Raw genomic sequence first — 69,528 nt, 5'->3', positions numbered from 1 at the left:
CACGGAGCAGCTAAGTCCGTGTGCCACAACTGCTGAGGCTGCCCTTTAGAGCCCGCGAGCCACAACTATTGAGCCCACGTGCTACAACCACTGAAGCTCGCGTGCCTAGAGCCCGTGCTCAACAAGAGAAGCCACTGCAATGAGAAGCCCATGCACCACAACAAAGAGTGGCCCCAGCTCTCTGCAACTAGAGAAAGCCAGCGCATAGCAATGAAGACTCAACACAGCCAATAAATAAATTAATTAATTAAAAAAAAAAGTTGATGAGGATTGTGGAAGACTCCCTGGGATGAGGAGAATCTGGCTTTAATTCTGTGGTCCATCATCATAAGCACTTCTTTGAAGACACCATGTACTTCCTTGACCTTCTCTGTTTATTTCATGTTTACCCAGAAAGACTTAACTGTGGTTGGAGTCAGCTATCTGCTCTATACCAATCTATGCCCAAGAAGTTGGAGAAATTTGTCCAAACAGGCTGACTGTTTATTTTCTATAAATTTAAGATCACAAATAACAAATGAGCAGTTAGCCAATTATTTTCATTATTCTCTAAAAAGACTTTTCCACACTTTCTCCCCACTTTTTAAATAGGTGTATCCTCTTCTGTACCAATCTTGGTAAAATGTTACCACTTCCCATCCAATTGCTAAAGTCCCAAACATAGAAACCATCTTTTATTCCCTTCTTTTCCTCATCTCTGTCAGCTGATTTTCAGCAAGTTCTGTTTATTCTATTTCCAAATATATAATTTGACTCTGCCTTTTCACCTCCAGTGCCTCTAACCTGGGCCAAGCGTCCATTATTGCTCATATAGAGGGGTCAGAGTTAGTGGTCATTGCATCCTTAATACATGCTTTCTTTTTTTTTTTAATAAATTTATGTATTTATTTATTGGCTGCATCGGGTCATTGCTGCACGTGGGCTTTCTCTAGTTGTGGCAAGCAGGGACTACTCTTTATTGTGGTGCATGGGTTCCTCGTTGCGGTGGCTTCTTTTATTGCGGAGCATGGGCTCTAGGTGAGCAGGCTTCAGTAGTTGTAGCACACAGGGCTCAGTAGTTGTAGTGCACAGGCTTAGTAGCTCCATGGCATGTGCAATCTTCCTGGACCAGGGATTGAACCTTGCATTGTCCCCTGCATTGGCAGGTGGATTCCCAACCACTGCGCCATCAAGGAAGCCCAATACATGCTTTCTAATACATGCTTTCTAAGACCATTGTACGTATTACCTTGTTAATCCTACAAACAAGTTTACGAAGTGGGTAAACTACTGTCCCCATTTTTCAGATGGGGAAACTGAGGAACAGGAAGCTTAAGTAATGTGCTTTTGAACACACAGGTAATCAGTGACAGAAATGGGATTCAAAACCAGATTGTCTGATCCTAGGGTCTGTATTTTTCACCATTTACTTTTCTGTCTTTCTGACTGGTTACAAGGCCCCATGTCAGTGGTTCTTCATCCTGCCTGTAAGTTGGAATCATCCAAGGAACTTTAAAAAAATACCAGTTTCACAACCCCATCCCAGACCAGTTAATTCTCTTGGAGTAAGGCCTGGGATCAAAAGTTAAAAGAAAAAAAATCAAGGAATTCTCCTGCATAATCAGTGTTTAAAACCACTCCTTGAGACCAGGCCCCTGCCTACATCTCCCACCAGCTTCAGCTCCTACCTCAATCATACTGTTCCTGTCCCTTCTTCCTACCTCTAGAAGAGGCTAAACGCTTTCTTGCCACAGGACCTTTGCACTTGCTCTTTCTTTGCCTGGAACACCCTTTTCTGGTATGCCCTAGGACTTGAGTAAGACTTCTCTGAAAAGACTGAGTGCTCTAATCTGCCCTTGTAAATCAAAATAAAAAACAGTATTAAACTTTAAAATATGTGTAACAGAGACATACAGCATTCTAATTCTGCCCAAGGTGTCTATTGCCATGTCTTTTAAAATATATTAGATATAAAATTTTTCAGAAAAAATTTTTTTACATCTACTTTTCTGGCACCTGAAATACATGTTTAGCCTTCCTTGAGAAGCCCAGCCCTAACTCTCTCAGATTCATCCCAAGAGAAAATTCTCTTACTCATCCTTTCTGAAGTGGTACTGCCAACATCCTGAGATCTCCATCTATCATGCCATCCTGGTTTTTAAAAATATTTCATAAAAAGCATTGAAAGCTATAATTGTCAAAATTAGTTCCTAGTTTACTTCTTTACTGTTTGTCTCCTCCATGAAGGCAGGGTCTATCTAGTCTGTCTTGTTTGCTGCTATCTTTTTTTTTTGTCCTAACCTAGCACAATGCCTGGTATAAAATATATGTTCTGTAATTATTTCCGAAATGAAAGAATGAAAGGAGGCAGGCCAATGTAAGGCAAGTAGCAGTGAGTAGATTAATCATAAGGTAGATGGACCTGCTTGGGTTGTTACCCTGTAAATGTCTGTCTTCATGGGGTGAAATGGGAGAAGTGAGTTCACGAAAAGGCATTTCCCCCAACTGGTTACAAGGAGGCAGGGCCCTGGCTCCAGCAACCTGGGGAAGGCTTAGAGCTAAGGAGGGAGATGGCAACAGGAACAGGCCATGATGGTGGATGGATTCTGGAGACAGCGAAACCTAGTATTTATTTTTAGGTTGTAATTTCCCTCTGTCACCTTCAAATTTTCAGTAAAATTTCTCAAACTCATCAGCTGTGTCTTGTTCTTAAGAGATGGAGAAAGAATCATACATTTGTGTTGGGGCCAAAATAGGCTGGAGAGATCAGGAGCAGCATGGAGCAATAGTAAAAAGGAAGCTAGGAGTGTTTGAGGACAAGCAGCTGCTAGAACGAATTGTGTTATCTATTAGCATCTCCCTGGAATTCTGAGAATTCTGGTTGTTCAGATAGTAGAGGAAAGAGTGACTCAGATGGCTAAAGAAGTTGAGGTCACTCTGGTTGCATAATTAATGAATTATTTGGCAATTGTGTGTTTAATGTCTGTGTCCCATGAGGCAGTCTCCCTCTGGACAGGGATACCTCTGACTTATTTACGGCTGGGTCACTGGATGCCTGGGATTGGGTGGGTGCTCAGTAAATATTTATTTTGTGAATGAATGGTTTGGGATATTTTTGTATTTCTTGGTCAGAAGTCAGAAGGGTTTGCTGAGATGTGAGGAGAAACTAGAAGAAAAGCCCAGGCTCTGAGGATAAGGACCAGGCAGAAGCTGTGGGTGGAGGGGTGTCAATGTGCAGGCTGATTTGCTGGGAGGATTCAGACCTAAGCTCGGGCCCGAAGGGCAACTGGAGGGAGAACAAGTCCTGTCAGAGACCAAAGCAGAAAGGCCAGAAAAGCAGCAGACCAGATATAGAGAGGGGTGTAAATGAGAGAAGGCCCCCTCGGTGCTCATGCCAGCCCCTGGGGCACCGCTGATCCCCAGTGAACGGACTTAGACAAACAGACACACCTAAACCCATTTGGCTGTGGGATGGGGTTTTTAGGGTACCAGGCTTGGTACTCGTTGGCCAAGGGTTGGGATGGGCCTGAAACCCCTAGCAGGACACATTATCTTTGGCAGCACAGGGACAGGCAGGGACTGCCAGGCCTTTTGCTACACACGTCCCCTGATCCTCTGGGAGTGACCAAGAATCCTTGAATCATGTTTAGGAATTCTTGCTTCCCAAGACCTTCTCTGCATTTGCGCCCTCCTCTCCCTTGGACATGCATTTACACCTTTTATCACCTCTCAGGCTTCTAAAAGCTGGGGCTTGAATGTCTTGAGGACCTGGGTCCATGGCCTGACCCCAGAAGTATTTCAGTTCTAAACACCAGAACTACTGCCAGTTTGATTCCTGGCCTTTCTGTCCCCAGGTACTTGCCATGGTGGACTGGACAAGAAGCACAGCCTTGGAAGTCTGCTATCAGTGGATCAACTCCTCATGAGTTTTCTCAGGTTGTAATTCTTAAGGGAAAAAAAGGTATTACTTTTTCTGGATGATTTTCTCTCTATGTTGTCTTGAGAGGGAGTTATAGGGCGAGATTCATGGCATCATATTCTTCAAACAGTTTTTGGTAGGCTTTCCCTTGTCCCAAGGATTCATGCTAATAAATCAATATCTGTTTACTGAGCACTTAACTATGTGCAAACAGTGGGTGATGCACTCATTAGCAGATAAAAAGAGTGGCCAAGGGTTGCCCCTGTCCTCAAGGAGTTTGCAAACCAGATTTGGGAGCAAATCACAAAATAACTAAACGTTGAATAGCCTTAAGTATGTAAATTTGAGGTAGAAGGGATTTACAAGACAGAACAGAACTGGTTGCCAATTGAGTTGTATCTGTAAGGTTTGCTGCTGGAGTTTGGGAAGAATTTAGAGAAGATAGCAGAGAAACCATCACTGCTCCAGGAATCTGATCTGAGTCTTGGATTTAGAATTTGACCAAGTACTCAAGAGGTGAAGAGGGCAGTGTAGACAGTCAGAGCTGGATGAATCAGGCCTAAGTGTGGTCAAGGGAATGGAATGACTGGATCAGAGCACTTGTGGGAAGCAGGGCTGTGTGAATTAGGGCCAAAAAGGTAGCTTTTCTTTCTTTTTTTTTTTTTTTTCAGCAGGACTCTGAGAGCCTGGCTGTGGACTCTGGACTTTAACCTGGAGGTGATGGAGAGTGTATATAGGTCAAAGTGCTTACCAAATTCAACTTCGCAAATAGAGCGTTAGGCCAAAGCTAATAAGATGAAATGCAATAGGAAAAAGTGCAAAGGCATGTGTGTGCTTCCATCTGTGTTCATGTGTGTGTACGTGCATGTCAAGAATAGCACAAATTCAAGATGGCACTAACCTGCTTTAATGGTATTTGACTTGAAAAAGATAGAGGTGTTGACGTATCTATAAACTCACCATGAGTCCTTGATGTGATGTGGCTGGGAGAAGCCTCCTTCCTGCACACCAGGCTGCAGCAGTAGCGGCAGAGTCATACTCTTTTCTCCCCCCATACTCTTTTCTTCCTCTTCGAGGACTACTTTGCTGAGCTGAGCCAATACCCATACAAGAGCTTCCTGAGCTCTTTCCTATGGGAGAGTTTTATTCTCATATGCTATTTCCACCCAGGTTTTTCTTGGACTCAGGGCCAACTTCAGCTTCTCGGATCACTGCATCTTCACGCAGTTTACTGAGCCACTTGAGATAACACCTTCAAAAGCTGTCAAGGAGAAAAAGTATCAATGCACAACCAGGTAGCTAACCATTTGTCTGGGACTGAAGGGTGTCCTGGGAGGTGGAACTTTCAGACCTAAAGCAAGGAGAGTCCCGGTGAACTAGGATGGTTGGTCACCCAACAACCTACCAGAATTTTCTCCTTGAAGATTTGCCCTCACCCCCAGTTGTTTTTCTCTTAGAGACTGGAGTGGTGCATATGTCTCATAGATATTTACGCTCTGGGTACAACTTGAAGAGATCTCATTGTCTGTGTTTAAGGTTTTCCAGGGGGCAAGCTAGTGATGCTTTAGGTTTTGTAAATCTAAAACGTTCACTACTGGCCATTTTTCCTACCAGTTTCCTTGAGGTATTATATTCTACAAATTATCCTATCATGAAATTTTTTTTTAATGAAAAACAAATTTTGGGAGGCAAAACATTGTAGTGGAAACAGCATGGATTTTGGAAGCTTAAAGCTCTGTTGTTGGATTCTGGTTTCACCATATACTAGTTGTGGGGGACAGTGCTATGTCTTCACACAGTCCTACTTCATTTTCCTCTTCTGGGCATATAGGAAGATCTCTTAGGAGCCCTGTGAGTAGTTCTGCCCAGTAGGTTGTAAACAGCATGACTGTGAAGCCTGGAGTAACTGGGCAGAGTTACTCTGTGCCCCTATGAACTTGCTGCTGAGACCATTAAGACTATGTGTCCTGGCTGGTGCAGATACAAGATGGCAGTAGTCCCTGGGTGACTGTGTGGAACAGAGGACCTCCCCCTCACCATTGTCTTGCCCCGTACTCTGTGCAAACAACAAATAAAATGTTTGTTGGTTGTGTTAAGCTGCTGAGATTTTTCAGTTAGTTTATTACTGCAGCATAACCTAGCCTAACTTGTTTAGGCTAAACTAAAACACTAGTTCTGCGTCTTCATCACTTCGGGCGGGTGGCTTAAGCAACAAGACATTCATTTTGACAGCTCTGGAGGCTAGAATTCCAAGATCAAGGTGCCAGTAGATTAGGTTCCTGGTGGGAACTGGCTTCCTGGCTTGCAGATGACTGCCTTCTGGCTGTATTCTCACATGGTGGAGACAGAGCCCTGATGTCTCTTCCTCTTCTTATAAGGGCACTAATCTTGTTATGAGGATTCCACCTACATGACCTCATCTAAACCTTATTATCTCCCAAGGCCCCCACATCCTAATACCATTGCATTGGGAGTTACATATGAATTTTGGGGAGTACATATTCAGTCAATAACACTTGTACAAGCTACCAATTAAAGCTAAGGCTATAAAAAAAGGAATAATAATACATCCTTCAAAAAGCCACCTTAGGGCTTCCTAGGTGGTGCAGTGGTTAAGAATCTGCCTGCCAATGCAGGGGACACGGGTTCCATCCCTGCTCCAGGAAGATCCCACATGCCATGGAGCAACTAAGCCCGTGCACCACAACTACTGAGCCTGCGCTCTAGAGCCCGTGTGCCACAACTATTGAGCCCGTGTGCTGCAACTACTGAAGCCCACACACCTAGAGCCCGTGCTCTGCAACAGTAGAAACCATGGCAATGAGGAGCCCGCGTATCACAGCAAAGAATAGCCCCTGATCACTGCAACTAAAGAAACCCCGCGCGCAGCAACAAAGACCCAACACAGCCAACAAATAAATAAATAAATTTATTTAAAAAAAAAAAAAGAGCCACCTTAAAGGGCTGCTGTGATGCTTAAATGAGATATTGTAGATGTGATGTTTAGATGCCTTACTTTCTTACACATTTCCTGAGGAACTGTGTTAAGTGCTTTCTTGACATAAATCTAACAGTCCCAAGAAGCAATACTTCTTAAGAAGGGGAAACCACATCTTACAAAATCTACAGTGATGTAGAAAACTTGTAGAACTCTGGGGCAGTCTGTGGGCTAAGTGGACAGGGTTTGGGGCAAAGGAGGGAGCAAAGGAAGGAAGGATTAATCACTCGTAGGTGGACAAAAATCACTCTCCTCCTCTTGAAACTTTTTATTTTATTTTTAATGATTATTCTAATAAAATCGCCTCATTGTGGAAGATGAGAACACACAGAGAAATATAAAGAGATGGGAAGTGTTAATATTTTGGGTATTCTCTCCCTATCCTCTCTCTGAGTAATACTTTTTCTTTTTACTTTTTTTTAAATTGAAGTGTAATTGATTTACAATATTGTGTTAGTTTCTGGTGTACAGTAAAGTGATTCAGTTTTATATGTATATGCATACATATTCTTTTTTTGGACTTTTTCATTATAGTTTATCACAAGATATTGAATATAGTTCTCTGCGCTATGAAGTAAATGCTTGTTTTTTGTCTATTTTATGTATGGTGGAGTGCATTTGTTAATCCCATACTCTCAAATTATCCCTCCCCTTTCCTTCCCCTTTGGGAACCATAAGTTTGTTTTCTATGTCTGTGAGTCTGTTTCTGTTTTGTAAATAAGTTCATTTGTACTATTTTTAGATTCCACATATGAGTGATATCATATAATATTTGTCTTTCTCTGTCTGACTTACTTAACTCAGTATGATAACCTCTAAGTCCATCCATGTTGCTGCAAATGGCAATATGTCATTCTTTTTTATGGCTGAGTAACATTCCATTGTGTGTACATACCACATCTGCTTTTTTATTTATTTATTTTTATTAAAGTATAGATGCAAGATTGTGTTAGTTTATACTGTACAGCAAAGTGAATCAGCTATACGTACAGACACATCCCCTCTTTTTTGGATATCCTTCTCATTTAGTTCACCACAGAGCACTGAATAGAGTTCCCTGTGCTATGAATAGGTTCTCATTAGTTGTCTTTTACACATAGTATCAATAGTGTATAAATGTCAACCCCAATCTCCCAATTCATCCCCCCTCCTTTCCCCCTTGGTATCCATACGTTTGTTCTCTACATCTGTATCTCTGTTTCTGCTTTATAAATAAGATCGTCTATACCAATTTTTTCAGATTCCACATATATGTGTTAATATACAATATGTTTTTCTCTTTCTGACTTATTTCACTCTGTATGGCAGTTTATAGGTCCATCCATGTCTCTACGAATGACCCAATTTCATTCCTTTTTCTGGCTGAGTAATACTCCATTGTATATATGTACCACATCTTCTTTATCCATTCATCTGTTGATGCACATGAGCATTATTTTGTCTTTAGAGTTAAGTATATTTTATGCACATTTGTTTTATTATTCCTCACCCCCCCCCCCCACGAAAACCATATCTCATAAACATTGCCCCAGGTTACTAAAACCTCTTTATCATCATTTTAGATCAGAAGAGGGTCAATTTTGAATGATGTTTTAAAGGGAAGGAATTAGATTGGATAGGGTCTCATCACCCTCTTCTGATAGAATATTGACCAGAATTTAATCTGCGTAAGCAGAGGCCCCAGGGAAGAAAAATTCCCTTTCTCTATAGCCCTCAGACTTGCTGGGCAATTGTCCCGAGGTAAGTAACAAACTGCTGTCCAGACCAGCTTTGACTCCTTTCTTTATCAGGTGTTGGACTCTAGTTTCATTAACTCTTGGAGGCCATAAAACAATGTCTGTCATGCTTCAGCTTGCTCCTCTGCCCTCTGTCCTCTGTTTGTAAACACCCCACCCCCGTCTTTCCATGTTCAGGAAGGCCGGAAGCATCCCCTTGCTCTCAAGGAGCTTAGCTTGTCTGGCTCGCTGAGTGCCCCCTCTTCCCTTCTGGTCCAGATCACTGCTCTTCAGGAATTTGCAGCCCTTAAGGAACAGAGTGGAATGTGGGACCTTGGGCTCCCTGGGGAAGACGGAGGGGGGCAGTTCCGGTTGGCCCGCTGCCTGGTCAGTGAGCTGTGAGACATCTGGATGGCACGGTATTTACTTTTTGTTAAGCACAGCTGCAAAGACTGCTGCTCATACCCCAAAACCTGCATGTGTGACGCACACACGGGGGCAGACCTTTTATAGAGCACATGCCTGGCCAGGTACTTTGCTGAGAGTTCTATATGCATTGTTTCCTTTGATCTTTACAAGGATCCATGAGGGAGGTTGTTATTACTCCCGTTGGATGCAAGTAGCTTTGACTGTGCAAAGTCACGTGGCTGGTGAGTGCAGAACCAAGACTTGCACCTTCATCTCCCTCACTCTAAAGTCTAGGCTTTTAACTGCTGTCCTAAACCACAGCAGTGCTACCCATGAGAGCAGAGCATCCTAAAGCTGGAGGGGGCTTTAGGAGAGCTTTAAGAGCATTTTTAATGTCCCTGCCCCTCTGCCAGCCGATTAAATATCTGGCTGGGCCCGGCCTAAGTATATGATTTTGTAAGTTCTGCAAATAATTCTGAGGGCAGCCTGGGTTGGGAACCAGTAAAATCCAACACCCTTATTTACGAATGATGAAACTGAAGCACAGAGGGGGATTCTCCCAAGTTTATGCTTCTGTTGAGAAGCAGAGCTGGAGCTAGGTCTGGGATTTCAGAGCTGTTCCAGTCCATACAGAGACCCTATGTGGCTACAAGCACTGCAGGGAGGTGCTGATTCAAAGCCATTAGGTGGGGTTGAGTCCAGATAAGAAGCCAGACTCACCCATGCTCCCTCCCTCTCAAACCACAGGAGGCTCATTTCTCCATATTCGGCCCTCAAATGCCAATGTGAACATTAGGGAATTGAGTCTGTGTCTCTCGTGGCCCTCTTAGGAATGATATTTGGAATCTTAAGGTCCCACGAGGCAGCCCTCTGCTGGCATGGGGGGACGATCTCGTGATGCACGTCCGGCCCTCCACTCCGCCCCACCTGTGGCCACAAGTTGCCCCCTTCAGGTGTGTGTCTCTCTCCTCTCAGGCCACATGGCTAGCTCCACATGGCACATCTGTGGCCAAAGGTTACAGAGGTTGGACTTAGGTCCCGAGAACCTAGTTCCCAGAGGGCAATGGCTGAATAGTAGAGGTAAAGGTGGTTGGGGGTGGAGAGGGGGTGTGGTCTGAGCCAGCCTGTCTGCCGAGGAAGCTCGGGAATGTGGGAGGGCAGTGAAGGTGGCAGAAATGCCAAGACACTCCTCCCTCTTCTCTGGGGAGCCATGAGCCAGCGCCCGACTCCATCAAGCTGCAGGCTGCACTGGGCTGTACGCCTCAGGAGGGAGGGGACAGTTGGAGGTGCACCCTAGGACCTAGGAGATAGGACAGAAGAAGCTCGGGCCCCTGACCCAGGAGCCTGACCTTTGGGGAGGGGATCCCCTTCCTTCAGTGAGGGGGAAGTTGTGTCATCCTGTCATCATGTTCCATCTTGTTTGTTTAATCTTGTCAGGTCTCCGTGATGTTTGTCTGGTCCCCTTCCCTGTCTTCCCACCCCTTGTACAGTGCTCACGTCCTCACTCAGAGCAGCTTCCTGTTGGTATGGACAGGAAACCCCGCCAGTGTGTGCCGGGGTCTCTGAGATGGGGCATCTAGAGGCCGGCACCTGCTCCATCTATGCCCACGCAAAAGAGGTGGTCTACGTGGAAAACAAACAAGAAGGCAATGGTGTCTGTTTTGGACGTTTCTGTAGCATCAGTGTCTCTCCAGGAGTCTCCAGTCGACATTCATGCTCCAAAAGCACACTTTTTTCAGATATTGGGTCTTAATTAGGTTTGGGAAACATGAAGTTCAGAGTCTGCTGGACTCTGGTCAAGGATTATCAGGGTGGAGGCAGGAAGTTTAGGCCATTTTAGGCCCTAAGTAATGGTTAAAAACATGAGTGCCGAGCAAACTAGTCTGGGTTCAAATGACCACTTATTAGCTGGGACCAAGTTCTTGAAAATGGACCTCATTTTCCTGATCTGCAAAAGAAGGATAATGAAGAGATGTAGTGAGTATTAAATGCGCTAATACCTATAAAGAGCTTCGAACAGTGCCTGGCACACAGCGAGCTCTCCTCAGAATGTCAGCTGACTGCCTGATTTCTCCCAGACCTCAGGCCCAGGCAGATGTGCACTGCTGTCAGTGGGATGGACACTCAGGATGGAAAGGGGAGGGTGGGGGGAGACGGATTCTATGGAATAGATGCCACCCCATGATGGCATCCCAGGCTCCCGTTCTCTCTCTCCTGGTCCCCGTCCCAGGCTGGGCTCCTGTCTGAGCTCATGAAGCCCCACCTTCTCGCTCTGGTTCTTGGAGAGGTGCACGAACAGTGACCGATTGTCTGGGCAGCTGAACAGTTGTGCTGGAGTGGAGACACGCCAGCTTTAGTCAAGTGGCAAATCCCCAGGGCCCTTCCTGGAGCCCACCCAGTCCCACAGACGAGGACTCAGCCATGACTCACTGAATCCAGGCAGTGCCTGAGACTTAGTCACCTGGCGCCCCTTCCTCCAACACCTGGGATTTGGCATTCACAGCCTGGACCAGGGTCTCTTATCATAACTTCTCAACCTCTTCTCTCCTTTTCTTCCTCCTTCCCTCCTTCCTTTGCTCCCTACCCCTTGATCTCTCATTGATCAGATCTTGGCTAATCTCCCTGGCAGTGTGGATGGTTTGAGCCTGACAGATGGGTTATGGAGATGGTAGATTCTCAGGCTCCCTCCACCCCTGTCAGAGACATTGTGAGGGACGACAGACAAGCAGACAGAGAGGGAGATGGCCTGCACTGACATGGTGCCATTCCTGTAACCTGGGGGTAGGTATCTCCAAAGGGACCTTCCCCACCCCGCCCTCTGCAGCTGACTGATGCATGAATTTCCATTGTTAGTCATCCATCCTGGTGACCCAAAGCCCAGACTGTCCCCTTTGAGAATGTAACTATACCTGCAGGGCATGAGGAACTCTTTAAATTATATCAACGATTTCTACAGTGTGTGAATCCATTCATTCCACAAATACTGAGCACCTGCTGTGTGCCAGGTACTATTTCTAGGTGCTTGGAAAACAGTAGTGAACAAATTGGACAAAAATCTCTGCCTTCTTAGACATCACATTCCAGTGGGGGGACACAAAATAAACATGATAGATAGGTAGGTTGTACAGTTGGTTAGAAAGCTTCCTGGAAGCCCTGTGTGCAGGGAGTTGCAGAGGTGCAGAGAGATAACAGGTGGGTGGGCTCAAAGCCCAGGGGTGTGAGCCGTGGCTTTTCCTTGTGGGGGACTGAAGCGAGTGTGTCTCTGTGTTCGTGCTGAAGAGGCAAGGTAGGGTAGTGGGGTTGGGGATGCTAGGGCTGGGGGACGGGGGTGGGGCAGGGAAGTCGGTTGTCATTTTAAATAGGGTGTTCAGAGTGGGCCTCCTTGAGAGGGTAGCATTTGAAAAAAGAGCTCAAAGAGGTAAGAGAGGTAGCCTTGCCCATGTGGGGGAAGAGCATTCCAGGCAGAGAGAGCAGCTGGGGCAGAAGCCCTGACTCAGAAGCCACCTGGTAGTTTGGAGGCAGAGCAAGGAGGCCATGTGGCTAGAGCGAGAGGATGGGGGAGAGTAGTGGTAAGGGTGGAGAAGGAATGGGGGGTATCAGATCACGTGGGGACCCGTGACTCTGTGAGGGCTTTGGCTTTGACTCTGACTGAAGTAGGAGCTGGTGCAGGGTTCTGAGCTGGGAAGTAACGAGACCAGTTTGCGGGACTAGATAGGACTTAGGGAGTTATTGCAGAAGCCTGGGGTAGACAGGCTCAGGCCAGGAAGACAGAAGTGGTTTTGGGTTGCCTTTGGAAGGCGGAGCTAACAGAATTGCTGGATGGATTGATGTGGGTACAAGAGGAATGAGAGTCAAGGATGACCCCTTTCCTGAGCATCAGTTCTAACAAGCCAAGGCTCTGGGGGAGCTGAGGGGGGAGCGCTCTGGAGCAGGGTGGTAGGCAGCAGGAGAGGAAGGGGACCCAGAGGGGAGGCTGTTGGAGTGATGCCCCCACCTTGCCTTTAGCCCTGGCCAGGTCCTACCCTAGCTTCTGCCTCTATGTTAGGCTTCTTGTCTCTGAACAAACTGGATTCTGAAGTTCAAAGCCTGGGGCCCTGCAGTCCTGTGGGGACTAGATCCCCGCTGGGGAGGGATCAGTGTCCCTGAGGAGTGAGGCAGGCTGGCTGGGCCCTCCTTGGGGTCTGCAGAAACAACATCCTGAACCTTGCTGGGAATGAGGGGGTGGGGTGAGGGGCCCACACAGAGCAACTGCCTTTCCCCTCTGTGAAGCCAAACCACTCCCAGACCTGCCCCAGCCTGTGAAGTCTGAGACACCTATTTACCTGGGCTCCTGGCCTCATAAGGGGAGAGGAGGTGGGGGATTTAAAGGGCCCAGCCTGTCTGAGGATCTGACATTACAACACCTGCTCCTTCTGCTGAATTAACTACTCATGAGTTCTTTGTCACACCCTCTTCCTGCTGGTGGGCAGAGAATGGACAGCTCCATGAAGGGTAAGCTTCCTGGAAGCCTTGCATTCAGGGAGTTGCAGAGGTGGAAAGAAAGAGAAGAGGTGGGTGGGCTCAAAGCCTAGGGGTGTGAGGAGCGACCTTTCCCTGTGGGGGACTCGGGGGGCGGGGGCGGGGGTGTCTCTTTGTTCTTGCTGCAGAGGCAGGGCCCAGGAAGGCCAGCTGCTTGCACTGGTCCTGGCTCATTACTCCAGATTCCACTGGGGTCAAGACACCCAGCTTTTATCGGAATGTCCATTTTTCATCTAAACAACTTACTGCCCATTTGCTAATTATAGTATTTCTCCTGCCCATCTAAGTTTCTGGGGTTACATTAGAATCTGAGCATTAGAAATGCCCAGTTTACCATTTAATCCACAAAATCCTACATTTTCCCCTTAAGGGTTCTCAGACCAGTTTCTTGGACTTCACCCTCCAATTGTAGAGCACTTCCTGCTTAGGAGACACTGACAGACTGGACCGGCTCCTAAAGAGTCTCCTCTAAATAGAAACTTGGAGGTGATATTGTGCAAACAATGCCAGTGTAGGCTCTCTGAGGCCAAGATCTGAACTGGGTGACCTTGCAGTTCTCTCTGAAAGCCCTCTGACCTAACCTGGGGGGGAGAGTGTCCTCTGAGACCAGCCTCCAGATCTGGGCCTGTGACTGCCACTTACAGCAGCTCTCAGTCCAAAGCCCTAAGCCAGGAGCCCGCCCAGGGTCCCACAAAGGAAGCTGTGTTCTCAGACCTGGAGGGAGGCCAGGGAAGTCAGTCTAGTTATGCCTCATCCTTTCTTTCCACCCCTTGTGGTCAGGTCTGTTTTCTGGCCCTCCAGGCGGGCATTCTTGCCCGGGGTGGGAGGGGCTAGGAAAGCAGCCCTTCCTGAGCTGAGAGCCCTGACTCACAGGTAGTTACCTGTCCTTGGGCTCCCTGCCAAGGCTGCGAGGGAGCCAGAGGGGAGACATTTAGAGTTCATTCCTGTTTATTCCTTCTAAGCTTTTCTTGGGTGATTTGGGCTTTGACCCCTTCCTGATGAACCATAGCCTTATAATCCCCTAAGAAGCAGGGATTTTCCACTTTTTTGTTTTCCCTTGGGAAGGATCCGGTGCTTTCCAGGGTCCTGGATGTTTGCATCTTCTCCACTTCTAGCTCAGTGACAGGTCTGGGGCTATAATACTCTATATAATACCCTATATACAAGCCCTGACCCTTGTGTTCTCTGCTTGATCTTCTGTCCTGGGTGGTCTAGGACGAGAGAAGAGGCTGACCTCTATGGGCCTTGGGAAAGCGCCCAGCACAGTGCCTGCCACAAATGCCAGGGTCCTTCCCCGGCCCAGGAATCCTGGTCTCCAATGCTCACTAACATTTGCCTGGTGCAGCCTCCCGCACTCCCCCACATGGCACCCACAGGCAGGCGGGCACTGCTGAGCTTGCTGTGAGGCCTCTGGGACAGACCCACCTGCCCAGTCCTGTCTGGGGGTGGGGGTGGGGGTGCCGTGACGACAGATGGGCGTGCCAGCTGCCAGATTCCTGAGTCCCGCCCTGTGGGTGACGCCCGGCCAGAGAGTCTCCAGCGGTGAGGCTGTGGTTTAAAACCTGGGAGCCAGGAGAGGGGACCCCCACATTCGAGGCGAGCTCTCAGAGAGGTGATCTGGAGAAAGAAGCACGGCAGCACGGAGCAAGGTATGTTACCTGCCTTTACCCTGCCTGGTGGGGGCCGGACGCAGGACAAGGGTTGTGTCTTTGGGTGTCTGGGGCCTGGTTGCAGAGCCTGATTCATTCCTCTTCCTGGGAGCTCAGCGGAGCCAACTGAGATCCAAAGGCTAGTTTTAATGTCTGCCACTGTTTGGATTTCTTTTTCATATCTGATAAGCATCTCAGTGACTTAGAAGAAAGCAGGTTCAGACCTGGGGCTGAACACAAAGAAGAGAGGGTGGGCTGGCCTGGCTAGAGCTCTTCTAGGGGCTGCTCAGAATGCCTAGTTCCGGGGGGGGAGGGGGCGTGCTTCCAGCCCTGGGATGGGAAAGCAGAGATAGCACTGGAGAAAGCCAGAAGATGGGTCTCACTCTAGGCCACACACAATTAGCTGTGTGACCTTAGGCCACCTGTCTCTTCTCTGGGCCCCTGACTCCTCTGGTAGAGGATTGGAAGGAAAGATTTTGAAGCATTAGGGTTTATGATTTAAAGATGCCAGGTGTGTCCCTGGTTCCCCCGCTGCCCCTGCCTTGCCAACCACCCCCCCATCCCTCCATCCCAGCCAAAGGAGTTTGTGGCTGTCATTGGAGCAGAGTGAGCTGATCCAAGGCAGAGGTTGGCGCTGCATGACCAGGGTGGGGCATGCCTCAGCAGGGCAGCAGCCTGCTTCTAAGACCCTTTGAGTATCTATCCCCAGCCTCCTTCAGAATGCCTCCTCTGTGGCCTCCCAACCCCCCACCTCTCCTGTACAGCCCCAGCCCATCGTTGGAGACATTTTGGGCTGCTTCCTGTTCACATGAAATCCTCACTCACTTTTTAAGGACTGCTAGGCCTGCCTCTCTCCCCATCATATTCCACTATCTGCTCAGCCCAGAGATGTGGCCACCTCAGTCTCACCCTTGGGGTGGCTCTGGGTGGTACTGAAGACCATGCCAATAGCAGGAGAGGGCTCACCTCCAGGTCCTCAGCCTCTTTGGCCCATTCATCGTTGGGCCTGTAGGTGGGCCAGGCCCTGAGAAAGGCAAGTTCTCTTTCTCGGGGTGGCATCAAAGCCCTGGACTTCTGCAAAGGGTCCAGTCCTTTCCTGCTCCCCACGTTGTCCTTCCGACCATGTGGGGTAGGACAGGATCGGTCTGCCTCCCTTCTATTTCAGAGGGGGAAGCTGGAGTCAGAGAGGGGGTGGCATTATCCCAGGGCACCCTGGGAGTCACATATCAGCTGGGACAGGGGAACATGTCTCTGGCATTTTCCAAGCTTTTGGCTACAGATGCACCTGCTGCTCAGAAGTGTCCTAGGTCAAGACCCTAGGTAAAGGTTTCTGAGAAAACATGAGTCCAGAAACACAAAAGGGCTAGTGCACACTAGAGGTTTGCATGGCTTTACCCAGGCTGCTCTGTTTTACCCAGGTGAGGTCCTGGGTGGGGATCACCCCATTGGCTGAAGATGAGGTCACTCCTTCTCCTGTATTTTGGTAAGTATCCCTTCCCATCCTTCCAGGCCCTGTCATGTAGCAGGGAGGGGACAGCAGTGGATAGGAGGACAGTTTACCAAAGTGTGAGCATCACCTGTCATCCTGGAGTCCTTGGGTTTGGGACACTTGTCTATCGGGGTGCCCATGAGGTTTCTCTGTCCTGGGGGCCTTTGAAGAAGATGATCTCGAGAGGCTCCCCAATGTTTTCTCCCTACCTGAGGGTAGTTTGTGGCTCCCCAGTGCCCTGCACGGTTTATTTCCCATCCTTTCACTCTCAACCTAGTCCCAGAGCCATGAGGGCTTGAGCTCCTGATGTTCGGTGAATTGCAGCTGGCTACTCACAAAGTGTGGCAGGGTCACCTTTACAGATAAAGGAGCAGACAGAATGCAGGTATCTCCTGGTGTCCCACAAATGGCCAGCAACAGGCACTCCTCCAGGCTGCTGACAGAGGCCATGCTACACGCGAGGAGGGTTGTGGGCCGTATCCTGGTGGCCGAGCGTGTGTCCACAGCCCGATTCTAAAAGGCCACATGTGGACACCACATTTCAGGATCATCTGGGCTTTTTATGCCAGTGTTTCTCCTCCTTTCTTTTTAAGCTGGGGCTTATAGACTATAAAACCAGCTTTTTTACCAAATAACATCAGGACTGTGATGATTTCCACCACCAGCGGGTGGGAGCGTGAAGAGGGTGAAGAAGAGGGTCCAGTCTTGCTGATCCATGTCTGCTTCCCTGAGGGACGCTGGGGTGGCCGGCTGGATGCTTTTCTCTCTAGGCTGCACCCCTGTGCCCTCTGTGATTTCAGTCTTGCCCAGCATCCTGTGTGCCCAGCAAGCCTGCTCCCGTGGGGCCTGCTATCCACCCGTTGGGGACCTGCTCATCGGGAGGACCCGGTTTCTCCGAGCTTCATCCACCTGTGGCCTGACCAAGCCTGAGACCTACTGCACCCAGTATGGCGAGGTAGGCTCTTCCTCCACGGCCTCCAGGGCCTGGAAGAAGGCGAGCTGGGGCGGCGCGGGGGACCCTGCCACCTGTTCACTGAATACTTAGAGTGGACTTGGTATTGGCCCAGTCCCATGCACTGTGGACAGCACAAGAAAAGTGTGAGGCCGGATCTCTGCCTCTTAGGAATTTTCACCTTTGTTGGGCAAGAGAAAATGTACTCAGAACCAGCTGAGTAGCTCCTTTCTCTCTTTTGCTTGATAAAGCTGGAGTTTTTCTCAGCCTTTGGGCCTGGGCTGGACAGTTTTCCAAGCCTTGGGAATAAGCAGTCAGATAGATATGGATCCTTTAGGTGTGTGGAGTCTAAGGTGCCATCTTTGGTGGACAATGTCAAGGCTAGTGGAGCACAGACGCTGGGATGTGTGCACAGCTTGTGTTCTTGCCGAAGAGGGGACTGAGCTGCGCCGTGGCCGCTCTCTTGCCGCCATCTCTTCAGCTCCTGTTGGAGTAAGGGTGTGGCTGGAGTTACCAAAAGACTATATGATTGCAGGCTGGAGTTTATCCTTCTAGGTTTTGCAATCGTCATGTATGAAGAGCCAACCTACTTACCCCTCAGCCTTTGCATGTTTAGTCTACATGTTTCACCACCCTGGGAGAAGTGAGAGACATTTCTTCTTTAAGAACTTTTTTAAATTAAAAACAATTTTTTTTGAAGTATAGTTTTTTGTAAATAAGGGAACTTTTAAAAATTATCTTATTTTATTTTTATTTTTTAAATTTTTTTGTTGCTCCACGTGGCATGTGGGACTCTAGATCCCCAACCAGGGATTAAACCCACGCTCCCTGCATTGGAAGCAAGGAGTCTTAACTACTGGACCGCCCAGGAAGTCCATTTGAAGTATAGTTGATTTACAATGTTGTGTTAGTTTCAGGTGTATAACAAAGTGATTTAGTTATATTCTTTTTTAGATTCTTTTCCATTATAGCTTATTACAAGACATTGAACATAGTTCTTTGTGCTATACAGTAGGTCCTTGTTGGTTATCTGTTTTTTTTTTTTAATTAATTTTATTTATTTATTTATTATTTTTTGGGGGGGTACACCAAGTTCAATCATCTGTTTTTATACACATATCCCCGTATTCCCTCCCTTCCTTGACTCCCCCCCCCCACCTCGAGTCCCCCTCACCCTCCCCACCCCAGTCCTCTAAGGCATCTTCCATCCTCGAGTTGGACTCCCTTTGTTATACAACAACTTCCCACTGACTATCTATTTTACAGGTTATCTGTTTTATATATAGCAGTGTATATCTGTTAATCCAAACTCCTGATTTATCCCTCCCCCTGGGGAAATATTCAAATTGCCGTTGAAGGACACACATCAGTGAGACAAACGAGGAAGTGACCTGAGGTTAGCACGGAGGTTCAGCGGCTCAGCTGATAAGGAAAGGAGCTGGGCAAATCCAGGCACTGCGACACTTTGACATATGCCAATTATCATCACCTATTTAGGCAACGGAGTTTTTTCAAAGAGCCATTGTGATTTTTTCTTCTGCTTTGCCTCTGGACCTTTCTGGTAGGAACTTTGGTTTTCTTTTCTTTTCTCTTCAACAAGCTTGGGATCTTTCCTTGCTCCTTGTGTTTACCAAGGTGGAAATCACTCAGTGTTTCCTTGTTTCCCAGCTGCCTGTCTCATTTAGCCATTTTTCTGCCCTCAAAACGCAGGTTTGGACAAGGGGAAGAGTGAGGGAGTGATTTTCTCTTGAGCCTCTGCATCTTTGGGGGGTAAAAAGACAGAGAGAAAAAAGGGAGTGCGAGAGACTGATGGCCATGAAGGAGGCTTGGGTTGTCTGTGGTTTCCTCTTTCTGGGTGGTCCTTGTCCTCAGGACCATGGAGATGGTATCTGATCCTACCTCTGGCCTCACTGCCCTTCTAGTCCTCGGTGTTCTTTTGGCCCCTTTTAATCATAGATGGTACTGGCTAGTGGCTTTGGAGATGCTGAGCAGAGACGGCTGTGGTTTCTGCATCTCACCCACTTGGATGTGGGAAAGCCCATTTGACAGTGTTGGGTAAGATGGCTAGCCTCAGGCAAGTCCTCCCTGTGGGCCCAGATTACTCCACGAGCATCAGGAGACCTGGCAGTATTGAGCTTTCCAGGCAACAGAATGGTCTTAGCCGCCCCCTTCCCACACATCCTCCAATCTGTGCCACTGAGCCATGTCTGCAATCTTCAGGGAGTCCTCTGCCGATTCCCATCCTTCAGCTGATCCATCTTCTGGGATGGGAAGCAAGGAGAGATCAGAGGCCCCTGTGTTGGGATGTCCCTTGGCCCCAGCCCTGTCTGGATAGCCTCTTTCCCTCTAGGCTGGGCTTTTGGCTTCATCCTGACCTGCCCTCTGCCTCTCGCAAATCCCCCAGAGGACCAACTGCTTCCCCTGCTCTCAAGCAGTCCCTTGAGAGCAAAACTGGGTGCTTGCAAAAGAGATGTCTAGACTTTTGCAACCCTGGTGATGAATAAATCTCAGCTATTTTGCTGCTGTGAAAGTTGAGAAGCATTGGCTCTTTTTTTCCTTTTTCTATAAAGGGGAATACATCCATGTAACCTCTTGGAAGAGTGGAGGATAGGGCAACTTGAGCGCAGTGTGTAGCCCCAGGTCTGCCACTAACTCGTGGTGTGATCTTGGGCAAAATATTCCCCCTCTCCAAGTTTTGCTTTCTTCTTCCACGACTGTCACATGAATTTTATGGTCGCTCTTTGCTCCAGTTTTCTTTGGGAATGAGCGGACTGCTGAGAACCCGCTTGTCTCCCCCACCTGTCTCCTGTCTGCCTTTTTTGATTTCTTTTTCCTTCTCCCTTCCCTGCCTAACCTCCTAGAGGCTGCTGATTGCCAGCAGTGAAGACACACGCTAAAGGCAGAGATACCCCTCTGTACAGCTGTACTCTGAACCCTCACTGGGTGCAGGGGCAGCTGTGTGATGAAAATTAGGAATCCAGATTTAACTCTGATGAGTTCCAATTTCAGTTTTTCTTAGTTTATTTTATTATTAAGTGATATTATAGTAACTATAATTTATTAAGCACATATTCTATGTCTCAGACCGTATGCTAAGAGCTTTATATAAATTATCTCAATTAATTTTCACAGTACTCCATGAGGTGGCTCTGTCCCCATGAGCTGTTGGGAAAGTTTGAGGGTGTGTTGGGACCCCCAAACTTCTGATAGAAACACATAGGTAGTGAATTTTCCGAGTAGTTAGAGATGGGGTGCAGTGGCCAGCCCCAGCTGGAAGGGAGGGTGACATGGTGTAGAGCTGCGTTCCTAGGGCCTGCCCTTTCAACCCCTCCATCCCTCTCTACCAGCCCCCACCCCCATATACACACCTTCCTTAAGTCGAAGCCTCTGGTTCGTGCCTCTGTTCTATTTTCATGCAGGGGTGACCTGGTGAGCCCTGAGCCCAGTAAAAATCACCCAGCCCCTGCTGCCTGCCTGCCTGCTGGTATGGCGTGAAAGCAAGTGCATTAAGGATTTATGACTCCTGGACATTTTTGCATTGCTTGCTGCCTCCTTCCAACCTGGGGAAACTCAGGAGCAGTGGGGACTCCTTCCAGTTCCAAAATTGTCTCTCCCAGCTCCTGATCTCAGAGTGTGGCTTCTTTCTCCTGGGTCAATCTTAGCCTGTTGGCGTGTCACCTCCTCTGCCTAATTTTGTCTCACCGGCTCCATCCTGTTGACTTCGAGGGCTGGCTTCTATGGGTTTTGGGTCCATATTGCAGCCTTTACGATGGACGTAGGACTCGGCCAGCTTTGCCTTGTGCCCCCGTGCCCTGTCCAACGTTGCCCTTCTGGGCCTGCCTGCCTTGATTACCCATTAACTGTCTGGGCTTGAACCCAGGCTGGTCTTTACCAAAATGGCCTGAGGCTGAAGGCCCACCTCATCCCCTGACTGTCTCTCTTCCAGCTCCTAGGTAACCTCTGGGTAAACTCACTGCACCATTTTTGCCTAAAGCCCAAGGCATGGTTGAAAATGTCTGTGATGTCTCCCTACCCTCATTCTCTTCTGTGCTTCACCCAAGCCTTAGTTCCTCATTTGAAAAATAAGAATATTGATAGCACCCACTTCAATGAGTTGTTGTGAGGACCGTATAAAGAAAGGAGCCCAGTGACCATTGGGCTGGTGTCTGGGAAATGCTAAATGTCCCATTCCTGTCTCCCACCCGCCTCTTGGGGACCTGTGTCTGCATGCAGGGGCCTCCACATCTGTGAATCATACTCTGGGCGCTTCTTCCCGGATCAGGACACACACTTGCATGCTTATTGAAATCAACCTGCCCTTGGGCCAGCCCGCTCTCTGCCTCCAAGGTGACCGTAGCCCTTCAGGTTTGCATTAGGCTGCCAGGGCATCTGGAGGCAGTCATCGTTAGTAAAGTTGCCCAACTGGGGGTGAAGACTCTATAGGTCTGGTCCTGGCTCTGACACTTAGAATAAGAACGTGACCTCAAGGTCATGGCTTCTGTCTAGACTGCCATTTCCCCATTCATGAAATGAAGGAGTTGGGTTAGTCAGCCTTTGTTTGTTCAGCTCTACCATCTCTGCCAGCTTCTGGCTGGGCTGTATGTGACCCTGAGGGTTGGCCAGTGTCTCTACCAGGTGGGCGCTGGCAGGGCCTGAGCCATGGCCTTCGGTCATCTCTGGGCTGGCACACGCTCCTTGGGAACCAGTGGGTTTTGCCCAGAAGCTTTCCAGCCCTGGTTTCTGCTCCTGACAACGTCTCCTCCAATGTTGGGTCTGTTCCCTTAAATGCTTTCTTTATCCCCCACTCCCTCCCTTTCTGGGGGAAAACTTAATTACCCAGCTGCCTTAATAACAGCCTTACACAGTGCATTCCTCAGGTTAATTAGCTGTGTAAACCAAACAGCTGTCATTTTTATGTCTTGGAAACAAGCTGAGGAGAAGTAGCCAGCTGATTTCCCTCCTCCCAACACACACACACACACACACACACACACACACATGCACAGAAGGACACTCACACCCACAGGCACACACCCCAACAACCACTGCCCTTCTGTGTTTGAAAGTCATCTGTTTTCTTGATGTTTAGCATGGCTAGAGTGTAGGACGAGGATGTGAGGATGTGTCCATATCCATTCTTTTTTTTTTTTTTTTAAGAACTTTTATTGAGATACAGTTAACAGACAATAAACAGCATATATTTAGAGTGTACAATTTGGTATCCCAATCTCCCAATTCATTCCCCCCCAACCCTCCGCGCTTTCCCCACTTGGTGTCCATGTGTTTGTTCTCTACACCTGTGTCTCTATTTCTGCCTTGCAGTTCCTCTTTCATAGTTGTTAGCATTTGCCTTACGTATTGAGGTGCTCCTATATTGGGCGCATAAATATTTATAATTGTTATCTCTTCTTCTTGGATGGATCCCTTGATCTCTATGTAATGTCCTTTCTTGTCTCTTGTAACATTTTTTATTTCAAAGTCTCTTTTATCTAATATGAGTATTGCTACTCTAGCTTTCTTTTGATTTTCATTTGCATGGAATATCTTTTCCCATCCCCTCACTTTCAGTCTGTATGTGTGCCTCGGTCTGAAGTGGGTCTCTTGGAGACAGCATATATATGGGTCTTGTGTTTGTATCCATTCAGCCAGTCTGTGTCTTTTGGTTGGTGCATTTAGTCCATTTACATTCAAGGTAATTATTGATATGTATGTTCCTATTACCATTTTCTTAATTGTTTTGTTGTTGTTTTTGTAGGTCCTTTTCTTCTGTTATGTTTCCCACGTAGAAAAGTCCCTTTAGCATTTGTTGTAGGGTTGGTTTGGTGGTGCTGAATTCTCTTAGCTGTTGCTTGTCTGTAAAGCTTTTGATTTTTCCATCCAATCTGAATGAGATCCTTGCTGGGTAGAGTAATCTTGGCTGTAGGTTCTTCCCTTTCATCACTTGAAATATATCATGCCACTCCCTTCTGGCTTGCAGAGTTTCTGCTAAGAAATCAGCTGTTAACCTGATGGGAGTTCCCTTGTATGTTATTTGTCGTTTTTCCCTTGTTGCTTTTAATAACATTTCTCTGTCTTTAAATTGTCAATTTGACTACTGTATGTCTTGGCATGTTTCTCCTTGGGTTTATCCTGCCTGGGACTCTCTGCGCTTCCTGGACTTGGGTAGCTATTTCCTTTCCCATGTTAGGGAAGTTTCCAACTAGAATCTCTTCCAATATTTTCTCAGGTCCTTTCTCTCTCTCTTCTCCTTCTGGGACCCCTATAATGTGAATGTTGGTGCGTTTAACATTGTCCCAGAGGTATCTTAGGCTGTCTTCAGTTCTTTTCATTCTTTTTTCCTTATTCTTTTCCATATCAGTGATTATCACCATTCTGTCTTCCAGGTCACTTATTCGCCCTTCTGCCTCAGTTAACCTGCTGTTGGTTCCTTCTAGTGTATTTTTCATTTCAGTTATTGTGTTGCATATCTCTGGTTGTTTGCTCTTTAATTCTTCTAGGTCTTTGGTAAACTTTTCGATCTTTGCATCCAGTCGTTTTTCGAAGTCCTGGATTATCTTCACCATCATTATTCTGAATTCTTTTTCTGTAAGGGTGCCTATCTCCTCTAGTTGTTTTTCTGGGGTTTTATCCTGTCCCTGCATCTGGTACAAAGTCCTCTGCTTTTTCATTTTCTCTATCTTTCTGTGGCTGTGGTTTTCAGTTTCACAGAAGGAAATACTGCTGATACTGCTTGATTCTGCTGTCTGCCCTCTTGTGGAGGAAGCTATCTAGGAGGCTCGATCGTGCTTCTTTTTTTTTTTTTTTATTTTATTTTATTGGATCATGCTTCTTGATGGGAGGGACTGATGGTGGGTAGGGCTGGATGGGCGGAGCTCAGTAAAACTTTAATCTGCTTGTCTGCTAATGGGTGGGGCTGTGTTCACACCTTGTTGGTTGTTTGACCTGAGGCCACCTAGCACTGGAGCCCACAGGCTCTTTGGTGGGGCTAATGGCTGACTCTGGGAGGGCTCACACAAATGAGCACTTCCCAGAACCCCTGCTGCCAGTGCCCCTGTCTCCTTGGTGAGCCACAGCTGCCCTCCACCTCGGCAGGCAACCCTCCAACACCAGCAGGTAGGTCTGGTTCAGTCTCCTATCAGGTCACTGCTCCTTCCCCCTGGGTCCTGGTGAGCACAGTTTTTTTGTGTGCCCTCCAAGAGTGGAGTCTCTGTTTCCACCAGTCCTGTGGAGGTCCTGCAATTAAATCCCACTGGCTTTCAAAGTCTGCTTCTCTGGGGATTCCTCCTCCTGTTGCTGGACTCCCAGGTTGGGAAGCCTGACGTGGGGCTCAGAACCCTCACTTTAGTGGGTGGACTTCTGCAGCATAACTGTTCTCCAGTTTGTGAGTCACCCACCCAGCATTTATGGGATTTGATTTTAACGTGATTGCGCCCCTCCTACCGTCTCATTGCAGTTTCTCCTTTGTCTCTGGATGTGGGGTGTCTTTTTTGGTGAGTTCCAGTGTCTTTCTGTCGATGGTTGTTCTGCAGTTAGTTGTAATTCTGGTGCTCTTGCAAGAGGGAGTGAGTGCATGTCCTCCTACTCCGCCATCTTAATCGTCTCACAGATCTGGAGGTTGGGAAGTCCAAGATCAAGGCACAGGCAGTTTCAGTCTCATATGAATCTGCATACTTGTGCACAGAAGACTGCCTTCTCCCTGTTTCATCATATGGTAGAAGGGTGTCCATATCCATTCTGAGGTCCTTGTCCTGTGCTCACAGAGGACTTTGAGTCTGTCTCTGACCAAAATATCTGCCCTTCTATTTCCCAGAAGCTCTCAGCAGGTCTGACACTTTCAAAGCTCCTCCCTTCGGGGATTTATTCTTTTGGATGAAGCATCAATGAGTTCTTTGTTTAAAATGTAGACACCCTTGGGAAAGGCATCATATTCATCCATTATCATTTATATTTCAGCAAGGGTTTGCTTTTCAGAAAATTAACTGTGGCTTTTGCAAAGGGTTCTAAGGGAATAAAACCTAGAATGAGTAAGTTTTGAGGGGCTAGAAGAAAATGAAAAGGGACACTTGGGGAAAGAGTTGCTATCAGAGAGAAGCAAAACTTGGGTTGTGGAACGTGAGATGTTTGGGTCCTGGTTATTATGGGCTGGGGAGTGTGTGGCTTGTGGGGTTAAAAGGAGGGAAGAGAGCAGAAAGGTGAGATGGAAATGTGGGCACATAACTAGGTGGCCTCACAACTTTGCTGGCCTGGCTTCTCACCCCATTGCTCCTTGGGTCAGGTCCCTAGAGGCTCTCTGGGTGGTGTCTTGCAGACCTACCTTGCTTTTTTTGCTCTCAGGGGCTATAGGAATCATTGTCACTGGTAGAGCTTTCAGAGGTCCAGGCACACAAACCAACTCTCTGCACTTAGGTCTAGGGGGATATCTCTGTTTCTGGAGAAGTCTGGGCTGGGGTTGAGACTGCCCTTACTATTACAGAGAAAGGGAATACCCTGAAAACCAACTCTAGTCCCTGCAATCTCCCACAGTTTCCCAGTGAGTGCTGTGTCCCTTGAAGCAGATCAAGATGAGAAGATTTGGAAGCTGAGAGCCTGGGAGAGGAATGCCTGCTTCTTCTCTTCCTAGCTCTGTGGATTTGGACACATTTCTTAGTTTCTCTAAGACTTGCTTTCCTAATCTGTCCAATGAGGATACCCACCATTTAGTATAGTTTGCCTACCTCAGAGGTTTCAGAAGGATAAAAAGAGATATTGTATGTATAATGCTCAGGACACAGCCTGGTGCAGTGTAATTTTTGGGTGCATGGTAGTCATCGTCTCATCATCAGCATCAGAAATGAGCTTCCTAAACTTGGTTTAGACGGAGATGAAGGCAGTGTTGAGTTAAGGCTTTGGTCAAGATGTTACTTCATGACAGTGTCTCATAGTCCTGGGTCTCTCCTCCCACCTGGCACCACAACAGGCCTCGATTTTTGAACTTTGCTGGCAATATCCATTGACATAGAAATGGTGAGGCTTGTGGATCACAGTGGGCTCTGATGGAGGCCTTGCTAACCAAGGCCTTGAGGGTTCCCTGTTCCCCTGCCCACTTTGCTGGGAAGAGTGTTTCTCCAGTACAATGTTTGGCCAATGTCTTATTTTTCTCTTGCTTCTTTTGCCTTCTTGTTTGGAATGCCTTTAACCTCTGAGCAGATGAGCTGGAGTGGGGGAGAATTCAAATAGCATGTTAAAGCAAAAAGGAACTTCATTATCTCATCCCACCCCTGCATTTTACCAGTGAGGAAGCTGAAGTAGAGGGAATGTCTTTTCTTGCAGGCAGCTGCATTTTTTTTTTTTTTTGGTCCTGGCTTTTTCTCTTTTGGCCCTGGCTGGCAGCCATGACCCTGACTACAGCTCCTCAGATAGACGCAGGCAGTCTCTGGCTTGCTTGTGGGAGGGAGCTGGGCCATGTATAACCAGAGCTTGTTTTCCTATTTTCCCCCAGAATTAGCTCCATGTTCTGCAAAGATGCAGAGCTTTGATTTGCAGTTGCTTTCCTTTTTCCACCCTCTCCACAGTGCTTCAGGCTCCTGCTGGCTCTTGCTCTCTCCTTTGCCCTCCCGCAGTTCTCTGGGAGGGTTTGTCTTCCAGCCAGACTGCTGAGCTTCTAGAAAGCTCCAGGATAAGGGAAGAGGCCCAGCCTTTCCAGACGGAGAGGAGCCAAGCTGGCGGGAGGCCTGACAGGCTGAATTGATAATACTACTGCATCTCTGAAGGAGCACAGCTAGGGGAACGCTGGCCAGATGACCCCCAGAGAGAGGCAGCTGCAGCTGGGAGCTTCCATTTCTGGGAGAGACAGAGGCATGTAACACACACGAGGGGAAGGTCCTCATGTTGGGAATCATGTGCGTGCACATGTGCGCACACACACATACACACTCTCTTATGCACATACTACATATAGACATACAAGAATAAAATAGAAAGGGAGACTGAGGCCCAGAGAAGAGAGAGAAGAAATTGGCATCTTGTCTTCATGTGGGCTTCTGCCATAAGCCACCCTATTTTGGGCCTCCATCCCTCCAGCTGGTTGACGAGCAGAGCTACTTAAAATACCTGTCCCAAGCCTGTTGGCTTAGCCTGTCTCTGCGGATTGAGATGAGTTCTTTCTTTAGCTGTGTGACTGTGCTAAGCAGCACGCAGGTGTTAAGCTCATGAGGCCATCTGATCCCTCCATCACTGTCTGTGCACGGGGAAGGCAGGTGGAGGGGGCGTGGGGTATCCCAGACTGACTGTGAAGATGGGGGGAGGCAGGGTAACAAGTCCATGCCGAGAACCCTGGGCCTTTTTAGTTTGTTTTGTTTTATAATAATGCCTGAATATAAAAATTTAAAATTATTAAAAAATAACAAAGAAAAAAAAGTTACCTGTAATCCCATTTCCCAGAGATATTAGGCTAAACTGTATGCAGTTGCCATTTTTGTAGGTCAGGATGACTGAATATCAGCCATTTCTTTTGGTTCAACCTAATATATGGGTGTATTTCCTTCCACATATTTTCTATTCCTTTAAGAATATATATTTGTGATCATGATGTGTGTACAAATTTATGGCAAACTTTTTTTTCATAAAACATTATAATGTAAGCATTTCCTCCATGCAATTAAAATCTTTCTCTCAAGAGTCTTTTTAATAGTTACATACTCTTCCGTCATTTGGGAATATCAAGGTCATTTCCCCAGTCCCAGGTTGAGCTGTTCTAGCTCCTGTGTCCCATGGCCCAAGGAAAACAAAAGAGCCTTGTTTCTGGCACTCTCTTGGCCAGGGAACAGGCTGGGATCAGTTCCCAACAGAGCTGAGGGGAGCTCTCGCGACAGGTCGCAGGAAGACAGCTGGCCCAGCTGACCCTTGTTTCTCCACAGGACATGTGCTGAGTGCAGACGGAGGATGGGAAGTGGAAAAGTTTGCCTCTGAGAGGCTGGGCAGATTGGGGAGAAGGGCATGCTTGCTGCCTAGGGACCAAAATAGGATTCTGGAGGAGACTCAGATTCCAGCAAGAGGCATCTTTTGCCCAGAAAGGATTATTTTAAGTGCTCAGGTATTTATTTTAGCCACTGACACATCTGCAGTCTCTGTGTTAACTGAGCTGGGTTAGCCTGACAAGCCAGCTTTCTTCCCAAAGTGCTCTCTCTGCCTGAGGCTCTGCCATGGTCAGCCTCAGGGTCAGACCAGACCCTTTGGGTGAGACAGAGATTGTCACCCTTTACCATGCGTCCCATGGTGTCTGTACACCCAGGTGGTTTCCTAGTGGATGTGAGAGGATGACAGAGAGGGAGGGAAGGAGGAGAAGAGAAGGATGTGGGGAGGGATCCTGTCTGGTGCTGGTGCCGGCACTGGCTACCAGTCAACAAGAAAGTCATGTAGCTTCGTGGAGCCGCAGCTTTCTTGCATGTGAAATGGGAATAATATTACTACATAGGGTGGTTGTAAGACTTAAATAGGTTAATGCACTGAAATTCCTGATACAGTATCTGGCACATGGTAGACGCTCTAGTCACTTAATATTAATGTTTGTCACCTTACTCCCTCTTCCCTCCTATTAAACTCCCAGGGAGGGAGTCTAGTGCTAATGTAAATGAAAATGCTAGCATTTCCTGAGCATCTATTAGTCATTCAAAAAGTATTTATAGAGGGCCTACTACGTGCTAGGCACATTGCTAAGCACTGGAATACAGCGTGAAGGAAAGTAAGTTCTGCCCTCACATTGTCTACATTCTAACAGGGGGAGGCAGACAGCAAACAAACACTGTGAGCAAATAAATTGATGGTAAATGAACAATATATCCAGTGGAGCTATTACTATGAAGAAAAATGTAGCAGGGCAAGGGATAGACAGTGCATGCTGTTTTATATGAGGCACATGTGCCAGCCAGTATGAGAGCATTACACATCCTCCCATATTGTTTTTTTTTTTACATATTTCATAATCATTTAAAGATTTTTTAATATTCTTTTCTATTATAGGTTATTACAAGATATTGAATATAGTTCCCTGTGCTATACAGCAGGACACTGTTGTTTATCTATTTTATAGATAGTAATCTATATCTGTTAATTCCAAGTCCCAAATTTATTCCTCCCTTACTTTCTCCTTTGGTAAGCAAAGTTTGTTTTCTGTGTCTGTGAATCTGTTCCTGTATTGAAAACAAGTTCATTTGTGTCATATCAAAGGTTATTGTTTAATAGAGCACTTTGGGACATGATGAGGATACCTCCAAGCATCAGGAAAGGTGACAGTCCTCTTAGTTTGCAGATTGGAGGTGGGAGCTGGAAAATGGGGTGGGAGGTGGAAGCTCACAGAGCCAGGACTCCTAACTCCCCTCGCGCATCCTCCACTGTCCCAGGCTTTGTCAGCAGTGCAGGGGGCGGAGGGGTGTTGGGCAAGGAGTTTCTATAACTCAAGGCACAGACTCCGCGGGTTAACTCAGTCCCTTTGGGACTGAGCCGTCAGCTTCACCAGTTCAGCAGACACCACCGGTTCTGAACATCGGCCTCATTAGCTTAACGCCTTCCCTGGACGGGGCGGAGGTTCAGGGCCTGGAAGGCCTCGGAGAAGCGCCCGAGCTTTCCCCTGGTTCTGGTGAGTGGAGCCTTAGGGGAAAGCAGAGGCAGGGGGTGTGGGGCGGTACAGTCGTCCCTACCCAGAGGGACCCGCAGACTAGGGAGGTTCTCATCCAAGCCCTGCTTTTACATGTGGGTCAGTTGGGAGCTCTCTGAACAGTGTTCTTTCTGCTGGGCACAAGGTTGGGGACCATGGCTACTCAAAGAAAATAGGTTTTATGTGTGTTGTGTGATGAACCTGGGGCAAGGCCATGGTATCTCTGTGGGGGAGGTACGTGTGCGTGCCCATACATGCACCCACGTTTGCACACATGGGTACAACCTGAAAGAACAAGGGCCACGTTCTCTGGCTGTGTTCTTTTTCTTGGGGATCTCTACCCTTCTCTGGAGCCTATGAGGTTCAGTTCTATCTTTTGTCTCCCTCCAGGGCATGGGCAGGCCAGGGAAGGGGCTGTTTTGGGGGGACCTCCCCAGTGAGGCTGTTTCCTTCTTGGCTGCCCACCTAGACCCAGATCTTCATGGGAAAGAGTCTCTGCCTTCAGCCCCAGGGCTGCAGACTTCTTCTGCCCTATGCCTTTCTGGCATTGGGACACTACCTACAGAGCTCCATCTGGTTAGAGACCCTAGGCTTCTCTCCTGTGGGTAGGGGGTGCCAAACCTGGGAAAGATCTTCAAGTCCCAGATGTCAGTGCTGGAAGGCCTTTGGGATCATCTAAATGTTACTAGGATGTTGGCTTCCTGATGGCTGGGTCTTTGTTTTGTTCACTATTATAACTCCAGAGCCCAGAGTAGAGTCTAACTTGTAGTATGTGTTCAATAAATATTTGTTGAATGATTGAATGACTCTGCTTCAATCTCCATTCAATTTACAGAGGAGAGCTAGGACTGGAACCCCAAATTCCCTTGTCCTTTTCTCCTGTTGCTTCTCCCTAATCCTTAGAAACTCAACTGTCCCCAGGCTGCCAGGATTAAGTGAAATGAAATATAAAACTCTCTAGCCTACACTTAGCACATAGTAGACGGTAAATTAATGTGAACTTCTCTTTCTTTTCTTTGCTCTTAGCACTCTTTTCAAATTTCTCTTTGAGTCAATATCATATAGGAAAATTACTTTTTTCTACCCCCTCATACCTCTTTCCCAACCACAACATCTATTTACTATTTACTTAGGTATGTATTAGCAGGGACACAAAATGAAAAGATGACTAATAGCCTTGTTTTGAGAGGTTGATCCTTCCAAATGTATTAATGAAATCAGTGGATCCCTAAGGGTAGCATTTCCATGGAGAGAATGTTCTGGGCCCTCAGGATATAAGGGGGGAATTCTCTCTGGCCCCACCTTTGAATCTCTGGCTTCTCCCTGTCCCACAGTGGCAGATGAAGTGCTGCAAATGTGACTCCAGGTTGCCTCACAATTACAACGGTCACCGAGTGGAGAATGTGGTTTCGTCCTCGGGCCCCATGAGCTGGTGGCAGTCACAGAATGGTAAGGGCCTGCCATCACCTCCAGGAGCCCAAACATGTGGAGCCTCCCACAGGATGGAGAGGGTACCCAGGAGCCCTGTGGGTTTCCCAGGCCTTTCTTATGGTGGTGGGACATGGGTGGTCTACAAGCAGAACTTACTGTCTTTGTATTTGAAGTCTTCCAAATGTTGTAGGTAGAAGAATTTATTGGGGGTTAATGAGAGAGTCAGAAGAGAGAGAAATGCCTTAATGTCATTCTTCTTAGTCACAGTGGGCTTACCAAAGGAACTGAGCTTTGGAAACAGATATGTGTTGAACAGAGGAGTTGGAATTCTTTAAGGGTTTAGGAATATCAAGTGATGGTGGGAAGGAAGTTTGGCCAAGAAGAGATAGGATCTTGAAGAGGTGATATAAGTAGACGCATATGGGTATCGCTCTTCTCTGAGAGGGAAATTGGAAAATCAAGGTTAGAGAGTTTCTCATGTCTTAGAGCCTGGGAAGTAGTCTCTGCTCTAAAATGCCTGCGTTTTTTCTTTCCAGATGTGAGCCCTGTCTCTCTGCAGCTGGACCTGGACAGGAAATTCCAGCTTCAAGACATCATGATGGATATTAAGGTGTGCTTCCTGTGCATGGCAGTGGATAGGAGGGGAGGCTCTTGGCCATGTGGACTTGGACTCATGGAGAGCACAGGGTCTTTGTCTCCTCAGGCTGGAGGTGATTGTACCACATGCTGGGTGGGCTTCCCTTCCCCAGGCTGGGGCAATATATACCCTGAACCTATATCATGGTGACAGCAGAGGTACCACTTCTGGGAGAACAGTGCCACCTCCAGGCTCGCTGTCTTGACTGTGTAATGCTTATGTATCTTCTACCTTTCTGCATTCCCCACGCTTAGCCCATCTAATTTATTAAGCTCTGCCAGGACCGATTCTACTAAGCCTGGCAACTTATTGTATAGTTGTGTATTCTTGGTATAATCTGTTTTATAACTTTGCTGATGAGATTGAGTTTAACAAATAGCCAAGAACTGGCCCATCCAAATGTAAGATGTGCTTTTGGAGCAACCTGCTCATTCAGTGCTATTACTTTTCAGATTCTGCTTTTGAACTAGCATTTGGGGATATGCCTTTAGGAGGGAACATTTTCATTCATTAGTGAAAGGTCTTTTTTTTTTTCCTTTTCAGAGATTTGATTTTATTCTTTCTACAGAAATAGTCAAATATTTAAGGATCAAGTTTGGTCAATGAGATTAGATGATCAGGAAGGGTAATATTTTCAGGAGTTAAAATGAGCTGTGAATATAAAGTAATAGGACCTAATATCGTACATGACTGAGGAAGTTGCTCTAAGAAACTTGCCTCTAGAATAGATCAAAAGTATTTTGAGAAATTCCAGTGCCATTTGAACAAATGCCTGGTCTCTAGTGGTGACACCTTCTAAAGGCAACATTCACTTGGATGGATACTGGTAGTCTCATGGCTTTGTCATCACTGACCCATTCATTTACTTGTCCATTCTTGCCACACACTGATTGTATGCTGTTAAAAAGATGACTAGAACTAGAATCACAGTCCTCAAGTTGCTTTGATATATGTAGGGAAGACAAAGAACCAGTAGCAAGACAATGGGATGTGTGCTCTGATGTTGGTAAGAAGAGGTGCTGGGGAGCCCAGGAAGGGGGTATCCAGCTTGATCTGTCTTTGGTGGAGTGGATCAGAGAACAGGGGAAGATGAAATTTCCTAGGCCAGTGATATCCAGCTGAAATTTAAGTTCATTCCAGGCAAAGAGAACAGCAATGTGCAAAGGCCAGGAAGCAAGAGGCAAGAAAGGTATATACTTGGGGGAAGGGGCAAAGGAATGTACACAGGGTGTGGAGGGGCAAATGTGTAAATGGTGGTGAGAGATAGGGATGTGGAAGGCTACAAACTGCTGAGAGATGAGTTTACAGGGAGGGAGGAAAGTAAAGATTCATCTATTTGTTCAACTGTACTAAATGCCTACTATGTGCTAGATGCTGGGGGTACACTGTGAACAAGATAGACACGGTGGGGCAATTCCCTGGTGGTCCAGTGGTTAGGACTCTGTGCTTCCACTGCGCCACTGCAGGGCTCATGTGTTAAATCCCTGGTCAGGAAACTAAGATCCTACGAGCCACACCATGCAGGAAAAAAAAAAAAAGATAACAAGGGGCCTATGGTTTACTGTAATGGTTCTCAAGCAGGAGATACTTGGCAATTTACAGACAAACTTTTGGTTGTCACAACTGTGTGTATGCTGTGGGTATGTGGGTATTGACATCGAGCGAGAAGAGGTTAGGGGTTCCGCTAAGCATCCTGTAATGACCAGGACCGACCCCGTGGCAAGGAATTATTCAACTTCAGATATTCAAGTGCCAAGGCTGGGAAACCCTGAGCTAGTGGGAGAAAAATAAAAAGCAGGAAAACAGCAAATAAGTGGATATTGTGGTGACATTTATGAAGGAAATAAATGAGATCCTGGAATAGGAAATGATGGGGTGGGGTGGGCAGAGTGTGGGCAGAAGGATGTACGTGAGATAGGTATAAAAAGATCTCTGTGAGGAAGTGCCATTTAAGCTGAGAACAAAACATGAAAAGGACCCCGCCAGGGGGAGGAGCATTCCAGGCAGAAGAAACAACATGAACAAAGGCTCAGAGGAGGGAACGAGCAGGGAGTGACTGAGGGCTTGAGGAGATGGAGGTGGACAGTGGCAGGAGATGGGGTGAGGAGGCAGGGCCCAGGAGCACAGGTCCTCTTCACTTATGGTCAGGAGTTCAGATTTATTCAAGAATAGTGGGCAGAGGACTTGAATAGGTAATTCTCCAAATAAGACATACAAAGGGCCAACAGGTACAAGAAAAGATGCTCGACGTCATCAGAGAAATGCAAATCAAGACCACAATGAGATGTCACTTCACACCTGTCAGAATGGCTGTCATTGAAAAGATGAGTTCCCTGGTGGTCTAGCGGTTAGGATTCTGGGGTTTTACTGCTGTGGTCCGGGGTTCAGCCCCTGTGGGGGGACATCCCATAAGCCCGGTGGCACGGCCAGAAAAAAAAATAAGATAAGAGATAGGTGTTGGTGAGAGTGTGGAGAAAAGGGAACATTTGTGCGTCATTAGAGGGAATGTAAATTGGTGCAGCCACTATGGAGAACAGTATGATGTTTCCTCAAAAAGTTAAAAAAACAAAATCTCCATATGATCCAGCAATCCCACTTCTGGGTATATGTTGGAATGAAATGAAGACATTATCTCAAAGAGATGTCTGTAACTCCCAAGTTCATTGCAGTATTATTCATAATAGCTAAGATATGAAAACAACCTAAGTGTCCATCAATGGATGAATGGATAAAGAAAATGTCACACACACACACACACACACACACACACACACACACACACAGGAATATTCAGCCATGAAAAAAGAAGGAAATCCTGCTTCTTGTGACAACATGAATGGACTTTGAGGGCATTCTGCTAAGTGAAATTAGACAGACAGGAAACAAATACCGCATGTCTCCACTTATACATGGAATCTTGGAAAGCTGAACTCATCAACATAGAGAGGATGGTGGTTGCCAGGGGCTGGAGGGTGGGGGAAATGGAGGGGTGTTGATCAAAGGATATAAACTTCCAGATGTAAGATGAATAAGTTCTGCAGATCTAATGTACAGCATGGTGACTATAATTAATAGTACTGTACTAGGCACCTGAAAGTCGTTAAGGGAGTAGATCTTGTGTTATCATGACACACAAAAGGTAAGAAGTGTGAAAGGGTAGAAGTGTTAACTAACCTTATTGCAGTAATCATTGTGTGGCATATATGAGTATCAAGTCATCACATTTGATACGCCTTAAACTTACATATATTACATGTCCATAATATCTCAATAAAGCTGGGAAAAAACAAAGAGTAGAAAGCCATTGGGAGGTTTTTAGCAGAGGAGAGTCACGGCTGTAGAAAGAAAGTTCTCTCTGTGTGGAGGTTGGTTTTATGAACTGAAGGAAGTGTTCCAAGCCGGGAGCTGTCAGCATAAAGACAGCACTGAAAGTCACGAGAAATGGATGAAATCACCTAGGGAAGAAGTAGGGACATGACAGTATGTCATGCTAAGGGGCTTGCATTTTATCTTTAGGCCAATGCAGGCCCATGGAAGGGTCTCACAGGGAGTGACGTGATCAGATAAGCCTGTAGGTGAAGTGGGGGGTTGTGGCCAGGAGAGCCTGGACGGAGGCTGGGCTTGAGTTCCAGGCTGTTGCAGGAACCCAGGCTCAGCATGACCGGGGCCTGGGCTATGGCCATGGCTGTGTTAGAAAAGAAGAAAAAGAGAATCAGGAGCTAGTGGGGATAAAAAATGGTTGGCTATGGGAAGTGCAGTGGGAGAATTTTCTGGTCTGGCCGCCTGGGTGGTGGGCTGAGCTAGGGATCATGCCTTCTGGAATGCAGATCTGCCTTCTATCACTTTCCATAGTTCCCCTGGGGAAAACAGGCTGGGGCAGTGGTTTGCCAGGAGAGTTAGACCCTGGTACCCCTGAGGCTCCTTGCCCCAAGCAGCCCCCTTTCTCCCTCCTCGCTGTGGTTCTCAGGGGCCACCAGCACATCTTTAAGAGTCTCTTTCTGTGATGGTGTCCCTACAGAGGGGTCACTCAGGCCACCACCCTGTGTGTCTCTGCAGGGACCCATGCCTGCTGGCATGCTGATCGAGCGCTCCTCGGACTTCGGCAAGACCTGGCGGGTGTACCAGTACCTGGCTGCAGACTGCACCTCTGCCTTCCCCTGGGTCCGCCAGGGCCAGCCTCAAAGCTGGCAGGATGCTCGGTGCCAGCCTCTGCCCCAGAAGCCTAACAGGCACCTGGATGGGGCCAAGGTAGGCAGAGGGGACCCTGAAAAAGTAGGCATGGGAAGAGGCCTCCCACACCCCATCACTCACGTGGTCACACAGATTCTTTGGAGAATCTACGAGAACAACCCCCCTTTCACTGGTAGAGAGCCTTGATGTCTTTCCTGAGCTCCCCAATAATGACCTCTCTGGGCACCTCTTTGCTGTGCATCTTCTTTGCTGCCCAGGAGGGATATTTCAGATACGTATTGAGTGCACCGTACAACCCAACCCTTTCTGCCCGAATCCTCCCACCTGGGGTCGAAGCCTTTCACTTCTTTCATCATTGCTCCCCAACCCCACCACCATGGGGGCTGTATTTTCTCTTCTCCTTTCTCTGGCTGAGGCTCAGGGGAGCCCTTGAAGCTGCTCTGAGCGCTGCCTTCCCTGTGGACAGTGCGTCCCTTTCCTTTCCTGCAACTGCTCCTCCTTGGTTATCGCCGTATCCAGATCCATGTGAATCACATCCCTCAGACCCCATGTCAGAACGTGGGACTTTTCCCTAATTTGTGGAAGGTTGATGTGAAAACTCTTCCTGGGCTATGCAGCTGAAGATACATCCAATGAGTGTTTTTTTTTTTTTTCCGTCAATCAAATAAGAACAGCATAGTTGAAATCGGGGTTGTCTAGAGCATGGTGGTCAGCACATCTGTGCACCCTTGGGCTCTGGACGGTCTCAGTCATCCCCTATGTCTATTATATATCTTACTGTAATTTCTGACCCAAGGAAATCAGGAAATTCTTGGATAGCTATATTTTCAATTAGAGAGGAGAGGTTGTACACACATACACACACACTCATCTAGGGCCCAGTGATCATCTTACTCCCCCAGAGCAATTGGCAGGCCTCACGTCTGTGGTCATCTCAGGCTCCAGGTAAGAAAGGTCTCAGTATGAGGAGGGTGGGACATCGAAGGGAAAGGAGGACCTCTGGGCTTGGCCACAGTTTTCCTCATCCTCATGTCTTCCCTTTCCTGTCTCTCTGCAGGTCCAACTTCATCTTATGGATTTAGCCTCTGGGATCCCAGCAACTCAAAGTCAAAAAATTCAAGGTCAGTGTGGCTATTCCTCTAGTCTGTAGGACTGCGAATGGGGAACAAAACAGGGTTGCAACCCAGATCGTGGGCATTTCCTGGTCTTTCCTACCTCTGTCGTCACGGTTGGATTGAACACTTGCCTTGCTTAGCCCGTAGTATTGTGGTGGCCCCAGAGACTCAAAAGGCCCGCGTCAGAGTGGAGGGGGTCTTTTCTGTTGTGGGAAGGTTGAGGAAGATGGGATGGGGAGGCCAGAATTCCTTTCCTTGTCATCCTGCCCTAGGAGTCCATTTATTTGCGTATAACTTCCCATTCTTTGTTTTCCCGTCTCTACCCCCTCCCTCCTTGTTGTTTGTCCCCCTCAGAGCTGGGGGAGGTCACGAACTTGAGAGTCAACTTCACCAGGCTGGCCCCTGTGCCCCAGAGGGGCTATCACCCTCCCAGCGCCTACTATGCTGTGTCCCAGCTGCGTCTGCAGGGGAGCTGCTTCTGTAATGGGCACGCTGACCGCTGTGCACCCAGTTCCAGAGCCCCTGCTGGCCCCTCCACCACCGTGCAGGTGACAGCCCAGGGCAGGGGGAGAGGAGAGGGGAGGGGGAAAGACCAGGGCAGACTGACACCCTTGGGGCTCCTGCAAAGGAGGGAGGGCACTCAACGTAAGACTCGAGTATTTAATATTTTAGCAACGGTGAACATGAGCCTAAATGATTATAATTTTAGAGGTCAGCTTTTGTAGCGCTTCTTTGGACCTGCTTTATGGTTTGAGATAGTTTTTATTCAGTGGCACAGAAGTATCTGTAAGGATAAGCATATATATAAGTAGACGTATACCCGTGGGTGTTGTGGGGAACTTAAGGCATTGATTTTCAGCCCTGGCGACGCATAGTAATTTCCTGGGGAGCTTAAAAAGTATCCCCCGGACCCCCAACTTCAGACACTCTGGTTTTATTATTGTTATTTAAAGCTCCCAGGTGATTCTAACATCCTGCCAGGGTTGTGATCCACTGGTTTGGGGACTGTAAAGTCCCATTTAGAGGTGAGACATGGGGCAGAGTGAGAGGACAGAGTCTAACACAGATGCTAAGTACACCCCAGAGCAGTGGAGTCAGATGCATCAGGGAAGGAAGAGAGAAATTCCAGCTTAATAAGTAACCCAGAAGATTTTGCTGTGAAACCAAACCTAAGAACCATCAGTAGAGGAGAGAGATCCTTTGACCAAGAAGCAGAGGGAATTATCATTTCACTTTTCTGGGGCTTCAGTTCTTCTATTAACATATGGGAGCATGATATTTGCCCCAGGGGACAGAGGCGCACAATGAAATCATGTAAAGTTACCCTCGAGGGAAGTAAGGTGACACGAGCATGGGGCAGCTTTATCCTTTCCACTTTCGGCCAGCGCCTGCCCCAGCTACAGAACGGGCCAGAGGGAGACCAGTGCCAGAGATGTGTCATCCGTTAGGGTCCATGAACAAAAGACCAGCACACAGGCTGAGCAGGATTGCTGGCCTGTGAGGATGTAGAGGAGGGCGAAGACCTGCCCAGACCCGGTGGTTGTCAAATCTGGCTGCACAACGGAATCACCACTTTAAAACATACTGATGCCTGGGCCTCGTCCCTGAGGTTGCATTGAATTGGGCCTGGGCATTGGTATTTTTTACAAAGCTCCCCAGATGATGCCAAAACGCATCCAGAGGTGAAATCCATGGAACTAGAGGGACCAGGCAGGCCTGGTGAAGGACATGCCACTCTAGCTGGCAGGATTTTGCTGGTGACTAGAGAGCAAAGGGACTTCTAGGCAGGAAAAAAAAAACCATCAGTACAGGCCAAAAGGTGGGGAAAAGTAGGGCTTGTCCAGGGAGCAGCTAGTTCAGCTCGGCTGTGATGTTAGGAGCGAGTAGGGGATGAGGATGGAGCAAACTTGGTACAGGTCCTCTATGCCAGCCAGCGGGTGGTGAGCTTAATTTGGAAGACAATTAGCACACAATTGCTATTCTATTTTTATACCTTCATGAGTCTAGTACCAATTCATCACCGCAGTCTCATTAACCAAACAACTGCAGTCATAGAAATTGTTGGAATATAAATCTCCAGAGGGTGCACAAGCTTCTAGAATCACAGTTTACCATTAAGGCTGCCTGAGTACCTTACAGGTGCTGCTTTGGACTGGGCAGCATAGGGATGGCCAAATGCAAGGACTGAGCTTTTAAAAACCTAACTGCAGGAGCAGTGCAGGTGTGCACTCATGTGTGCGTGCGTGTGCGCACACACACAGACACAGACACACACAAGCAGGCAGGTGGGAGCGTCACAGGAGCTGAGTGAGGGCTGGAGGAGCTGGGGTTGGAGCTGGATCCTAAGGTCAGAGAGGAGAGGGCAAGTGCATCGCTGGGATGCTCCTATGGTGATGATTCCAGGTGACCAGTGGCCCCTCTTCTAGGTCCATGAGGTCTGTGTCTGCCAGCACAACACTGCCGGGCCCAACTGTGAGCGCTGTGCACCCTTCTACAACAATCGGCCCTGGAGACCCGCAGATGACCAGGACCCCCACGAATGCCAGCGTATGAGCCTGGGATCACCCACCTCCTCTTCAGTGATTGGTTGCGGGGCTGGCGCCTCTGGGCATTAATGACCTCATCTGGAGCGCAGGGAGACTCTAGTCTTTATTATTTAAATCTGAGCTTAACTGCATCTCTATAATTTAAGCTCTCCTTGCTCTTTGGGGAAGGAGAGAGTATTTGAGTTGCATCCTCCCACTGCCCCAACCCTTCTCCTCAGCCAGGCATGGAGGGACCATAGGTCGGTCCACGCTTCTGATACCACACACCTTTCGTGCTCACGCCAGGTTCTCCTTCTGGCCTCTCCAGTTGCCTTATCCTGTGTAGGATATATCTGGCTCCCTGTTTTATCATCCTTTTTCCCCCAGATGGCCCCTGAGGCAGGGCCCTTCCCTGAATAAATAAGGGCAACAAGTGTCCCCAGCCCAGAAAGGGGCAGTAACCCAGCAGGAGCTCCATGGTGGCAGTGGGGGAGGGTTGGCGCGGGACCATGCCAAGGGCGCTCTCTTTGGCCCAACATGGATATTATTATTCTTGGGTGAGTCCCCATGCTGAGAGTCAGGAGGCCTGAGTTCCCTATTTTCCTTTCTCACTGGCTATATAACCTGAAATAAATTACACAAGCCTCCCTGGGCCTCAGTTTCCCTATTTCCCAGACCTGAGCATCTTGCAGAGTTCCTGGGGATGCCAGTGATTTAGCATGGAATGTGCTTCGTACATGGCAACGATGCTGGTCACCTGGCATTCCTGGGAATCTCCTTTTGTAGGGTGTGACTGCAACGGACACTCAGAGACATGTCACTTCGACCCGGCCGTGTTTGCCACCAGCCAAGGGGCACATGGAGGTGTGTGTGACAACTGCCGGGACCACACCGAGGGCAAGAACTGTGAGCGGTGTCAGCTGCACTATTTCCGGAACCGGCGTCCTGGTGCTCCCATTCAGGAGACCTGCATCCGTGAGTAGGGACTTTGGGGACCCAGGGATCCATCTATCTATTAACCCCCATCTGTTCTGGGCACAATAGAGCACATGTCCCTAAGGACACACATGCCTTCAGGACGCATGAAGACTTGGTTGTGTGTCAGGACTTGTGGGAAATTATTTTTACCTTAGCTGTGCCCTTCTAAGCAAGTCAATGTGATTTGCTCTTTATTTTCCTGCTTCCTCCAACATTAAGGACCCCTCCACGGCAGGGATTATTCTTGTATCCTCGGGCCCTAGCACAACAACAGGCAAATAATAGATGCTCCAGGAATGTTTGTTAAATGAACATGTAAGTCATCTAGGAGTGACAACATATCACAAGGGCCAGTGAGTTCATATAGGAGAGAGCAAAGGGACTGAAGCACTCCAATTCGGGCGGGGTTAACCAGGCAAGACTTTCTAGATGAAGGAAGAGCCTTTGTTCTGAAAGCCATGAAAGGGGTCCAGGTGTGGGGGTGGGAGAAGGTTGGTTCACTTCCTGTTGATATTATCTGTTTATGGAAAGAGTGAGAAAGACTTAAGTTTGACTTCTGTTTCCAGCACTTACTTGCTGTGTGACCTTGAGTATGCTCTTTGAACATCTCTGAGCCTCAGTTTTCTCATCTGTACAATGGGGATAAACATCCTCACCTCTCAGGGTTATCGTGAGGATTACATGAGGCAACAGGCAAGAGTGCCCCATTCAGTGCTGGCCACGGAGTAGTTATTTAGTAAATGATGCCAACCAAAACTTTTATAGTACTTGCCATGTGCCAAGCACTGTTCCACCTGCTTTATTCCTCATAAGAAGCCTATGAGTGTTATATAATTATCCCCATTTTATAGATGAGGAAACTGAGGCAAGGGGGCTTAAATAACTCGACTAAAGTGGAAAGGTTGTAAGTCAGGAAGTGACAGAACAAGGATTTGAACCAGGAAGTCTGGCTTCTAGCATGTGCTCTTGACTCTGCTTTTCTTCTTTGTCCCTCCTGGCGTGGCTGCCTTTGTCTCTCAGCCTGCGAGTGTGATCCCGATGGGGCAGTGCCAGGAGCTCCCTGTGACCCAGTGACTGGGCAGTGCGTGTGCAAGGAGCATGTGCAGGGGGAACGCTGTGACCTGTGCAAGCCGGGATTTACAGGACTCACCTACGCCAACCCGCAGGGCTGCCACCGTGAGTAGGGGGCCTAGCCTGCCATGGCCTGGGGCAGGTGGCCTGGGGCCTGCAGATCTGGGACGGGTCCTGCTCACTGCGTTGTGTGCCAGTGCTATGCCACTGGCCTCCAGCAGGTGGCAGCACAGGCCTGCATTGGAAGGTGGGACTGAGACGGAGGGTGGGCAGGTGGCCAAGCAGCCAGGGGCTGGGACGAGAGGGAAAGCGCAGGGCCTTATGAATCAGCCAGGTTATCTGCAGGCGGTGGTGGCGGGGGCGGGGAACAGCCCTGCCTTGTTCTTTTCCCAGGCTGGGCCCCTCCCTGTTGCACATCCTCTGGGGGTGAGATTTTGGTGGCCTGTCCCCCGAGCTCAGCAGCCCTCCCTCCCGCGCAGGCTGTGACTGCAGCCTCCTGGGTGCCCGGCGTGACATGCCGTGTGATGAGGAGAGTGGGCGCTGCCTGTGTCTGCCCCACGTGGTGGGCCCCAAATGTGACCAGTGCGCTCCCTACCACTGGAAGCTGGCCAGCGGCCGGGGCTGCGAGCCGTGTGCCTGCGCCCCGCACAACTCCCTCAGCCCCCAGTGCAACCAGGTACGCGGTGGGGTGGCCCGTGCGGCCCTCAGCAGGGGAGGCTCCACCCACCAGCCTCTGTCTCCCCTCCCAGCCTCTGTCTCCCCTCCCAGCCTCTGTCTCCTCTCCACGCTACCCGTCCGGGCCTTTCCAAAGCCAGGGTGGGCTATTTCTGTCCCTGTTCCCTTGGGGAGGCTACCACATGTCCCTCCCTCCGTGGCTCTCAGCCTGTGGCCTGCCACATTTGCATACCTTCTGCAGGCCGTCCTGGGCTCTGACGTCAGAGCTTGTGTCCTAGTGGGAGCCCTAGTTTTGGGGGCGCACTGGGGAGTTCTGCTCCCTGACTGGGCTCTCCCCCGACAGTTCACAGGGCAGTGCCCCTGTCGGGAAGGGTTTGGTGGCCTGACCTGCAGCGCTGCAGCCATCCGCCAGTGTCCCGACAGGACCTATGGAGATGCAGCTGCAGGGTGCCGAGGTGCGATCGCTGAGTGGGGATGCAGGGGCCGTGGGGGGGGGGGGTGCACGCTCAGGGGGGCTGGCGGGGGGGGGCGCGTGGGTCTGTGATGTGGGAGGACATCCCGTGCTGGTCCCCATGGGGTGGGCCCTGGCAGCCCCTAGGAGTGCCGCTCCCCACTGCTGCCCCAGGGCTGACACCAGGCCATCCCCATGTCCCCACGTCCCTGTGCCAGGAGGGCTGCCTTGCTCCCCATGTCCCTGGAGAAGCCTTTCCCAAGCCATCTGCAGGAAACGCCCTGCTCTCCCTCTTCAAAGATGGAGAAAGTGAGTCCCAAGGGGGAGTCAGTTTGACAAGTAGTGACAAGAGGACGCAGACCCGAGTCTGTTCTCAGCTCTGTCACCTTGAGGGGGAGTTGCTCACCTTCTTTGGGCCTCAGTTTCCTCAGCTGGGGAAGGGGCACCCTGCCTCAGTCGAAGTACACTGCTTCATCTGTGAGAATGTGAAAACAGGCGTGCTAACTCTTCCACAGAGTGGGCGTGAGGGTCACAGGCATTGGTGTGTGCCCAGTGAGTGAGGCTCAGAACAGTGTCTGGCACATAGGAGGTGCTACGCAAGGGCTTGCTGTCATCACCACGATTTCATTCTGGCCTTGACAGTCTTATTCTAAGTCTGAAAGACCCCGAGGTCAGACCTCCTCTTTGGGCTCTCCCCACCAGACACCTGATCTTCCTGACCCCTGGCCTCTGACCTTCATCTCTCCCGCCCTAGCCTGTGACTGCGACTTCCGAGGAACTGAGGGTCCAGGCTGCGACAAGGCCTCAGGCCGCTGCCTCTGCCGCCCCGGCTTGACGGGGCCGCGCTGCGACCAATGCCAGCGGGGCTACTGCGACCGCTACCCGGTGTGCGTGGCTTGCCACCCCTGCTTCCAGACCTATGATGCAGGCCTCCGGGAGCAGGCCCTCCGCCTCAGCAGCCTCCGCAATGCTACCGCCAGCCTGTGGCCTGGACCAGGCTTGGAGGACCGTGGCCTGGCCTCCCGGATGCTGGATGCGAAGAACAAGATGGAGCAGATCCAAGCCATCCTCGGTGGTGCCTTGGTCACGGAGCAGGAGGTGGCCCAGGTGGCCAACGCCATCTTCTCCATCAGGTCATTCCCTGTCCCTGCTGAGCCACGTGGCAGAAGAATAACTCCACGTGGGTCCCCATAGGGTCACTCTGGTCCTGCCTCACATCAGTTACAGCCCTTTACAGTCTACCAAGCCTTTTCACAGATGTCTCTCTTTTCACTGTCACAACAGTCCTGGGAGGTTGGTGTGGTGGGTGTTATTACTTCTGTTTTGCAGATGAGGAAACAGGCACAGATAGGTGATGTGATGGAGTCACGTGGCCTCTGAGGGGCAGAGCAGGGGACCAGGAGCACAGGCAGGAGCCCAAGCCCCGAGTTCTTTCAAGTGCCTGGCACTGCCTGTGGGAGAGTCAGCTCTGCATTAGTCACCCTGGTGGAGGGCATCTGAGAGGCAGGGCTCTAAAAATAACTTGTGTTTGCCTTGGGAAGGAGAGCAGTCCCACCCACAGCCCCCTCCTACCAGCAGAGGCATTTTCTCAGTGAGATTTTCTTCTGAAGTTTTTATGTTTGCTTTCCCCGAGTACTTGCTGACTGTGGGGGCCCGAGCCATCCAGGTGTGCGATTGACCTTGGTGTCAGGACTGAGCAGGGAGTCCGCAGGCATTTGGTGGGCTGGGCGTGCAGGCCTGGAGAGGCTTTCCAGAAGGATGGTCCATGCTGAGTACAGCCCGGCCACAGAGAATGTGAGGCTGGTGGGAGGGAATGGTGGTGACTGGAGCTGCAAAGGGCCTGCAAGGGAGGAATGTCTGAAAGCTCGGTGGTCGTGGGTCTGGGCAGGTGATGCCCTTCAGGTGGAGATGACCAGCGGGCAGCAGCTATGGGAGCTCCGTGGGGAGGTGTGGGCTGCAGAAGAGAGACTCGGGAGCCTGGATGGTACAGGTGTGGCTGACGTCAGCCTGTAGGGAGCCGAGGAGGAGGGGGTCATCGGATGCTCCTCGTGGAAGCTGGCATGGGGAGGTGGAGGAGAGCCGGAGCTGTTAGGGTCACACACGTCCAGGAGGGAGAGGTTTTTACGGGTCTGCCTGCAGAGGGGTGGAGGGAGGTTGCACCAGCTTTCGCCCAGCAGAATCCTCTCCAGCCTGTGGAGGCTCCCTTCTGTGGCTTTTGCTGTTGGCTTCTGTTTTTCCTGGCTCTGTAGCGATTTCTCCGAGGGGATGGCCGGTTCTGGGGAGGAAGCCCCCCTTCCTATACTTTAGTGGAAGCTGCTCTCCCACCTCAGGCGGACTCTCCAGGGCCTGCAGCTGGATCTACCCCTGGAGGAGGAGACCTTGTCCCTTCCGGGAGACCTGGAGAATCTGGACAGAAGCTTCAATCGCCTCCTCGTTATGTATCAGGGCAAGAGGGAGCAGTTTGAAAAAATAAGCAGTGCTGTGCCTTCAGGTGAGGCGGGGTACGCAGACCCTCATGCGGGGCCAGGCTTCATCCCCTCTCCTGCTTCTCCCCCATCTCCAGGCCTCCGGGTCTAGGGCCAGCTGGGTTCCCTCTGTTCTTCTCCCAGGAGCCTTCCAGATTCTGACTGCGGCCCACCAGCGGTCATCCCAGGCTGCTCAGCAGATCGCAGACAGCTCCCACCGGCTGCTGCAGCTCAGGGACAGCCGGAGAGAGGCCGAGGGGCTGGAGCAGCAGGTGGGAGGAGGAGGAGGAGCTGGTGGCCCCCAGCTCGTGGCCCTGAGGCTGGAGATGGCTTCCTTGCCTGATCTGACACCCACCATCAACAAGGTGACTCCTGTCACAGAGCCCCACTTCCAGGGCTCCCCTGCCCTAGCTTGTCACTCACCAACTGTTTCTCCACATTTCCAACTGGGGCCACGTGAACCTACCGCACCTCCACCCATCCTGACCCTTGGCCCCTTACCGTGTGCTCACTAGTTACCAAGCAAACAAGTTTCTGGTGCCCGGTTGCCATGGAGATGTCTGGCTGTTTGTTTCCCAGGTGCGGGATGGGAGTGGTTGTTGAGGATCCTTGGGGGCCCCATTTGACGTCCCCATCTCTCTACAGCTCTGTGGGGGCTCCAGGGAGATGGCTTGCACCCCAGGAGCATGCCCCGGTGAGCTGTGTCCCCGAGACAATGGCACGGCCTGTGGCTCCCGCTGCAGAGGCGCCCTCCCCAGGGCAGGTGGGGCCTTCCGGACGGCGGGGCAGGTGGCCGAGCAGCTTCGGGGCTTCAATGCCCAGCTCCAACAGACCAGGCAGATGGTAGGTGTGGCTGAGATGGGGGCGGGCGGCACACGTAGAAGGAGGCAGAGGGGACAGAGTCCCCAGGCAACTCAGAGCTCCCGTTTTGTAGCCAGGAGACGAAAGCCCAGAGTTGTCAGGTGACTTGTCCGTGGCCTCACGGCAAGTGAGAGAGAGAGATTGAGGCCAGTGTTTTTACATCATTTCTTCTGGGGCCAGACTGAGCTACTTACAAATGTTTCCCAGGTAGATCTTGGGTAGCAGATGCCTACGGAATCCTCGGGGGCTGCTGAGAGGCTCTCTTGGGGCTTTAACTCCTGCTAACCTGTAGTGTGTGTCAGCAGATCAGGGCAGCGGAGGAAGCCACCTCGCGGGTGCAGTCAGATGCTCAGCGCCTGGAGGCGCAGGTGAGCACCAGCCGCTCCCAGATGGAGGAAGACGTCAGACGCACACGGCTCCTCATCCAGCAGGTCCGGGACTTCCTCTCAGGTGAGCTGGTCTTCACCTTCCCCTGGGCTGATGTTTCGACTTCTGCCTGTCCTCAGTGCCCCATTCCCTGTCCCCAGTCCCATTCATCAGTCAGCTGCCTCCTTCCCTGGTCTCCTGGACCAGCCCCCATTGCTCACCTGGATGGCTGCATGGCCTCTAGGTGATCTCCCACCTCCTTCCTGCTCCCTCATGGCCTGTTCTCAACAGAACAGTGGGAAACATCTTTGAAAAATGCATAAGCGTGGTCACATCCCACTCATGCCTAAAATCCTTCACTGGCTTTCCCTTGTTCTTGGAATAAACTCCCAGGTCCTTATCATGGCCTCTGTCACTTCCTGGGCATGGCCTGTATCCTCTCCACTTTGCTCACAAACCGTCTTTGAACAGGCCAGGCTCTTGCCAGCCTCGGAGGCGCTCTCTCTTTCTCTGCCTGGGATGCTTTCTCTTAGGCTGCTGATTCTTGCCCTCCACGTCTGCGTCTAAATATCTCCCTTGAGGGGCCTTTCCTGACCACTCTATCTGGTCATCCCCTCCCCCTGACTCCCCTCTGGAGTCTGATCTTCCCTGCTCTGCTCTGAGCCTGTGGTTGTTGAATTCATCTGTCTACCAGGGTAGAGTTTGCCCCCACACTGGCCTCCGAACTCCAAGAGGTCAGGGATGGATGTCTATCTTGTCCCCAGCATCTAGCATAAGGCCAGGTCCAGAAAAGCATCCCACATTGGTTGAGTGAATAAATGAACCTGATTCCCTTCCTTGCCACCCTGGGGAGTGGGAAGGTCCCTGGACAGGACTCAGGAAACCTGTGGGACTTTGGGCAAGTTGCTTTCCTCTTTGCCTCAACTTTTGCTTCTGCCAACTGGGATGATAGTATTTCACAAGTTTATTCCAGGCATCAAACAACTGATGTAAAATGTGTTTTGAAAAATTAAAGGTGCCTCAGGAATATGAAGTGATATTATTAGATTTCTGGTCCCTGCCAGGGAATTTGCTTGGCTAGGAGCCCAGTTAACATGAGCTGAGGGCCTGGTGTACTGACAGTCATTCTTCCTGCTACTATTGCGGTGCCTTTGCTCCAAGAGGCCAGAGCCCCCTCCTGAATGCAGGTGGCAGGTTGGAGAGCAGCAGGAAGGATCCGACTGAAGTGCCCTGACTAGCCCGAGGCCAGGCTAGAGTAAGCCTCCCAGAGAGCCCCAGAATGGGGGAGAATGTCACCTGGAGGCTGGGAGATGGTGCCTGACAGTGGTGGATGAAGGGGCAGGCCAAAGTTTGGGGATGGGACTCACAGGTTCTTTATGAAATTCCTCCTAATTGATTGTTTCATATCATCCCTTGGTGTTGGGCATCGTGATTCCCATTTCACAGATTGGGAAGCTGAGCTCAGAGAAGCCAGTCGACTTGTCCCAGTTTGCTTGAATAGTAAAGGGAAGGCCTGAGACCGGAGCCCCTTCAATCATTCATTCAATGTACAAACAGAGTGCCTCCAGGTGCCAGGCACTATGCTAGGGGCTGGGCTATACCTGTGGTTGAAAGTCAGTCCCTGTCCTCATGTCGCTTATATTCTAGTGGGGAAATGACAGAAAACCCGATAAATGAGTTAGGTGTTTGCCGTGTGAGTGGTGATAAATGTTAGGGAGAAAGCTCAAGCTGGGAAGGAGGATAAGGAGTGTTGGCAAAGGGTGGAGTTTGCGATCCTAGATTGGATGGCCTGGGCTGGCCTCTCTCAGAAGGTGACATGTGAACAAAGCCTGGAAAATCTTGATCCGCCTTTGCAAAAATGAGCACTCTGGCCAGAGGAGGGGCACATGGAAGGGTCTTATTGCCAAGGAAGTAGTGCCTGTTCCTGGCTGGTCTCTCCACTTTAGGGCTGATTATGTCTGTGCTGCAGGCATTGTTCGGTACCAGCTGCCTGGCACCAGCTCCTCCTCCCCTGCCTGCAGCTTCCTGTGGCGCCACTTAGGTGCCACAGCTGTGCCGACAGCCATTCTCCCGCGGCCGCAGGCCCGGAAGTGTGTGCCTGGGAGGGAGCGGCAGCTCCTCGGGCAGCCTGGGCAGAGATGCCACGAAGGTGCTGCGCATGGGTGCTGCTTGGCCCGCAGAGGCCTCTGACCTTTGGGGAGGTGGCTGGGCTCCCCCAGTCCAATGGATGGCATGTCTTCCAGACCCTGACACCGACCCAGCCACCATCCAGGAGGTCAGTGAGGCCGTGCTGGCCCTGTGGCTGCCCACAGACTCTGCCACAGTCCTGCAGAAGATGAATGAGATCCAGGCCATTGCAGCCAGGCTCCCCAATGTGGACCTGGTGCTGTCCCAGACCAAGCAGGACATTGCTCGGGCTCGCAGGCTCCAGGCTGAGGCTGAGCAGGCCAGGTGAGGCCCTGGGCTCTGAGTGTCTCCCAGGACCCGGCTGGGGTTTTGCTCCCCAACTCTTTTGCTGGAAGCAAGGAGGAACCTCTGCAAGTCAGAGGAGTCCCGAGGGCTGGGAGACAGGGGTGCGGGGTGGGGGTGTGCTTCCTGTGGTGGGGGATGGTGAAGAGATACACAGCACCCAGGTTCAACTTTCCTCAGCATGGCCCCATCTTCTGTATTAGCAACTGTCCCCAAAGGCTGCCTCAGGCATCCCTGCTTGGTGGGTCCTGGGAAGGAAACGCTACTGAGTTAGTGCTCGACTTCTTGTCTTGGCTGGAAAGGATATTCTCTGGGACTGGGGAGTGAGTTGGACCTCACATCTCTTCATGCTCGGTGCACCCATTCTCCCCCCTCCCTTCTGCTCCCCTGGCCCCAGGAGCCGGGCCCAGGCAGTGGAGGGCCAGGTGGAAGACGTGCTGGGGAGCCTGCGGCAGGGCACGCTGGCGCTGCAGGAGGCCCAGGACACCATGCAAGGCACCCGCCGCTCCCTTCGGCTTATCCAGGACAGGGTTGCTGAGGTAGGCGTTACGGTGTCTTTCCCCCACTGTGGGAATGAACATTCAGAATCAGGCAGGAGGCATAGACGATGCCAGCAAGTGACCTGGGTGGAAACTGAGCTGGGGCCCTAAAGAAGGGGGAGCTACGCGCCTCGGGCCTGGCTTTAAGCCTTTTGTTTTTTGGACTTGTGGCTGGTGCAGAAGCCAGGGTGGGCTCTGAGCTGCAGTAGGCGTCGGGGTTGGGGGTCAGCTGGAGCAGGGGGAGGCCTGGCTGCCGGAGAGCAGATAGAGGATTGGGATGGTGGTGATAGTGATGGCCTGGCTGAAGAGCGGTTTTGTGGCCTGATGAGTTGGATGAAGGAAGAATGATGGCTGCTACCTATGAGACCCACCCCAAACTCCAGGTCTCTTTTTCCACAAAGGTTCAGCAGGTTCTGGGGCCGGCGGAAAAACTGATGACCAGCATGATAGAGCAGCTGGGTGGCTTCCGAGCACGGATGGAGGCGCTCGGCCGCCGGGCCCGGCGGCAGCGGGCGGAGGCAGCCCAGGCCCAGCAGCTGGCAGAGGAGGCCAGCCAGCAGGCACTGAGTGCCCAGGAGGTACAGAGAGGGCAGAGTTAGCCCAAGGAAGCACAGCCAGCGGGAGCGGAAGAGGACTCTATACCCTTTATAAGACCATGGGCTCCAAAGCACTTTGAGGAATAGTTATTCTGAAATATCCATGGGGTGGGGCTTCAGGATTAAGGCACACCTAGCCAGGCATCGGAATTCTCCCTCTGGCTGCCTTTGGTGGAGCTGTTTCAGGGATGTTGGAAGCAGCCGGTCCAATCCCTCTCCTTTCACAGAGGAAGTGGTGGCTTTGTCTAGGTGTAAAACACATCTACAAAGCAGGTCTCTTGACATACAATCCAGAGCTTGTCCCCTGTCGTGGTCACCCAGCCCAGACAGACACTCTTGACTTAGCCCAACCTGAGCCCCATCGCTGTCAGAATTAGATCAGAGAGAAGGTCACAGAGCCATCCTCAGTGTCTCCAGGGTACTAGTGGTCCCTGTACAACGGCCAAGCTGCTAAACATACTATTAAGTGACAACTGTGTACCTGGCCCTGCAGCGGGGGTGAGCTGGAAAATGACAGGCACTGCAGATCGTGGTGGGGAGACAGGGTAAGGTGTGGTTTGTGGCCCCAGGAGCTTTTATAGGCAGAACCAACCCACTGGGGATATTAGGAGGCACCTCATCTCTGTGTGCTGATTTGGGTGATATCAAGTCCTTTAGCCAAAGATCTTTAGGACTTTGATGATGATGGTGATGTGGAGACTGTTCTTCCTTTTTCAGGGATTTGAGAGAATAAAGCAAAAATATGCTGCGTTGAAGGACCGGTTGGGTCGGAGCCCCATGCTGGGAGAGCAGGGCAGCCGGATCCTGAGCGTAAAGGCGGAGGCGGAGGAACTGTTTGGGGAAACCATGGAGATGATGGACAGGATGAGAGGTGAGGGAGTGGTCCAGGGGCTTGGTCTGTGGGGCATCCCTGAAGGCGGCTCCCTACCCAGGGTTCCTGAGGCCTACTGTTTGGAGATAGCAGTGCTAAGGGGGTGAGATCAGTTGGGATTTCCTGAGCACCGGCTAAGTGCAAGACATATAATGGGGCTGTGAGGAATGTGGAGATGTTCACGAGACTAGGCCTGCCCCCAAGAGGCTTGCAATCCAGATGAGGCCATTTTTCCTTTTGGCCGCCAGCTTCATGAGACTGTATGCAACAGCACAAGGAAGTCTGTGATAAAAGCCCGAATAATAGGAGCTCTAGGGGCTCAGAGGATAGATAACGTCAGAGAGAAACGTTCGGTGAAGGTAATGTTCAAAAAAGATAAGATCTGAGGTGGGCCTGGGAGGATGTGTAAGTCTGGGAGACACTGTTGAGTAAGAGGAGGGACATCAAGACAGGCTGTGGGGGTAGGAACAAGACATGTTCTGAGGATGCAGGTGGGACCACCCACCTGGAGAGGAGGGTGGATGAGGACAGAACAGGTGGGAGAGAAGTAGCATGGAGACAGTGTGGCTGGTCCAGGAGGCAGGCCCTGATGCCAGGAGGAGGTGCGTAGACTCAGCCCTGGAGGCAGTAGGAAACCATCCAAGCCTTTTGAATATAGCAAACCATAACGAAAGGCGTTTTCGAAAGGGTTCTGAGGTTCCGTGGAAAAGAAAACAGAGATTTCCAGGCTCAATCTCTAAGATGTGATAATGGGATCACTGCCCCGTGAATGCCACAACCAGAGTTTCTTTGAATTTTAGAGAAAGCTTTTGACCAAAATCTGCTTGGCTAGCCAGATGGACACTATGGAGGGAGGTGGGCTGGTGAGTTGACAGGGAGTAGATATGAGGCTGTCGGCAGCCACACCTGAAGTGGGAGGCGAGAGGAGCTGCCCTAGATGGAGGAGCCCAGGGCTGGGTCAGTGCATGCCCTGGCCCTGTCCACCAGTGTTTTGTATGAAGATAAAGAACTTGCTAATCAAATCTGAGGATGTCAGGCAGTTAATACACTAGACAACAGAACCAGCGTTCTAAGGCAGTCTCAGAAGTCTAAAAGGATGGGCTGAAACTAACAGGATAAAATGAAGTAAGGAGAAAAATTCCCTCTCATTTTGGCCTTGTTTGGACCTACAGTGTAGCTCAGGTGAGGCCTGGCTTCTCAGTGGCTAATGTAGCTAAAGACTTCATAACTGGTAAATGATAAACACATACAAGTTATAACTCACCTGAAAAACACCCAAGAGTTTTGAGTAACTGTAAGCTTGGTATAAGTCAGAAGTGCCTTGCTCCTGCCAAAAGAGCTAATAAATACAAAACAGCCAGAATAAATAAGGGAAGTAGTGGCTCAAAGATGATATTAGAAGTATTTAGTAACTGGTGTATCCTGTACCTACCAGCCAGAAAGGCTCAGGTTGTAGCATTGGAGTAAGCATTTACCTGCTTGTAGGAATTTACCTTTAATTGCAGGGTTATGGGGAAGATCATACTTAGGGAGCCTCTGGGGATGGGGCCCAGGGAACAGAACAGCAGCTGTAAAAATGTCAATGCTTTATTAGCCCATAGGTCCATATGGGTGAATGTCAGCCTGGTAATAACCCTGTTACACTCTGGTGATAGGCTCTCACCTGGGAGATGGAGTTCAGTGGAGGCTACTACATCTTCAGAAGGGATATTGATGAACCCGCACACTTCAGAGGGAGGGTGACCAGGGTTGGGAGGTAGGGAAGGCCCGGTGATTATATCAGATGAGGAATGGATGAAGGAACTGGGGAGGTTTCATCTGGGGAAGATGGGGTCTCAGACATCAGAAGGACTGCCATGTGGGAGACAGAAAGAATAGATTCCTACATCCCAGGAGACAGACCTGGGACAATTGGGTGGAAGCGAGATGTGCTCAGATTCTGGCTTAAAGAGAAGACGTTTTAACAAGCAGAACTGTCTAAAGTTGGAGGCTTGTGAGGCAGTGCCCTCTGCCGTATTCCCGGAAAGTTCAGGCTGAGGCTGGGTACTAGCTCCCATGCATGTGGTACCAGGGGCTTCTGCCTAGGATGACAGGAGGGACAGGCTGGACTAGATCGCTTCGGAGTCCTTCACATCCTCCACACATAATCTGGCGGTGGTATGCGGAATGGACCGAAGGGGGAGGACTAGGTTTATCTGGAGTGGCATTTTGGGGATGGAAAATGGGGAGGAATTCTGGCCACCCAGCGCTTTTGCCCTGGTGCCTACCTGAGGGATCGCTGGTGGGATGGCAGCTGTCCGGGTCCAATATAGCGGGTTTCTAACCTTGCTACCAGTGGCCTCCCTCATCAGCCTGGGACAACTCTGCCTGGAGCAGAGAAGAGTAGATGCAGGGGATCATTAGGGTCAGGGCTTCCCGGGTCTGGCCCCTGCCACGTTTCTGTAAAAGTGGGAAGGGGCCGGAGAAGCCTAAGGCTGGAGAGAGCTGCCTTAGGGGCCAGACTCCCTCAAGGTGGAGGTGATTTCTCCCGCAGGTGCTGCCTCCAGGTGGGTGGGAGGCGAAGGAAGGGTTGGGAGTCTTTGGATGTCTCACCAGCTCCTCTTCCTCCCCCTGCTGTCCCATCTGCCCTCAGACATGGAGTCGGAGCTGCTTCGGGGGAGCCAGGCCGTCATGCTTCGCTCGGCGGACCTGACGGGGTTGGAGAAGCATGTGGAACAGATCCGCAACTACATCAATGGGCGTGTGCTCTACTACGCCACCTGCAAGTAATGCGCTGGCGTCTAGCCTGTGGCTCTGCCCATCTGCCCTCCTTGCTTCTGGGGACGAGACTGGCTTGGAGAACTTTCCAGCTCCAGGAAACTTTTATGCAGCCTAAAGCACAGCCTGGACCACCTCTGGTGTGCAGTTGTTAGGATTACTCTGGGCTGCAGCTGAGCCTGGGCTGATGGGGCAACTACAGTTGAGGGACAGAGATGGTGGAGGCCGGGCCATGTCATTGTGACCAGGAGCTTTCAAGTGGAGAGCGCTTGACTGGGCAATGTCCTCGCCCTTCATTCTCCATTGAGGCTGAATCCTGGACCAACATGGAAACATAACTAAAAGTGATGTACAAGTGAAAAGCCCAATAAAAATCTTTGGAAAGGAGTCTGGAGGTTCTGTCTGGAGGTTCTGTCTCCCCTCTGGGGTCCCTGGGCGCTCCTCTGCTCAAGCCTGAGGCCTGGAGGTGGACGAAGAATAGCCTGCCCCCCAGCCCCCCTGCTCAGTCTAGCTGGCTCGTCACCCAAACTTAGGGAGATGGGGCCCCTTTGCTCCAGGAACTGATGGATTCTATCCTTGAGAGACCAGAGGAGCTGTTTTCATCTTTGAACAACTATCCAGTTTCTCATTTTCAGATGAAAAAATAGAAATCCAGAGACGGCAAGTAAGCTGTTCAAAAGCACACAGCTCCTAGAGGCAGAACTGAGACCAGACTCTGTGTCTCTTGGAATCTCCAAAAGAAGATGTAAACGGATGTGTGTGTGTGTGTGTGTGTGTGTGTGTGTGTGAGAATGTGTGTGTCAGCAGATATGGAAATGGCATGAACGTTTGTGTGCCAACTGTGGCCCAGGCACTGTGCTAGGCATTTTATCTACATTACCTTCTTGGTCGCTACTGATGATAGTAATTACTTATTGAGCGCTATGCTAGATACATCATCTGCAGCATCTCATGATGTAGGTGGCACTGTTGTTTCCATTTGATAGGTGAGGAAACCAAGGCATAAAAGGCTCAGTAACTCCCCCAAGGTCACAGATGTGGCAGGCAGGGCACGGCTGGGCCTTATACTCGTGTTCACCTATCACAGGCGCTAGGAGAACAGGTGCTGGGGCAGTGGTGCCTACCCCCAAGGGGTCGTTCTGAGAAGGAAATGAGACGTGTAGCTCACGTCACCAGGGGCCTGGCCCACTGTGTGTCCCCGACCACGCCTACTGTCACCAGGCCCACCCCAACCTCAAGCTCCCCAGGCGTTTTCCACTCCACAAGGCCCAGAAGCCCCTGAGCTGCTTCTTACTTAGAGAAGAGCCAAAAGAAGCCTCATAGAGAAAAATATGTTCATTTTATTCAGCACAACACAAAGCATGAAGCTGGAGGGAGTGGGAAGCCAGAAAACTGGGGAGGGACAAGAACAATGTGCCTGATTTTCAGGGAGAGAAAGGGGAGCAGAAGCAGGATTTGAATTACTGGCTGAAAGAACTGTCACCTTCCAATTTTTACTTCATTGAGTGTGTATGGAGGGCACCCGGCCAGGATGATAATTCCTCCCAGTACCTAGTCATGGGTTTCTTTCTTTTTCATCTTGGAGGGTGTGGTCCTGTTTTGGATGGGTGCAGGGACGGGGGCGGATCAGAAGAGCGCTGGGAGTAGGCTGGCCGGGTTGGGAGCTCATCCCGAGTTAGGAGGATTTCAGCTTGGAGAGCTCACAAGCAGACCAGGAAGCTGCCTGTCATTCATGCAGATGGGCAGGCCACTCCATTAACGAGCCCATCCTGGCCATGAGGACGGAGGCCGGAGAGGCAGGAGCGAGGGAGTGTGTGCTGAGCGGGGAGTCTGGGTAGGTGCTCCATATGGCTTTGCTTGGAGACAGTGACACAGCTTGGCCAGCCCATGAAGCTTTTCACGACAAACAACACAGGCCTGAGCAAGAGCTATCTACGGACACTGCGCAGAGCCACGGCCTGTAGGGGTGGGGGCACAGAGCAGGCAGGTCAGGGAGACCTGGAAGCCACGGATGCCGCTCCTCCCCGCGCACAGCTTCAGGGAGATCTCCGCGCCTGGGGGCTCACTCCTGGGCCTTCTGCGAGGGTCTGCCCCGGGGGGCAGCTGGCGGCTGCTTCTGATCAGGCCTTGATCTGCTTGCTCCCCCTCCCTCCCACTGCAGGGTAGACTCCAGGTTCGGAAGGGCAGAGAAGAGTTGACCATCTCTCCTGCAGAGGAAAGGGGTTCAAGGTGGGAGTGGGGCTGCCGCCTCTGGTACCCCTGGACCCCATCACTGAGACTCTGGGGCGGGGCTTTCCCCCTGAGCCCACTGCCCTGGCCCTCCTCCCTCTAGTTCCCTTACCTGAAAATTGTAGTGACACAGACACGGGCCCCTGGGATCACATAATGAGACAGACTCCAGTCTGTCCCACCCGGCAGTGGGAGCTGCCGCCGGCTTTCACCGGCACCATGACCTCCGATTTGAAGTTCCTGGAAAGGAAACAGAGCAGCAGGCTGTGGAGAGCCACGATCGTTCTCTGTGCCTGTGACAGCTGTTTGGCCCTCCCTTTATGAGGTTCAGAAAGTACGAGGCTTTATAGGAAAGACGAGTGAGATAACCAAGCCCCCAAAACACAGAGGCCCTGGAAACGCAAGGAATCTGACGCCCACCACTCACATCCACCCCGTTATCTGCAGGTGTTTGTAATCCCTGATGCCTCACTAAACTTTGACAGTGCCCCTGTGGGGCAGGCTGAGCAGGGATGATCCAATCAATCTATTTCACAGATGAGCACACTAGAAACAGATATGGGTTGAAATAACAGCGGCCGCAGAGCTGGTGAGGGGTGGGGACAGGACTGGAGGCATTTCCCTTGACCCCCCATCCAGAGCTCCTCCACCCTGCAGAGCTGCCTCTGAGCGCAAGAGGCTCTTTGGTCAATCTGTTTTAGCTCCATTGCCTGTGTTCTTTCAGACCCAGGCTGATTAGAGCTAGGCCTCGGGAAATACGTACTGCTTTTTGTTGGCCTTTTTGAGGAGTGTGGGCTCAGAGCAGTAGGAGGACTTCCCTTTGGTCCCGACGCTCAGGCAGCTGGAGCAGCAGCCGCAGGGCCCGACGGCCAGGGGCCCCTGCTGCATGGGCACCAGGCTGCTGCTGATGCGGAGGGAGCCATTGACCAGGCAGTTGAGGGACCTGCCCCCAGGGGCAGGGGGCCGGGGGCCGTGCTGGCACGGCAGCCGGGTCAGGGCAGGGAGCGCCACACTCTGGTCCAGGGCAGGTGCCTCGGTGATGGTGATCTCGGGGGAGCTGAGTCTTGAGGCTTCAGAGGCTTGAGAGACCAGCGGCCTGTTCTCTGCCTCCGGGCGGACCCCTGGGCTGTGCAGGTTCATGTGAAGTTTCCTCATGTGGTGCACCACGGCCGCTGCGTTGAAGGCTTGCTAAGGAGACACGAGACCAGTCTCTGCCCATCCCCATCTCTGGAGGGCTGTGGGGCTCAAGGTTTCCTCTTGCCCTGCGGCCTCTTGAAACGGATGTGCGCACTTCTCATTTCAGAGAGGGTCCAGGGAGCTCCAGTATCTGCTGGGAAAGCCCAAGGAAAGCCCCTACCCCAGCTGCCCCAGCCCAGCCTCCAGGGCCCAGACAGCCTGCCCGCCTCCTGGAGAGGATAACTCACCCTCCACTTGCTCTTGGCAAAGTTCTTCTGGATCTGGAGGCTGACTGATGGGTAGATGTCCCGATGGAGGGCTGTGTTTCCGTTAATCCTGTGGACGCGGAGGGGACACCTGGCTAGTGATAGTTACAGGAACTCAGCCAGGGGTTGGGCAGGGGGCTGAGCACATAGGTCCAAGGTAAGCTGAGTGGACTGCCTCAGGACAAGGGTGGCCGCACTAGGAACGGGCTGGAACCAGTGCTCCTCTTTCCCCTTGGGCAAGTCATAGGGGGCTTATGCTTTAGAAACTTGCTTTAGAGCCAGGCGGGCAACCTATAGCCTGTGGGCCAAATCTACTCATTGCCTGCTTTTGTAAATAAGGTCTCACTGGGACACAGATGCACCCATTCATTCAGCTATGGGCTATGCAGCTTCCGTGCTGCAACGGCAATGGGCAGATTGAGTGGTTGCCATGGAGACGATATGGCCAGCAAAGCCTGAAACATCTACCCTCTGGCACTTTACAGAAAAAAGGTTTACTGGACCCCCCCATCCCCACCCCCATCAGAGGGCATTTGGGCTGTCAGCATCCTTTGGCTCAACCCTGCTCGGAACCCACCTCCTCCTTCAAACCTTCCTCAGTGAGGCCACCCAATACAGGCTGCCCTTTTCTTGTCCCCTCAGCCTGTTATTCATCCATCTCTAAGTGTCCCTCAGACACTTGCCATGTGCACAGAACTTTCTAGGTACTAAGAGCCCCAGAGAAGTAACAGACTTGGCCCTGATTGCTAGGCGCTTACAGTTTAGGTTTGAAGCCTTGTTTCATGCCATGAACTACAGTAATTCATGGTGAGCTGTGTAATTGCTAAGGAGAGATGGGGAGGTCTGTGTGGACTGCAGAAGGAAGGGCTTTAGAGAAGGACAAAAACTACTCTGGATTCTGAAGGATGCTACATCCAAGGCAGGGCATTTGAGGTGGTGAAAATGGTATGACCCAAGGTGTAATTTGGAAAAAGCTTGGTGTAGAAGGTGGGGGAGGGCAGGGAGAGAAATATTAGGCTTTTCTGGAATACAGAAGGTATGCTGGGGATCCTGAGAAATGATGTTGGAGGTAACAGGTCAGGCAGATTAGGGAAAACCTAGGCTTGCTGTGGTAGGAACTGGGGAGCTTGTAAATTTCCAGCAGGGTGTAGCATGGAAAAGGAAGTGTTTCAAGACTATTTAGTTGCTTTACCAATTGTTTGCTTTGTAATTGTCCTCAAAGCACCTTGCATGGAAAAGGCTTTGACCCCAGGGTACAATGATGCTCTTAAGGACAGGGCAAAGTTGCCTGTCTTTAAGAGCTGCATCTGCCTCCTGAACTTGACTAGATGACCCAGCTGCCCCTGTTGGGTCAGAATTCACTGAATTAAACGCTGTTTGCATCTCTAGCTGGACCTGGTCTGTGCCCTTTGGATACCACACCAATAAACAGCTCAGGGCAAGCAGACTCCAGGGAAACATGCTGTGAACGAGTCAGCATGGTGTCTGGGGAGCAACAGGCGAGGGTCTAGAGCCCACCCCCCATTCCTCACTCACCAGGGGTGCCTCAAAGCCTTCTCACAGGTGTACCGCTCGTTTGGGTCCTTCTCCAGCAAGTGACAAATAAAATCCTTGGCTACGGGAAGCAATCAAAGACACAACAGCTAAGGACCAGATTTCACGGCTGATGGGAATTCATTTCCAGGCTGGTGGGTGGCACTGAAAGCATCTTTAGCTCATCTTCCAAAGAGGCAATTTTAAGAGTCTTGAAAGAGGAAAAAAAACCAAACCACCTAACAACAACCCACCACAAACTACCAGAGAGGCTCTGCGCAGCCGTGTCACCCACACAACACTGAAGATACATCTCTGGTCACGAGGCACCAACGTGCCTGATGCCATGAGGCTGCCCAGTCAGGGGCCAGCACCACACACAGGCACACGTGCGAATGCTGGCCTATCCCAGCTCTGATCCCCACTTAACGGACCCAACAACAAAGACTGATAGTCTTCCCACGGACATTGCAGGCTATCGCTTTTGATATGTGAAAGGCAAAACTTGGCCTTGGTTTTGCCACTCTTGCCTGGAACACACCCCTGTGCCTGGCTCTGCCCTCCTGTTGCCTCATCTGAACCACCTCCCCTGCTTTTACCAGGTGTACTGCAGTTCTGCCTGCAGGAAAACAAAAACATGAACCTTAGATGCAAATCACTCACTTGGCCTTTGAACCAGATGAAGATTTCTCCATGCTCCTTGGCAGCCTGTTCAGTCAGATTCCCCAGGGACTGTCAAGAGCCAAGACCGTCATCCTTTGTTAAGCTCCTATCTCTTGGCAGCCTCTGCCTTGAGGCTGTTATTTTTTCCTTCACACCGACTGGTCCTACCTGACTCAGAAATGTCATCCCAGAACGGAGACTCGAACTCATAGTAGCCCTCCTTGATCTTCTCAAAAAGCTTAGACTCAGTTTCTTCATAGAAGGGGGGATACCCACACAGCCTGCAGTGGAACAGGAAGGTACATGCTGCTGAATGACCTCATCCTCCCCGGGCCGGCCCCTCCCCACTGTCCAGCCTCCCACTATATACACAGACAGGCAACATCAGGGTCCCGACCAGCAGTGTGAACAGGACATGGGCCTGCCTCTGATTCAGAAATGATGCAGGCTCCATCAAGTGTTTATGCAGGAGCTGAGGCTTGGCACAGGGCGTCCTGAAAGGTCACTTTGTACCTTATATCCCCCAAACCCACACCACCTCTCCATGTACTTCCCCTGACCCTCAGATGATGTATAAAATATCTTAAACCATCCTTTAAGAAGGATGGCAGAAATGTCCACTTGAATGTAAACTTCACAAGGGGCTTTTTAGGCTCTTTTGTTCATCATTCTTCAGGACCTAAACCACTGATTGGCACAGAGCAGACATTCAATGAATATTTGTTGAGTAGATGAAGGAAGAGAAGCATTCTTCAACATAAGCTAAGGAAATAGAGAAATGCATCTACACGAAGGAGTAAATGACTAATCCCAGGTTATTTTCCTAAGAGCAAAGTTTGCTCTAGGTGAGAAGGGATGCAGGGGAAGGGGTGGTGAGCAGCTTTGGAAGGGAGAGCCTGAGAATTTGTGGAGAGGGGCAGTGACCAGGTTCATCCAGGGCATCATTTTGCCTTGGGCTGACGTTGGCAGGAGAGAAATCTGAGATGTGAATGTTGTGCCCACTTGGCTTCTGAGCTTAGCTTGGCTTCTCCCTCTTTTACTGCTCATTCCACAGAGTGGGACTCAATACCTTTTTATACAGTAAATGGGAGTGAGGTGCAGAAAGAGGGAGTGCCATGTGGCTGAACAGTGGGTTCACACTGAGCTCTGTTTTTATAACCTGGTGGAGATCAGGACAAGAACCTCTGGAGCTGTGTGTGTAAACGTACGTGTGTGTGCATGCACGCACGTGTATATGCACATGCTTTGAAGGTGGGTGTTGCTTGAGGAGCTGAGGTGGGGAGGAGGGAAGAAAGCATGAGCAGGCTCTGAGATTCCTCAGGAACTGAGCCAATGCCAGCTTCTACTCACAATATGTAAGTGATGACGCCAATGGACCAGCAATCCACAGCCTTGCTGTAGGGTTTCTGGGCCAACACTTCCGGAGCTGCAAAAAAGCAAAGGCAGAGTCAAAGCTGAGCAGGGGAAAGAGCAGACAGCTGAGGGCCAAATGTCAGGAAGAGGCTTAGAGAAGATGACTAGGGTAGCACCTGGGATGGTGTTATTTTTTAAGACTGAGAATTCATCTAGGGCAGGGACTATGTCTCTCCTAGCAGACTAAACCTTCCTCCATCAGACTGAAAATTCCCATGATAGGGCCTACGACTCCACCATCAGACTGGGGATCTCCAGGGCTATGTTTTCCCCATTAGACTGAGTTCTCTCTAGAGACAGGGCTTGTATCTCCCCAGGTGGAGGACCCCCAGGGCAGGGAAATCCACAAGGTAAGGGCTGTCACTCCCACTAGATTGGGATCTCCCTGAAAGCAGAAGTTCCATTAATAGAGGAACTTCCATTGGGTAGTAACTGTCCCATCAGTCTCTGTTACCTTCTGAGGGCAGGGCTTAGTCTATCGCATCAGATCAAGAGCTCCATGAGGGAATGGGCCATGTCTTACTCTGATTGGGAGCTCTGGGGCAGTGGAGAGCTGCCTTCTGTATTTGTCCCAGATACCCGGGATTTGTATCCAGTGGACTCAATATGTGCTGGTGAGTAACCAACCTCTCTTTTAGGGTGAGAGAAGATTCCCTCTGTTGAGCCAGGGTTCTCCTTCCACCTCCCAGCCCCAACCAGGTGATGAGTGGCTAAGAGGGAAGGGGCAGAAGTGGATGCTCTGAGTTTTGGCTTTCTCCCTCCTAGATCCCGTGAATGCTTTCTCCTGGTACCCTGCCTGCTCTCACCTTTTGGGGGGCACTGGAAGCCTACAGGGCTGTCAGGCAGGAGGCCGCACTTCTGCCAGTTTCCTAGGGTGTTTTTTTGGGTGTATATTTGGGGGCCCATATTGAGTTCCTTAGATTTAAACTCAACACTATGCCTCCAGGATACCAGCAGTTGGGGGGCTGAGGTCTTCCCCAGACTGGGAGAAAGGAGAAGGGGGCTAGTGGCCAACCCCACAGCGATTTACTGATCTCTGAGTTTGTGATCTTGTCTCTGTCCCTGGTCTAGATAAAGACAGGATGTCTGTATGCAAAAGTGAGAGCCAATGTATAGACAGGGGTGATGGGAAGTCTCAGGGGTAGGATGTCTTTAAAGATGTAGGATTTAGGAGCATGAGGGGTAGTTCCAGATGGATTGGCTGGCCCTAAACCTCATAAGTGACTGTACTGCCAGGTCACCCCTGAAATTGAACCCTGTCTCCTCACTATCATCCTTCTTTGTGAATAATATCCATGTGGTGGATAGTAGCCAACTGGTCAACCCCTCTTCTATTCCCAGGCTCACCCACGTAGCCTGGGGTCCCACAGGCAGTGGACATGACACCACTTTGCTCCATCTTGGAGAGACCAAAGTCTGTGATCATGATCTTAGAATTCTCCTCTGGGGTGAGGTACAGCAGGTTTTCAGGCTATGGGAGAAGAGAAATATCATGTAATGTAGGATATAATCACTGGAAACAAGCATCTCTTTCCTTCTCCCGATATGTAATTTCTTAGGAAGCTGTGGCCTAGGCTCCTGACTTCAAGGCCAGACTCACCTCCCTCCATTCTTCTTTCCTTCTTCCTACTGGACCTTCAACACCTCTAACCTAGCACCTTGTATTTTGCTTTTGGCCCTGACTTTGCTCAGCTTTATAACTATTAATGTACTAACCCTTCCCTTTTCTCATCCCCAGCTACCCTAAGACTGTTTTGTTTTTTGAGGAACCCAACCCTTAGTTTATTTTCTCTGATCTCTCTAAAGTCTGGTACATGTTTGGTGCAATGCTGACTCTCAGTATGTATTTATTAAATTTGACTGTGCCTGGATTCAAGAAATGTGTGGATTATTTTGGTATCCTTGTAGGGTGAGGCCTAGTGAAAAATTCAGGAAAAGGCTGAGGTGTAAATTAACAATGATTGTTCATTCACCCAAAATTTGTTTTAGAATCTGAGGGTGAAAGGGACCTTGGGGACCTGCTAGTCTAACCCTCTCATTTTACAGAGCTTAGACTTCCCATGACTCATGCAGCTTCCTAAAGGGTCATTCCCTGTTTCCCACTGAAGGTCCCGCCTTGGCACCTTTAAGTCTCTGTGGACGATGCCATTCTCATGGAGGTATTTCACTGCTGACAACACCTGCTGGATCACCAGGCTGGCATCCTTCTCTGTGTAGACACCCCGTTCCAGAATCCGGTCAAAGAGCTCCCCACCAGAAACACTGTGGGTACAAGGGCAAGTGCAGGAATCCAGTACTAATTTCAGGTCAAAGGGACATGAATCCATTTGTTCTGTAGCCCTGGGGGCACAGCTGTGGTGGAACAGGCAAGTGCCCACAGACTGTGATTTGAGGGGTACAGGGAGAACTATTCTAATCTCAGAACACATCCTTTAGGTACCTGGAATGATATCACTAGGAAGTCATTTATTTGGGCCAACCATTGACCTCTCCCTGGAAACTTTTTTTAAAATGCAATATGCCACTGGTTAGGGTTTTGCAAGAAGCCAATAATCAGCTAACACAGTGTTGATTTACAATGTTGTAAATCAACTATACTCCAAGAAAATAAAAAATAAAAAAAAAAGAAGAAGCCAATAATTGCTTCCCATGGACACATTTCTTAGCTGCCTTCTTTCCTGGTCTAGGACATAGGAAGCCATAATGAAAGGGACAGGTGAAGCTGAAATCAGACAAAGTAGGAAAGAGAAGGAAGTATAGATGAGGCTAACTGGGCTTATGCCAGGATTTCTTTCTTCATTTTGGAAAGTTGAGCTACTTAAAGCTGAAATTATGAGGTGGAGTCATAGTAGTGTTTTTGGGCTCATGTGGTATGATATCTGAGGATTCAGAGGAGCTTTAAGATTGAGTCCAACCCCCATGTCTTGAATGTTCTCTACACTATTTTTGCCTAGTTTTCTAGACAGTACTGGAACACATCGTGGCAGAGTACCCACTCTCTCCTAAGACAGACTGTTTTATTTTTTGTTGCTTTCTTAATATTTCTATACATTATGATGGAACCTGACGCCCTGTAGTTTCTACATGTGACATTGGTTGTGGGTATGCACACGACAGCACCATGCAGCAATAAGGAAGTAGAGTTTCTCTAATCAAAATGCACCCCATCCTTCTCCTTTTGTTTCTGTCCTGAAGCTCTGGGCTCTACTATGGGAGCTGGAGTCCCATGAGAAAGATACCCTTTGTACACAACTATGAATTCCTGACTCAGAGTGGTCTAGGTCCTGGAGCTGGTGCTCCAGGAGGCTTGACAGTACTTTGGTGACATCTAAACCTGCCCACCTTCCTACCTGGATGACTGTGTGCTAATTTTGTTGACTTGGTCTCATCAAGGTGCCGTATGGTCCCTACTCACTTGCTAGTGTTGCTCTGGGCCCCTCCAAGCTCACTCCCTAGACCGCTTGCTATCACTATTCACTGGGCCTCAGGTGAGCCCAGGAGTTAATAGCCTGAGTTAGCTCATTAAATTTTCTGAGAAATCAGCCTATCAGTCAAAAGCATTGCATCCAGCAAAGCTGAGATTGCAGGGGGGTGTGTGTGTGTGTGTGTACTGTACACACAGAAGCACCTCTGAGCCCAAGGCTGAGCCCTCAGGAGCACTGACCAGCCCTACAGCAGTAACTCTCAGGCATAGTTCTTATTTGGATATGACAATGACATGGACCCCTTTCTAATGGGGTACCACTTCTGTCCTACACACAGGCACATACACAATCTCAGCTTATTGTTAACATTGGGTGGCTCTCTTTTGAGAAAGTCATTCTTTCTACTGAATTGATATCTCTCTATCTGTGGCTTCTACTCCTACAGTAATTTTACCCTGGAGGATGTTAAAATATTTAATGCCCAGTTTAGAGGACATGGACTGACTAGTCAAAATGAACTCAAGTCATGGTTCTGGAGAGAAGGGTTCTGGAGGCCCCCTGCTATGCCAGGCATTACCCCTTCAGTTGTAGGGCTATGGGGAGGTCTAGAAAGTCTGGAGGGCATAGGGAAACAAGAAAGGATGGACAGGTTAGGGTCACAGCTATTTGCTGGCTGGTAGGAAATTTTTTTTTTTTTTTAATTTAGTGGGATCTTCCTGGAGCAGGGATTGAACCCATGTCCCCTGCATTGGCAGGTGGATTCTCAACCACTGCACCACCTAGGAAGCCCCTGGGAGGAAATATTTTAACAAGTGGTAAGGCTACATTGGTATATGCCATCTCATTCATCAGCCTTAGTTTTACCCCTTGGTCCACTCAGAACACGTCCACGACCAGAAGGAACTCTTGGCATTTCAGAGCCTCTTGAACTAATTCTTGATTTGTCTTTTAATCACCTTCCTTCCCTCATCACTGACCAACTTCTTCTCATCCTCTAAGGCCCCACAAGACATGTGTTGAGAAAGCAGGTCACCATCTACTTACAGCTGCATGACCAGGTAGTAGTGAGTGCTGCTCTCATAGATATCCTCCAAGGTCACGATGTTTTCATGCTTGATCCTGAGGAAGAATAAGGGTGATGGTGAAAAGTATATGGTTCAGGTCGCCCAGAAAAAGAATGCAGATCTAGCCCAGATGGACTTTTATTTCTTTCAGAGACTTTTGATGACAATGTTTAGGAAGATAGGGTCTTGCGAAGCCTTCCTAATAAGCAGGCAGTCACGAAGAAATTCCAGAGAAAAGATTCCCAGAATGGTGTTCAATTCATATTTTTGACTGGGTAATTGATCCTCTTGCCTTCAGGGAACAAACACTTCATTGTTACTACAGGAACCTCTTTAAACTTTACCAAAAGAGAAAATTAAAAGAACTGAGGGAGGCTAAGGGAGCATCAGTCACAAGGTTATTGTATAAAACGGTTATCCAGGTCTACTTCAGAAACATCATGTGAAGTGTGATTCCTCAACAGGTGGGATTTAGGTTAGCTAAGCCTCCTCATAGGTAACCATGGAGGAAGCGTTGCAAAACTATTGTTTCAGGATATTGTGAGAAGTAAGACAGATGCTCATTTTGAGGGTCCGTTCCGTGAGATGCCTTAGATCTCAAAGGCTTCTCAAGCAGGAGCTTTTTTGTCCCTGAGGGGATCTTTGACAATATCTAGTGACATTTTTGATTGTCATGATTGGGGAGGGGGGGACATGTTCTTGGCATTTGGTGGGTAGAGACAGGAATGTTGCTAAACATTCTTCACTGCTCCGGAGAGCCCTCATCACAATAAAGAATTAGCTGGTCTAAAATGTCAATAGCACTGAGGTCAAGAAACCCTGTCCTAGATTACCTTCATCTGGGATTACTCAGAGGCTGAGGCAAGCAGAATAATCATATTTGCTGAAGGGCTGGTTTCCAGGCAGCATCTCTGCTCATGCCCATCCAGAAGGAAAGTCTCTAAGAAGTTTTACTCAGGGCTGTGCAGCACAAATGTTAACTTAGACTTGGAGTCAATTGTGCCTGAGTCAGATCTGAACTCAGGCACAATTGACTCAGATCTGACTCAGGCACTTACTAGTTGGGTAACCTTGGCTGGTTTATTCACATCTTCTAAGCCTCACTTTCCTTGTCTGTAAAGTACATCTCTCCCATAGAATTATATCAGGATGAAAATAGATAAGGCGTGTAAAATGCTTAGTACAGTGCCTGGGGAATAGTTGACACATATTCAATAGTAGCATCTTTAAGATATTAAAAAAAATACAGACTCCATACAGTAGCTACCTGATGGATTCAACTACATTTATAAGCTGAAGAGGCTAACAGTAATTTATCGATGATTTGCTCACTGAACAAATATTTATTGAGCATCAATGCTGTTAGGGACTGGTGATACAATGCAATCATTAGAAGGACCATCTTAGTCCTTGCTGTCAATGGGCTTTCAGTCTCTCTCTACCTTAATCTCTCTGGAGCCCAGACCTACATCTCCAACATCCTATGTAGAGACAAGTGGATATTTATAGGTAGAGGTAGATGGATATTTATATTCAGTATATTGAAACCAATTTCTATTTCCTCTCAGCCTACACATCCTTTTTGTTTGCTATCCCAAGCAATGATGTCCACATAACAGATCAATCTCAGGGCCTTTTTAATGCTTTACTCTTTTACCCTCCTACTAGCCAACCCCCAAACCAAATCACTTCTCTCTCTGAAATTTCTCTTGAATCCAGTCTTCTTGCCACCACATGATCTTGCCATTATCTTTGCTTGCATCCTCATCCCTTGCCTTGATCATTGAGGAAGTCTGGCAATTGGTCTCCTGTCCTCTAGGCTGGTATCCTCCAATCCATCCTCCACCACCATGCTTAAGAGGGATAGCTCTAAAATATAAATCTGAGCATGGGACTTTTGACTTAAAATCCTTTGATGACTTTTCTCTGCCCACAGAATAAAGTCAACATTCTTTACCATGGCATCCAAGACACTTTATTATCAGGTCCCACTTGACCATTTTAGTTTCATCTTCTGTCCCTCGACAGTACTCACTCTCAGTTCAGGAGCTTCCAATTCTAACTCCCATCAACACCCCTTGTCCTTCCATGATTCTATGTTAAAGTTTATGCTCCTCTTGACCTGACTTCCCTTTCTGCACTGCCCCTCTTGCCTCCACAAAATTTTACTCACCCATCAAGTTCTGTCTTTGAAAATCTACCTAAAATTCATACTTGTGAAAATATAACATACAGGCACCATGAATCTGTCTCCTCCAAACTCTGCCTTTTGCTGTGTGGCTCACATCTTACGAGACCGGTGTTACCTATGGGCACCTTTGTCTTTGCTTGCAAAATGTGAGCTCCTGAGGTTAAGGAATTTTGTCAGCTTCATCCTTGTGGTCCTGATACATATTACACTTTTGGCTTGCTATAGGGTTCTACAGGGGTTTGTTGTATGAGTCCCGCTGTAAACATTTGATGATTTGCTAGTGTCACCTTCATGGTGATAATTGGGGTGCAGAACCCGCGTTGGCTTTGGAAGATATTGAGGCTCATTTCCAAATCTTGTGCTGTTTCCTTAAATATTGATTCTTCCTGGTGTTGGCCCTCAATTGATTTTTGGTCCTTTGAACTAATTACCCTGTGGCCTATGTGCACAAATCAGCCCTGCTATCAGTTGATCACTAGTTAATTTGCTGAAAAAAAGATCAGCCAAGACAGCTGTCTGGCTAATATAGCTGATGGATCAAAGTGACCCATCAGCCCAATCAAAGGGAATAACACCTTTGGTTGTGCAAATACAGCCCTAGTCTTTCTTGAAGGTAGTTTGTGAAGCAAATGTGATCTCACAGTTGTTCTCGAACAACCCGAGAACCCACTCACTTTTTCAACACAGCGATCTCATTCTCCAGGCTGCTGTCCCGGAAGGCAGGTGACTTTTTGATGCACTTCAAGGCAAAGAGCTTCCCAGTTACCCTTTGTTTCACCAGGAAAACTTCCGAGAAAGCTCCTCTGGGTAGAAGACACCAAGAGATAAAAATCAGTACTGGCTGGCTAGAGAACATTGCTGAAGGCAAAAGCAGTGGGTAAATGAAAGAAGATGTGACTAGTAATTTGTTTCATTGTCACTGTGGGCATCTGAGGAGCTGTATCCACGGCAGACCCCATCTGACACACCATTGTGTTCTTTCTTTCATCTATCACGTGGGAAAGAAAAGATTGTACTACAGACTTAGGGACTAGGCTCTTGCCTAGTTACATAATTTGGGAATGATTCCCAGAACTCTGCTTTAGCTCTGGAGATTTCTCCGTGAGGCAAACCCATTAAAGAGATGCCACTGCCGATCTTAGTGAGGTCATAGCAGCTGCTCTCCTGGCTTCACTATGCTGCCCAAGGACTACAAGAAGAAGAAAGATGCTGGAAAGTCAGCCAAGAAAGACCCAGTGAACAAATCTGCGGGCAAGGCCAAAAAGAAGAAGTGGTCCAAAGGCAAAGTTTGGGATAAACTCAAGAACCTAAT

General features: G+C 49.6%; 2 protein-coding genes and 1 pseudogene across 4 annotated transcripts in view; 2 read left to right on the top strand and 1 right to left on the bottom strand.

The window, feature by feature from the left end:
- The first annotated feature begins 14,548 nt into the window (after nucleotides 1-14,548).
- Nucleotides 14,549-54,643, top strand: LAMB3 (laminin subunit beta 3). Of its 2 annotated transcripts, XM_057729021.1 has the most exons (24): nucleotides 14,549-15,186; nucleotides 16,605-16,669; nucleotides 16,953-17,060; nucleotides 17,476-17,630; nucleotides 31,593-31,707; nucleotides 32,226-32,299; nucleotides 36,383-36,574; nucleotides 37,575-37,638; nucleotides 37,987-38,180; nucleotides 40,059-40,179; nucleotides 40,944-41,132; nucleotides 42,156-42,311; nucleotides 42,686-42,882; nucleotides 43,225-43,336; nucleotides 44,087-44,465; nucleotides 45,663-45,823; nucleotides 45,942-46,162; nucleotides 46,443-46,640; nucleotides 46,964-47,108; nucleotides 49,268-49,475; nucleotides 49,891-50,032; nucleotides 50,434-50,610; nucleotides 51,346-51,499; nucleotides 54,132-54,643. In XM_057729021.1, exons 5-24 carry the CDS (start codon nucleotides 31,599-31,601, stop codon nucleotides 54,266-54,268), a joined length of 3,330 nt encoding a protein of 1,109 aa, XP_057585004.1. In that variant the 5' UTR covers nucleotides 14,549-15,186; nucleotides 16,605-16,669; nucleotides 16,953-17,060; nucleotides 17,476-17,630; nucleotides 31,593-31,598; the 3' UTR covers nucleotides 54,269-54,643. The 2 variants fall into 2 exon arrangements, with proteins under 2 accessions (XP_057585004.1, XP_057585003.1); XM_057729020.1 differs by lacking the exon at nucleotides 16,953-17,060 and having other exon boundaries at nucleotides 14,550-15,186.
- A 1,953-nt stretch (nucleotides 54,644-56,596) lies between these two features.
- Nucleotides 56,597-69,528, bottom strand: part of CAMK1G (calcium/calmodulin dependent protein kinase IG) — a 26,497-nt gene continuing 13,565 nt past the window's right edge. The window contains exons 3-12 of one of the 2 annotated variants that reach the window (XM_057727864.1): nucleotides 68,891-69,019; nucleotides 66,006-66,080; nucleotides 63,660-63,798; nucleotides 62,884-63,007; nucleotides 61,474-61,549; nucleotides 60,292-60,404; nucleotides 59,464-59,542; nucleotides 57,910-57,997; nucleotides 57,252-57,673; nucleotides 56,597-56,725 (exon numbers count right to left, since the gene is read on the bottom strand). In XM_057727864.1, the coding sequence (XP_057583847.1) occupies nucleotides 56,635-56,725; nucleotides 57,252-57,673; nucleotides 57,910-57,997; nucleotides 59,464-59,542; nucleotides 60,292-60,404; nucleotides 61,474-61,549; nucleotides 62,884-63,007; nucleotides 63,660-63,798; nucleotides 66,006-66,080; nucleotides 68,891-69,019 (1,336 nt within the window). In that variant the 3' untranslated portion in view covers nucleotides 56,597-56,634. Of the gene's footprint in view, nucleotides 56,726-57,248; nucleotides 57,674-57,909; nucleotides 57,998-59,463; nucleotides 59,543-60,291; nucleotides 60,405-61,473; nucleotides 61,550-62,883; nucleotides 63,008-63,659; nucleotides 63,799-66,005; nucleotides 66,081-68,890; nucleotides 69,020-69,528 lie in introns of both variants that reach the window. The other variant, XM_057727863.1, reaches the window with a different exon arrangement.
- LOC130849188 (40S ribosomal protein S25-like) overlaps nucleotides 69,392-69,528 on the top strand; it is a 372-nt pseudogene continuing 235 nt past the window's right edge.

The sequence above is a fragment of the Hippopotamus amphibius genome, chromosome 3, assembly GCF_030028045.1.
Source record: "Hippopotamus amphibius kiboko isolate mHipAmp2 chromosome 3, mHipAmp2.hap2, whole genome shotgun sequence".
NCBI classification, from domain to species: Eukaryota; Metazoa; Chordata; class Mammalia; order Artiodactyla; family Hippopotamidae; genus Hippopotamus; species Hippopotamus amphibius.
The sequence above is the reverse complement of the archived record's forward strand: the minus strand, read 5'-3'. Positions and strand labels throughout refer to the sequence as shown.

Bases quoted from the DNA above. Each gene is read 5' to 3' on its own strand.
- LAMB3 (XM_057729020.1), top strand. From the start codon at position 16,642: ATGAGGTCACTCCTTCTCCTGTATTTTG. The intron at 41,133-42,155 runs GTGAGTAGGGAC...TTTGTCTCTCAG, and splicing joins CATTCAGGAGACCTGCATCC to CCTGCGAGTGTGATCCCGAT. The intron at 46,163-46,442 runs GTGACTCCTGTC...ATCTCTCTACAG, and splicing joins TGACACCCACCATCAACAAG to CTCTGTGGGGGCTCCAGGGA.